Source organism: Delphinus delphis, chromosome 13 (assembly GCF_949987515.2).
Source record: "Delphinus delphis chromosome 13, mDelDel1.2, whole genome shotgun sequence".
Classification (NCBI taxonomy): Eukaryota; Metazoa; Chordata; class Mammalia; order Artiodactyla; family Delphinidae; genus Delphinus; species Delphinus delphis.
Window position 1 is genome coordinate 66,107,998 of NC_082695.1, and position 72,089 is coordinate 66,180,086.

The 72,089-nt window shown below is 42.0% G+C and overlaps 1 protein-coding gene and 1 non-coding gene across 2 annotated transcripts; one reads left to right on the top strand and one right to left on the bottom strand.

The window, feature by feature from the left end:
• The first annotated feature begins 9,246 nt into the window (after nt 1-9,246).
• Nucleotides 9,247-24,387, top strand: SKA1 (spindle and kinetochore associated complex subunit 1). The gene is made up of 7 exons (XM_060029546.1): nt 9,247-9,429; nt 10,066-10,164; nt 12,837-12,961; nt 15,073-15,170; nt 18,635-18,772; nt 22,962-23,131; nt 23,976-24,387. Exons 2-7 carry the CDS (start codon nt 10,077-10,079, stop codon nt 24,122-24,124), a joined length of 768 nt encoding a protein of 255 aa, XP_059885529.1. The 5' UTR covers nt 9,247-9,429; nt 10,066-10,076; the 3' UTR covers nt 24,125-24,387.
• Nucleotides 14,913-14,985, bottom strand: TRNAG-CCC (transfer RNA glycine (anticodon CCC)). Its single transcript has one exon. It is a non-coding gene; the product is annotated as a tRNA-Gly (tRNA).
• Nucleotides 24,388-72,089: the final 47,702 nt, after the last annotated feature.

Here is a 72,089-nt window from a genome sequence, read left to right on the forward strand (position 1 = left end):
CCTGGTGTAATTTGACCATTTTCTAGATTATCCAGGAAGTTTATCTGGAGGTTTGGGGGATATAGTAAATCCTAAGAGTGCTCTGATGATTTCTGATAAATCTTTGAGGCAAAGATTGAAAACTTTGCAATTTATTATAAGCACCTTTGAAATGCATGAGTTATTATTAATTTAGATTTAAATAAGGCTTACACAAGATTTGTAAATGTACCTGTTATACAGAAGGTACTTCAGTATGTTTGGTTGCATCCACGCAGACAGAAGTTTTCCAAAACATGGCAATTACCTCATCATACAGACTTGGACATCAAAATGACAGTTAATAAAATGAAATTCTAACTGAGTTTTCCTTTCCATTGCTACGTTTTTCTTAAGGAGAAGAACTTTCAGAAGGTAAGCAAGAAAAACACCTTAGTTCCAGGAAATTAGAACATATTCAGCAAAATGAACACACTGATATAAATGATACCCAAACAGTCTTTTCTGGCTTTCCTGTGCCCTGTTATTAGAGATCTGATCGGCAGCCATTTCCACAATTGATTGATTCTGGAAAATGTGGCCAGATTTACTCTTCTCTATCTCAAGAATCGGACAACTGCCCACTTTGTAAATATCAATATAATAATATCCTTTAAGTGCTTTGGGAAAAGTGTCTATCAAATAAAAGATACAGTTATGTAACACTACAGTACCCAATTTCAAATATTTATATATAAATATTGATGCCTGTTCTAAGAAATATTTTACCAAATTCACAAAGTATGTCAATATATGAATGTCGTAATCTAACTATGTCCTGACTGCCTTCCGCTTGCCCCTCAGTAACCACTCTCCATGGCCTTCCATCCAGCCCTTGACCAGGGGGCCTGACCTATACAGACTACTTCAAGAGTTTCCTTTGCTTTCTGACTTCAGGATGGATGTAGCCAATGGGACTGGGAAGATCCGCAGGTGGGAGGACAGTAGAGGCAGGTACTTATTCTCCCAGCTTCCTTCCTGCTACGTTCCTGACAGGTGTGCTCTGAACCTAACCAGAGGCCACAGCTCCCACCTGGTGGCACCTCCATAGAACTGTCTCCCCAGGCTCATGTGACCATTAGTATTCGTGCTTAGAGATAATAACTGGTCCTTGAGTTTGTGAACGCCAGGGAACCTCGCCATCACTTGTTACCTTCTGTAATCTCTTTTGCGGTACGCGGGCCTCTCACTGTTGTGGGCTCTCCCGTTGCGGAGCACAGGCTCCGGACGCGCAGGCTCAACGGCCATGGCTCACGGGCCCAGCCCCTCTGCAGCATGTGGGATCCTCCCGGACCGGGGCACGAACCCGTGTCTCCTGCATCGGCAGGCGGCCTCTCAACCACTGCACCACCAGGGAAGCCCTGTGGGTAGCTTTTTAATTAAATTCTTCTCCAATTATCCCGTTTGAATTTTCAGTCTGATTCTTGCCAAGGTATTGAATGATACAATGTGGTTATTCTCCTCCTCTGTGTGAACTAAGCATATGCCCAAAAAAGTGCTAAAACACAACCTCTAATTGTGAAAAACTGGAGAAATTGTGTACTACAAATGTGCTCTATTAATATTTCTCTCTTCTTCCTTTTAAGTACTGATAGAAACCAGTGCTCCAATTTCCAGGCAGCTCTGAGTCTCTCTTGAGGTCAGGTCACCCACAGCCTACCAGGATTCAAGGGATTATTCATACATTGCTAGTGTTTGCATTGGACATTTTATACCCCTGTATGCAGCACCCATTCTCTAGAATATGTGAATGAGAAAGAGGATGGATTTTCTTATTATTGAAAAATTATTAAGTAATACCTTTCATTTGTGTCCTTGTCCCTTCCTCTAAATAGGCAGCTGATCCTTTCATCTTATCCTACTATTACATATACACATTCTGTCACATTAAACTGCTAGAATCGAGGGATTTCCCTGGCGGTCCAGTGGTTAAGACTGCACTTCCACTGCAAGGGGCGCGGGTTTGATCCCTGGTCTGGGAACCAAGATCCCACATGCCGCAGCTGAAAAAAAAAAAATAATTAAAAAATTTTTTTAAATGCTAGACTCTAGAAGCCAGAGATATAGACGATTAGCCTCCCAGCCTCAGTTGGAGACTGCCAACCTTGCTATGGACTGAATTGTGTCCCCTGAAAATTCATATATTGAAGCCCTAACCCAACATTGTGACTATTTGGAGATATGACTTTTAGGAGTCAATTAAGGTTAAATGAAATCATGAGGCTGGGGAGCTTAATTTGATAGGATTGGTGGCCTTTATAAGAAGAGGACAAGATGTCTCTCTCTCTCTCTCTCTCTCTCTCTCTCTCTCTCTCTCTCTCTCTCCCTCTCTCCCCATCCCCGCCCTACCCCAACCCAACCACTCCTGCCACTGGAGGACACAGAGAGAAGGTGGTTGTCTACAAGCCAGGAAGTGGGTTCTCATCAGGAAGCGAATCAGCTGGCACCTTGATCTTGGACTTCCCAGCCTCCGGAACTGTGAGAAGTAAATGTCTGTTGTTTAAGACACCGAGACTATAAATTTTGTTAAAGAAGCTCAAGCTAAGACCGTGCGTCCTTTATTTATGTGTATTGAAAATGCAGGGACAAAAATCCTATCACAGCAGTAACAGCGGCTATAACCACTGCTAGCCTACTTGACATATTTGCTTCCAGTCCAAACCCCACCCTCACCCCGTTTAAAGAAAGCCCATACTGGTTTACTTTTTCATTAAAATGACAGATGCTTACATATAAAGATTTAAAGAGTACATCAAAAGGCAAAAGTGAAAATTAAAATGTTACCCAAAGGGCAAAATCTCGAACCACTACTCTGGGTGCTGGGTGGGGTCTTCGCGGCTGGCCCCTCCCAGCATGGACCCTCTGCCCTGTGAATGAGCTGGAGGGAGGGCCATTGGGGCCCTAGTAGTCTCAGCCTGCCAAGCCTGGGGTGGAGCCTCTTCGTAGGGAGGGGCTGCGTAGAGGAAGGGGATCCCCCGACTTTTTGGTCGCTCTCACCAGAAATTCAGGCTTTTCAACTCAGAGTTAGAGGGAATGAGCAATACTGGTGGCTTGCCCTGCTGGTGAGATACTGTGTTCCCTGATAGAAACCCGAGGGGAGAGCGAAATGTTGTGGCCACTGTCTTCTTGGCCACAACTGCCTGGAGTAGAGCTTCCGTCAAGCTGAGCTGGAGTTGGAAAGACAGGAAGGAGGTGGTGGCTCAAGGCCCACAGACTTTCACTGGTCTTAACTAAGTATTAGAAGCCTTTATGAATAAATATTTCTTAATTTTCTGTATGCCCTTCAGACAACTTCCAGACATTTTAAATGGCTTTTTTTCCCTTCACAGTCTACACTAGTTATGTTTGTTCCGCTGGGGAGCAGGTCCTAGGGGCTCCCCACATTGCCATCCCAGGAGTGAAACTCTCACGTATTTTGTAATTTCACCTGAGTCTCCTTTTTTCACCCATGTGTTGCTGAGAAGTTTGTTGTTTAATTTCGAAATATTTGAGGAGTTTCCAGCTATCTTTTTACTATTGATTTCCAGTTTAATTCCATTGTTGTCTGAAAACATACTATGTATTATTTCTCTTCTTTTAAATTAGTTAAGGTATATTTTATGGCCCAGAATGTGGTCTCTCTTGGTGAATGGTCCATTCAAGCTTGAAAATGATGTTTATTCTGCTGTTTGATGGAGTATTCTATAAATGCTAATTAGATCAAATTGATAGTGTTGTTCAGTTAAACCACATCCTTAATGTTTTCTGCCTGCTTGATCTATTGGTTATTTGACAGAGGGTTTTGGAGTCTCCAACTGTGAGAGTGGATTTGTCTATTTTACCTTTCGTTTCTATCAGTTTTTGCCTCATGTATTTTGATGCTGTTGATAGGTGCATATGTGTTTAGGATTGTATGTCTTTTTGGAGAATGACCCCTCTATTATTATGTAGTGTCTCTGTTTATCTCTGATAATTTTTCTTGGTCTGAAGTCTACTTTGTCCAAAATTAATATAGCTATTTCAGTTTTCTTTTGATTAGTGTTATCATGGTATATCTTTACCTCTCTCTTTACTTTTAATCTATTAGATTCTTTATATATAAAGTGGGTTTCTTATAGACAACATATAGTTGGGTCCTGTGTGTGTGTGGTTTTTTTTCTAAATCCAGTCTGACAATCTCTATCTTTTAATTGGTGTAATTAGACCCATTCACATTTAAAGTGATTATTGGTATATTTGGATTAATACTAACAATGTTTGTAACTATTTTCTATTTGTCACCAGAGGCTTATTTTCCTAACTTCTCTGGTTTTAGTTGAGCATTCTTTATTAGTAAACAATTATTCTTCTTTTAAAAAATTTTGGGGAATTCCCTGGTGGTCCAATGGTTAGGACTTGGTGCTTTCGCTGCCATGGTGCAGATTCAATCCCTGGTTGGGGAACTAAGATCCTGCAAGCTGAGCAGTACGGCCAAATACAAGTGGTTTCCCTAGATTTTGCAATATACAATAATATTTCTGAAGTACATATATATCACAATATGGCAAAATATTAACATTTGAAGAATTTAAGTGAAGGATATATGAGTGTTTGTTGCTCAACTGTTTCGATTTTTATGTATGTTTGAAATTTTTCAAAATAAAAAGTTAAGTGCAGTTATCTGAGGCACCCTGATATTTTCCCTTCTTGTAGCCAATTTGCTTTTTACCTTAATGCTTAAAGAACTCTTTATCTTTAAAGTTGAATAACTTAACTTGAATATTTCTAGTTGTAGAGTATCTCTTAGTAAATTTTCCTGGAATGCAATCTAGAGGCTCAATGTTTTCCCCCCCTAGGTAATCACCTTTATTACATCTTTTGGATTCTTCTGGCCCATTTTTGGTGAACTTTACATTTCGGACACCAGTTATCTTCATGTTGGATCATTTCTATCTTCTGTTTCTGTGGGCTTCTCTGTATGTACTTTACTTTCTTTGCTTTTTCAACTGCATGTACTGTAATCATCTTAAACTTCTCTTTTAACTTAATTTTCAATGGTGTCTTTTCTATTTCTTGCTATTTGTACTTCAGTATACTAGTTCTGTAATGGTGTTGTTTGGACTCTCAATTTATATATTTAAGTCTAATGCTTTCCTTACATCTTTTTCTTTTGTTTCTGTTTATTCTCTTTTCTATGAGGTCTTAGTTTTAATTAATTAATATATATATAATTCATATGGATATAAAATTTCTTCCATTCCTTTAAATATGTATTCCTGTAGGTCATTTTCTTTATTTTCTTTGCATGGTTTCTTCCTTCCTTGCCTTCCTTTCTCCCTTTTTTCTTTCATTGTTAGACATCCTAAACCAATGTTCTGCTTTTCACAATTTCAAGTAATAGTCCATTGCTTTGAGGAATAGCTCAAACTTTGGATCATTTTCCAATGGGAAACTAGACTCAGTTAGAAAGAGAGCCATGGCCGAGAAGAGGGAAAAAAGGAAGACTATCCCTCAGGTGGTAATCTTCAGATTTCCTTCAATTCTCAGATATGTAGGTTCTCCAATATGATTTCCGGGGTGGTGGTGTCATTAGAAGCCAGGCCATGCTCTGCTTCTTCTCTCTGCTCCAGAATCTTGTTTCCCTCCTTGACATCAGTTTTAAATGTTTATTACCTTACATTATCTCTCTTTCTTTGTCGACAGTTATTAGTGGTTCTTTGGAAAGGGTTTTTTTTAAAAAAAAAACAAAAAACTTATTTGAGGTACATTTGTTAATAAGTAAGGAAAGGAAAATCCATGGGACAATCTTAGTTCTCTTTTCTAACTTAAAAGTCTATTATCCTTACCTAGTCATATTTATATTTAAAAAGCAAGTTACAGAAAGAGAGAAACTTTTTTTAAAGAAAAAAATGTCTGATGCTTTGAGCCGGATGTGATCTCAGAAGTGGTTCATTTCTCAAGTTCACAGAGCCAGTTAATGACTGAGCTGGGACTATGAAAAGGTCTCCTGATGGTTTTGTTTTGCATCTTCCTCTGTCTTACTATTGGGTGGAATTTTTAGATGAGAGAGAGAGGGAAGTTTTCTTGCTGGGGACTTTCCTTTCCTGCCTCTAATCACATTACATGCCTCTGGGCCTTTGTTAAGAGCAGCCTTCTGGCACAGAAATTGCGGCTTGACTATAAAACTAAAAAATTATACATAAGATAAAGACTCAATAAAGTTAAGAAAGACCACTGGGGGAAAGGGTAAGCTTTTTTTCTGTTTCCTCTCCTCTCTGGTTTAAAAAAAACTCCCCTATAAATCATTTTAGGGTATGAAACATTGTAAAAGTGACAAGTTTTGATTTTCTGGGATGACCTCAGCTGCTATGACAGCTAATGAGAATTGAGAAATAGTCCCTGTGGGATCTGTATTACAAGTACATGCTTTGGATTTTAATTTTTTCATCTAGAAAATGGCTTTTAAAAACAAGGCAACAGGGAATTCCCTGGTGGTCCAGAGGTTTGGACTTGGTGCTTTCGTTGCCGTGGCCTGGGTTCAATCCTTGGTTGGGGAACTAGGATCCTGCAAGCCACGCAGGGCAGAAATAAATAAATACATAAATAAATAAATAAATAAATAAATAAAACAAGCTAAAGGAGAGTATTTTAATAGGTAAATGTAAAAACATAATCTGTCTGGATGTTATAACTCCTTAAAAGGTCAGACTTATCCTGTGTGATCAGTGAGGCATCTCAGAAAGGAAGACCCATCAGCGCTAGAGAGCTATGAACCTGTCCCAAAACTTATTGGACCCACTGGTCACTAGTCATCGGTCAAAACCAGAGGAATAAATATTTCCCAAGTTGCCTAGAAATGCAGAGGCCTGTTGCTTAACGAGATCTTTGATCTCTAGTCTACAGTGACAGTTTAGGGACATCCAGAGGTTAAGCTCGACATTTAGCTACAAGAGAAAGACAAAGAGAAGTACAAAAAGTATGAATAAAGTCTTTTCTGTCAAAGTCAATTGGGTATCAAAAACTTCAAATTTATAGGTAATCTAAAATTGCTCATGTTGTGATATGTCATGAGGGAATTAAATGATGATGGAAGTCTATAGGTTCAGAAACACAAAACACGGGAGCAAATGACCCCTTTCTCCTGGGGAGGCAGCAGAGCATCATGGTAAAGAGGACAGTTCTGAGGTCAGGGATCCACTTTGCCATTTATTGACTTGGGCTTATAATTAAGTTACTTAATTATAAGCCTCAGTTTCCTCATCTGTAAAGTGCAGATCATAATTTAAGTATTCATAAATTTATTACAAAGGTTAAACAGGATAATTTATGTAAAATGCCTGAACTAGAATAAGTACCCAATAAATGTTAATTGATGTTATTGTTATTACTATTTTTCTCTGAAGACTAGGATTCACATTACTTTTGCTCATATTTCTTGCAAGGAACAGTCCAGCAATTTCTTACATCTTGCTCTTTTCATTCTTTTCCCTCTCGTCATATGACTGTCCAGAGGTACTTCAACAGGAAAGGGAAGATAGGTGCAGGTCAGGACATTGCTATCCTGGAAGAAATAAATTATTGAGATTCCAAACACAAATAACTTTCTCTCAACCGACCATCTCAGCTTGAAAAAGAATGAAAAATAAATCTTCTTCACATAATGAAAGAAATGGAGATGAGAATGGATGAATATATAAAGGATTTAGAACTTGACAATATCAGTATCATAAGTAAAATCCTTCTCAGAACACTATGGAAGTGAATAGTGAATTGTAGCAATGGTTCTGGAATTTTTCCAAGGAATTATATCAGCAATACAATCATTCCAATGCAGAATAGCTCTTTCCTACTTGTAATTTGTGGATGACAATGGAACATAGCTTCTCTGTGGAAAGAGATGGGATACCAATAAATTTTAATTCCCCATAACATAATTTCTGTGAGGCAAGTTGTCTCCTTCACCTTGAATGAGTCATAACCCTGAAGAAGGCAGGTTTTTGTTTTGTTTTTACTTCTCGCTGTCCCCTTTGTCTCATAAAAGCAGCTAGATTTTCCTGAGAAACTACCTGTGTCCTACTCTCAGACTTTGTGTTTTGGGTAGGGCTGTCCTGGCTTCCAGCTCCAGGCTACCTAGTGAATCAGACCATTTCACCCCTCCAAATTAGACTGATTGATTCAGAGTGGGCAGATGACCCAAGTCAGGCTGTTGAGATTCCATCCTGGGGTTTTTGCTAGATCTCTTAGGAAAGCAAGAACTGCTAACCATTGAGGTATAAGTCTGGAGGTACCAGAGGTCACCATAGGGAAAAGGCCGCCTGAGAATGGAACCAACAGGGAGGAACGCATAACTGAGAGATGGGGATGGCTTCCTAATAGTATTCTTGAGTACCTGGGTTCAGCTGTAACTGAACACACACACACACACACACACACACACACACACACACACACATACACACACACACACTTTACAGTTTTATACGCCATATAAAGTCTTTTTCCTTGCTTAAGTCAGTTTGGATAGAGTTTCTGTCATTGCAGCTGAAGAAGTCCTGCCAAGTAAACCAGTCCCAGAAGGAAATAAGAAGTAGGCAGTGATCCAACTGCTCATTTCTGTATTTTTTCCACATTTCCCCCCTCTCGTCTTGTATTCAGTGCCTTTACGCTCTCTTCTTCTTGTTTATTTTCTCATGGGAAGTAATCTGATAATGTTTGTCCTTGATGCTGCAGGGTGAATTTCTGTTATTATGTTATTTTTCATAGAATGTTGACATTTTAAGCCTTACATTTAGTCCTACAATGAAAGGCTTCGTTCCTGCTAAAAGAATTTAGCTCTAAATAAGTAGGCCTGTTGCAATTAAAAGAGATTTAAGAAATGTATCAACCAAATAACAATGTGTAAATATTGCTTGGATTCTAATTCAAACAAATCAACACTTACAGAGTGTCTGAATTCACTGATTTGAGGTACGGCTTAGACACTGGAATTTGTAAAAGCTGCCCTGGTGATTCTAATGTGTAGCCAACTTGGAGACCCAGTTTAAGCTCGCGATTTGATCCCCCGAGCGCTTGGCCCTGGCTGCTGGACGGTCAGGATTGGGTGACCGGCTGAAATCACCCGTTACGGCACGGAGTAGGAGGGGCATTTGTCGCGGCAGCCTTTCGCGCCCGAGCCAACCCAGCCCCGCCTTTTCCCCGGCCCGGCCCCGCACCACTGCCCCGCCCCTGGCCCCGCTCAGCTGCGGCCCTGGGTAAACCTGGAAACGCAAGAGGCCTCTAAGCAGTGTTCCGCGAGCGCTGATGTGCGCTTGCGCGGTACCAAGACCCGGCGGGCAGTTTGAATTTCGCTCCCGGAGCCGGGTCTCGCCATCCTGGGCTTCCGGTGGAGACTGGAGGGGTCTTCTCGCCTCGCGACCGCACTGAGTGGGCCCTTTGCTCCTGGATCCGCAAAAGGTTGGAGTCTGGTGTTGAGGATCCCGCCTTCGGAAGCGGGCGGAAGGCATTGCTTGGGCGGGGTGGGGGGCTCGGGGCGGTGCCGCGTAGGGCGGAAGAGAGGGCTTGACCTTGCTTCGCCCGGTTAGCCGGGGTGGATGCTTTAGACCTCATAAACCCTCGGAGTGAATAGTACCTGATTTCTTTCCTCCCTTCCCTCCACGTCCTTACCGACCCCAAATAGTAAAGCCCCAAACCCAACAGCATGGGAGAAATGCTTACCTGGACCCGTTTCTTTGAACTTACTGTGTTTTTCCTTAAAATTCTTGGGTCTTTAAGTTTTCAAAGAAAATGCCAATGTTGTCTTTATGTGTAAGTAAAGGCATTTGTCCCCTTAAATCTATAAGGAAATGACACAGGCTTATCCCCTGTACCCTGGTTTGGGATGCATTAACCACAGAAAGCTCTAAGACAAGTCAGTGCTGGACTTTGGACAGAAACTGAATTTTGTAGAATTGAAAGATATTTCTCTTGAGTTTTTGTACTTTCTTTTCAAGGACATGTGACTTACTGGGTGTTTACCATTCTTGGATTTTGAAAGTGAATATAAATTTGTCTGGCTTCCCTTTTTTTATAAATGTATATCTTTTTCTTCAGAGGCTTAAAGGATGGCCTCCTCGGATCTGGAACAATTATGCTCTCATATTAATGAAAAGATTGGCAATATTAAAAAAACTCTGTCGTTAAGAAATTGTGGTAAGTAAAACAGATTCCACTGACTTTGTACATACAAAACGCATTATGATTATTGTCCCACTTTGATATCTTATGCCTGGTTAAGTGAATGTATCTTAGAGAGGTAATTTTAAGTTTTGAATGGTGATTCTTAAAACAGTCTGCCCTCAGTATTTTGAATATTGCAGAGGATACTAAAATGTAAGTTACATTGAACAATGAACTAGCTATTAATTATATTTATTTACTTATGTTTTTCTGAGACACACAAGGCAGAATAGTAAGATTTGAAGGTTATTTAATGTTCCTAGTTCTAGAGCTAAGTAGAGATACGAAAAGACAAGGAAAAAACCAGAAGTGGAAAAGATCCACAGAGCTAGAAGTAGCCCATAACCCATCTTACAGACTGCTTTGGAGGAAGCTGATCAATATATATCACTAGGAAACAACTAATTGAAAATGAAGTTAATTTTTTGAACATCCAGAAACTTGTCAATTGTAACCATCTTCCAAGATATTTTGAAGTGCTGAAAGTGGATGATGCAATGGAAGTGCAGAGAAGTAGGAGATCCTTGTGAAGTGTGGAAAAATATTGTTTACAAAAATGATGTACTTCCCAGCCGTATCTAGGAAAGCTAAAGATTTATTGATAGGTGGAATTCCATCTGCTGGGAAGATCCTGTTGAACTTTTATTGTAGTTTGTATTATGAATTGATAATTTAAAAAAATTCAAATATGAAATTATACTGTTGGAATGTCCCTTCAAATTATACATGTCCTTCTGAGACTTTGATATTCTCCGTCTCTTGTTGGGAACCACTGATAAAGAGCCTCATCCATTTTACCGTTGGTGGCTGACATATTCTGTAGAAAGTTAAAGCTGAAGGGACTGTGGGTTCATCTTCTCAAGCCCCCTGGTCTCGCACATGAGGAAACTGAGGCTCAGAAGTCAGGTGACTTGCCCCGGTCCCCCAGCTCATGGGTAGTCAGTTGGAACTACAGGTTTTGTGTCCCGATTCCCAGTGTCGTACTTGTCTACTTCTATGCCACTTTTATTGAAAATCTGAAAAAGGACATTTAGGTTTTTAATAAGTAGTCTTCTTTAGATTCTCTTTCTGAGGGCATGATTACTATTGGAAAAATATAATTTAGTGATCTGTTAACGATCAAACCTTGAATTCAAATGACCCCATCAAAGCATGAAGCCTGGATGAAGCAGTCTGACCTGTTAGATAACTACACACTGGGTAACCATCATTTGTACGTGGAGAGAACAATTTGTCTGTTTGGTTCCATGGCCTATTTAGGAAAGCCTAGTAATTTGTTTGCCACTTTGGCTGCTGTAATTTACTAGATCACTACTATCAAAAGTAGTGAATTTATTTTACTATAAATCAGCAAACAAGGCCCTAAAATTTCGATGACGAAGTTATTTGAGATACCAGTATATCCAGCTAGTTGTTTTACCCCCTGCAATTAATCTCAGCAGAGACATCAATACTCTAATTTACTTGTTAATTTCTTTTAGTTGTTATGAACCTACTGTCAAATGCAATTTGCATTGCTTTATTAGATTACGTCAATTAATAATAGTTTGCCTTTACTGAGTGCTTTACTAGGTTCCAAGCACAGTGCTCACCCATCTTATATGTACTTTCCTACTTCCCAGTAACCCTCTGAGGGCAGGTACTGGTGTCTCTGACTTTAGGCCTGGAGGCTTTAGCCATTTCTCTCTACTGCATCCGTAATCTATAGATGTGGTCACAGGATGTTTTCAGTTATGTGTATTTCATGATTTGGTTGCTAGAAGTGAAGATGGAAAGATTTGATTGTGAGGATAGTTTTCCTTTTTGTGCTTTTGATCTGCCCTTAAGAATTCTTTTTTTTTTTTACTACTTCTCTTATTTCTAGGGCGGAGGGGACTCTGGTTTTCCCATCCTCGTATCTAGGAAGCTAGAGAGAGGGATTAGGAGGTGGGGTTGGGAATTTGAGAGCAGGCTACTCTCCGCCGCCTCCCACCCATTCTTGCAGGCCAGTCCAAACATAAGCTTATCTTCCTGGCCAGTGATTAGAATTTCTCAGGTTTACACATTCACTGAAGATATAGCCCATGAAGAGGGATCCTGGCCTCGTTAGGCATTCTCACTTTCAGCATCCTGTGCTTTGAAGTCCCAAAGCCTTGGCTCTTATCCCCATTAAAACCAAATATATTAGGTTGCTGAGAGTGACAGCCTCCTCTCTCCAGCATTCCTCTGTACCTCGTCCCCCACCCCACCACCATTAGGGCTGCTGCAGCATCAGCTGACACGTACTGCCTGGTCTGTGGTTCGCTCTTCATGTGGAAGCCCTTGGTGATTTACCTTTTTCTCATAAGAGCTCGATTATGCATGTAAAGGGGTGTGTATTTTATCTAGCATTTCTAGGTGTTTTATTAGTGGAACAGTTCTCCAGAAGCAAAAGATTCAGGGGAAACAGTGTAATTATCTCTCCCTTCCTTTTTTTTCATATTACTTAGAAATGAGTTCTTAAGATTATCCATAGAGACAGTTCCTAGGGGCTGAAACAATAGTTCTTTCTCAACCCTCAGTGTCTCTTTAAGGTAGAGCTCTGTCCCAAGAGTTCAGTTGGATACATGTATGTTTTTTGCTTTTCTATACATTTTATTTTCCATTTTATCTTTGTTTATTAATAGGGCAAGAACCTACCTTGAAGACTATATTAAATAAAATAGGAGATGAGATCATTGTAGTAAATGAACTTCTAAATAAATTGGAATTGGAAATTCAGTATCAAGAACAAACCAACAGTTCACTCAAGGTAATGGTTTTCTAGTGAAAAAAACAAAATAAAAAGGCAATAGATACAGACTCCCTAATCACCAGGGAATTCTTAAGGATTCTTTAAGTTTATAATGTTCTTAGCTTTGTAAGTTATTATTAACGGTAAAGAGTGCCATTTGCATTTTATTTTCCCAGTATAAAGGACTCCAGAGTTCCAGATGTGTTTCTTCCTCCATGCTGGTAGCCAGTCTATTTACTAAAAAGGAATATTTCCTAAATAATTCTTTTTTTCTTTTTTTTTTTGGCTGTGTTCGGTCTTTGTTGTGGTGCGTGGGCTTTCTCTAGTTGCGGCAAGCGGGGGCTACTCTTCCTTGCAGTGCGCAGGCTTCTCATTGCGGTGGCTTCTCTTGTTGTGGAGCACGGGCTCTAGGCGTGCGGGCTTCAGTAGTTGCAGCACGAGCGCTCATTAGTTGCGGCACGCAGGTCCTAGAGCATGCGGACTTTAGTAGTTGCGACGCGTGGGCTCAGTAGTTATAGCACATGGGCTTAGTTGCTCCGTGGCATGTGGGATCTTCCCAGACCAGAAATTGAACCCATGTCCCCTGCACTGGCAGGCAGATTCTCAACCACTGCACCACCAGAGAAGTCTCTCCTAAATAATTCTTGGTAGGTTTAATTTAAATAAATGATCTCCTGGGAGTGTGGTGTAGGAGGAATGCCTGCCCTGGGGTTTGGAGATGTGGATTCTCACCCTGGCTCCCCGAAGCACCTCCTGCCACCCTGAGAAGGTCATTTTTCCTCTTGGGGTTTCAGTGTCCTCACTTGAAAAGTAATGGGTCATACTGAACTATTTCTTGGGTCCCTTCTATTCTGCATTTCTCTATTTCTATAGAATATAGTATAAGGATTCTCAAGCAAAGAAAAACTTGAGCCTCATTCACATACACATTTTATTCTAAATAAGCCTTCACCTAATCAAAGTGCTAGTGTACTTTCTGATGGGATGGGAAACTATTCAATCTGTACCATAATTACCTCATGCTCTTAGAGCCATTGATATGGTCAAGGTGGCCTCTCTGGTCCTTTTTAAGCCTTATAATCTTCAATGTCTGTAAAGATTTTTCAGCTCTGGGACTGGGCATGATTGTGCCTATCCTACTATCAGTTGAAATGAAATTAGTATCTCTGAACATCATTCATCTCTTTAAAAGAAAGATGTTATACAAATTCAAAACAGCAACCAATAATGGTTTCACTTCTACCCTGCCCAAGAATGCCCGGGGTTAGGTGTGGGTTTCGAGAATGTTCAACTCAGGATTAAAGACTATTTGGAATTTTTGTTTACATTATGATTGAAAATCAGATGACGGGAATCCGAAGGTACAGAGTATTTTTCTTATTAAATTTGCGTGAGTTCATAACCTCAAGTTCTAGAGAAAGTTAAATAAAGACAACAAAATGAAAGCGGTTATGATCAAGTAGGAATTTTCATTAAGCTGGAATATATGAAAGCCATTCCAAGCAGTATCTCATCGTTGCGTTCTGGGAATGCATTCTCACTCCGGTACTGGGGAACGTTTGCTAAGTCAACAAAAGCACTTTACCAGAATGAGAAACATAAATCTTTCATATACTTTTCAGTTGCTTCCCAAGGTTATTTTAGAAAGACATGAATGTCAACCCTGCCTGTTGTAATGTTATTCTAACAATTGTCCTCTGAGAAAATCCAGTAGAGAAAAATAATATATCGCCATCCAAAATCAGCTCGAGAACCAAAGGGCTCTTTTTAAATATTGCTGTATTCAGTGCTTTTTCACCGCTCTGCGTTTTGAATACTCAGAACCATTGTGATTGTGGTACGTAGTCTTTCATGCTCTTTTTTAAAATAATTAATCAATTAATTAATTTGGCTGCGCTGGGTCTTAGTTGCAGCATGCAGGATCTTTGTTGCCGCATGCGGGCTCTTAGTTGCGGCATGCGGGATCTAGTTCCCTGACCAGGGATCGAATCTGGGCCCCCTGCATTGGGAGTGCAGAGTCTTTACCACTGGACCACCAGGGAAGACCCTTTCATGTTTTATCTAACATGTTAAAACACACACAGGCAGGACAGATGCTTATTTGTGAGCTTTTTCTTTTTTTATTTTAGGAACTCTTTGAATGTCTTGAAGAAGATTATAAAGATGTGGAACATCTCAAAGAAAACATACCTCCCCATTTGCCTCAAGTAACAGTAACCCAGAACATGTAAGTATGTTTGTAATTATTTTTACTATCTGGTTTTATCAAACTATTAAAACAAACACTTCAAATCTTTTTGCTTTTCTATATACTTGCAATTTTGTTAGTGATTATCCAGGGTTTTGTTTTGTTTTGTTTTGTTACTTATACAAGAAATAGTCTTTCCCCCATCTTTACCAGTTTTCTTATCCCACAGTCTCTGGGAAAATTGTCCCCCCTCTTTCCCAAGGGTAAGTCTCCTCTAGACTGTCTTTTTCTACTTTTTCTCATTTCTTTCCCTTAGAGCAGAGTTTGTCAACATTGGCTCTATTGGCATTTTAGGTCAGATAATTCTTTTTTGTGAAAATAGCATGTTTAGTAGCATCCCTGCCCTCTTCCAACTAAGTATCAGTAGCCTCCTCTATCCCCTCCCACCTCCACCCCTCCACCCAGTTGTGACAATGAAAAATGTTGCCAGACATTGCCATATGTCTTCTGCGGGGCAGAATTTCCCCTGACCCTTGAGAACCACTGCCTTAGGGTAAAACTAAAATTAATGAGCTTCCCATCTTAAAAACGACTCAAGGAACAAAAACCTAGCTCTATTTTCACCCTCAAAGTACTGTCCTACCTCTGTCTGTTCACTGCCAGTGTATGTTCGTGCCTGCCCTTTTCCTGAAGCCCCTAAAACCTAGCCTTTGGCTGTTAATTACTACCATACTTATGAAAATGATTGCTCGAAGGTCACAAAGGGGTAAAAAATACCTCTTCTGCCCTGATTCTTCTCACATTTTATTTTGCTGCCCATCTTTTTGAAATTCTGTTATTTGCACTGCCACTGTGCTTTCTTAGTTGTCATCCTACATCTTCGACTAGGCTGCCTCCTTTTTCTCTGCCCTCTTTTAAATTACAAGTGTGTCCTAAAGCTCTGTTTTACTCACGCTTAAACTTAACACCATTATTAATGCTCTCAAATGTCCAACTCTGGCCTTGACATGGCATCTAGTTCTGTTTTAATCGCTTGCTGGGAATCTCATGAATGAGCTGTTCTCTCCTCCAGCTTTGCGTGTCTAAGACTAAACTGTCTCCTTGTTACCCACCCATCACCTAGACAGGAACTCGGCATCTTCAACCTGTCTCTCTGTCTCGTAGCCCCAGCGTCCATTTGGCCTCTGCGGGGTTTTGTCTGTCCCTGCCCTCTCTCTGATTGTCTGGCTCCACGAGATCTTCCGTCATCTTTTGTCTTCATGATTGGGGAGCTCCTGTGTTTTGTCTTTCCAGTATTTCTCCACTCCCATCTCTCCAGTCCTCTGCCCAAAACTGTATTTCTTTTATTCTTTAACTTTATTGAAGTATAGTTGATTTACAAAATTGTATTTCTAAAAGGGGGCTCCAAGTACGTAAAAACATTCCATGGCTAACTTAACGTTTTAACTTTCGAATGTATCATATATACAGAAAAGTAATTAAAGTAATTAGTGTAAATTAAAGTAATTAGTGTAAATTAAAGAAGCATGATAAACATCAGTGTATCCACCAGTCAGATTAAGAAATAGGACACTCCAGTACCTATAGCACTTTTTCTATTGCAGACCCTTTCTCTATCAAAGAGGTAATCGTCCTGGAGTTTATGATAATCACAGTTTTGTGTATGTGTTTCCACAAACAACATACTGCTTAAGTTTGAAAACTGAAAGGAAGGCACGAACCTTGCTGTGTAGGAAAAGAGCCATGTTGCTGCTGATAGTTGAAGGTCTCCAGGAACAGATAAGCTCAACAGAGTCCCTTGTATGTCAGGGTACCTTGGAATTTCACTCCAAGAAGAGAAAATTAGTGGGCAAGGTCATGAATAAATGCTAGGAACAGAGGTCATCATAGGATATCTGCCAGGGTTGTTGGACTGAACATTGGCTACCCAGCAGGAATATGGCCCGAGGAATAGGAGGAATTTTATTCTAAACTCACTATGGCCTAGCGTCAGCTCTTAGGGCCAGGCCACAGCAGAACCTTTCTATAGGTAGAAATGGTTATTTTCAGTTGATACACACAGCAGGGCCTAAAGATAAGCAAGTACAGGTAAGAATCAGCCAGGCTTACCGTGGAGTCTCAGGTTAGGATTCATGTAAGGATCGTGCTACCATAACATTGGGCATCTTCATCTTGACAACCCACCACGTGGCCATATCCTCATCACACCACCTCAGTCAGGCGTGGTTGCCCTCTGTGTCTGGTACTCAGCTGTCGTCTTGGGATCTCACTTCCCTGTCTTTCCTGGAATTCCCTTCCCTTGCTCCTGGGTTGGATCTTCTCTTTCCTGTATTCCATCTCCATTTATCGCTTGACTTGCTGCTGGCAACAGGGCTCCATTCCTTCCTTGGCAGTTAAACAACCTAAAGATACAGGCTATTTGTAGGCTCTATTTGCTTGTGGGTAGGAGCTATATTAGGCTTCTCATTGACTCCAGAAATTGGGCAGGACTGAGCCAAGCGTGACCCATGCTCATTGCTGGCAACTAAAATGAGTCTGTAGCAGGCAGGATTGATATAGTAAGTCCTTACTTACGAACCTTCAAGTTGCAAACTTTCAAAGATGTGAACATGCTTTCGCATGTCCAGTCATGTTAGTTCATGTGTCTGGCATACATTGCCACATGTGTGCATTGTCACATGCGTGCATCCTCTACAAGTGGTTGTGCTTTCGTGTACTTTGCTGTACAGTATTGTATAGAGTACAGTAGTACAGTATCTTTATTTCAAGCCCGGGATATCCAGAAACAAGAGTAAAAGCAGCGGTGATATAGCTGGTACTGCTGAGAAGCGTCAGCTGTTGTACTGCACGACTGTACTTTTCAAGGCACTGTACTGTAAGATTAAAAATGTTTTCTTTATTTTTTGTGTGTGTTTTTTAGGTATTGTCTGTGTGAAAAGTATATAAACCTATTATAGCACAGTACTATATAGCTGATTGTGTTAGTTGGGTACCTAGGCTAACTTGTTGGACTTAGGAACAAATTGGACTTAGGAACGCACTCTTGAAACGGAACTCATCTGTATGTAGGGGACTTATTGTACTAGCAACCAATGGGATAAATTAGAAAGATAGAAATGTAAGGTGATTGATGTTTCCATGTCCAGAAATAGGGAAGTCAGGAAGAAAAGCCATTTAGAAGTTAAATTCAACTTTACGCATATTGACTTTGAGGAACCAGTGGGGTAACTGATGAAGCTGTTTGGCGCATGTTCTACTTACACCATGTTTTGAGTGTGTAAACAACAATTATATTACTGAAGATTTAGGGACTTGCTTTTTTAACATTCTCACTATTCAGATCTTCATGAGCATTAGGGGTAGGGATAGAAAAAAAGGTTGGCTATAAACTTATAACAGGATGAATCATGTGTTTGATACTGATCATTTTCAGTTGCAAAGCTTTCTGGTATGCTGCAGAATTCTGACGATTACCTGTACATCTGTGCATCTCTATTCTGTAGTGTTAATGGGTCAGATCTTGACCCTGAAGAACCCGTCAAAGTTGAAGAAGCTGCACCCACAAAGAAGCCCTCCAAAGAACAAAAAAATATTAAAGAAATGCCATTTGTAACGTCTGATGAGTTTAGTGGCATTCCTGCGTAAGTATTTAAGATACATTTTAAGATAAAGTCAACTCTTTAATAATCAACATACATGTTGATAAGTATAAGCCTTGATTATATTAATTGTAACATGCTGTGTTCCAACATCGATCTTTTCTAAAATAGTTTTACATTGTACTGTTGAAAATGCAGGAAATCGTTTGTTGAAAAAACTATGTTTTTTGGGATTCCCTGGTGGCACAGTGGTTGAGAGTCCGCCTGCCAATGCAGGGGACACGGGTTCGTGCCCCGGTCCAGGAAGATCCCACATGCCGCGGAGCGGCTGGGCCCGTGAGCCATGGCCGCTGAGCCTGCGCGTCCGGAGCCTGTGCTCCACAATGGGAGAGGCCACAACAGTGAGAGGCCCGCGTACCGCAAAAAAAAAAAAACCTATGTTTTTTGTTTAGTTGTAAAACCTTTTCATAGAGAGATCTAGAGATGGATCAATTTGTTGTTGAGTCCTCTCAGGGTCATTTTATGATACAGATTTATCCAGTTACATTTCGGAAGTAGCTTCAGTTTTGCTGCAATTTTAAGGAAAGTGAGTGTGTTGTATAGGTTTGAGAATTAGAACAGAGAGTGCTGTGTTTGTTCGGTTTCCATTTGTCCATTAACTTATGCCACACACTTGTTTGAGTCTGTGCTGAGGAAAAGAATACAGGGTGAATAAGACAAGATGCCTCCCCTGAGAGAGGGCTCCTTTGCTCTTCACAGATGACATGGGGAACCAATTATGGAAATACGTGTTTTTAAACTCTCATAATTCCAGGGCTTTACTTAACTTCTGGCTTTATATTATTACATTCCTTGTTACTTTCTTATACAAATAATGCACGTTGTTAGAAAATGTTTGTTGTTAGAAGATAACTCATCTGTAATTCCACCACTCAGACAAGAGAGAGTATTTCCTTCTATATTTTAACTTCACCTACATAACAAGTTGTTTCTGATTGTCATTACAACAATGTAGTTATTCTGTGAATATAGTTTACTTACTTTTTTTTAATCATGAGCATTTTTCCATCATTAACTATCATGGAAAACTTGGATTTTAATAGTTGTATAATAGTTATTAAGTATAAAAGTTATTCTATAAAAGTTATTAAGTATTTGGGTTGATTGCATTGTTATGAAGAATGGTGCAGTGAAGTTTCTTTTGGACAAGTCTATTTTATAATTCCTTATTTCCTTGAGATGGTGTCCTAGGAGGAGAATCCCTGGGGCAAAGGGCATGATTATTTTACTTGTCTGAGAGTTGTCCATCTGGATTTTGTTGTTTGTTTTTTAATTAATAGACTTTATTTGTTAGAACAGTTTTAGGTTTATAGAAAAATTGAGCAGATAGTACATTGTTCTCATACCTGAAAACAGTTTCCCCTATTACTAACATCTTGCATTAGTGTGGTACATTTGTTATCATTGATAAACCAGTCTAGATACTATTAACTAGATATTAACTAAAGTCTGTAGTTTATATTGGGCTTCACTCTTTGTGTTGTACAGTCTATGGATTTTGACAAATGCGTAATGTCATGTGTCCACCATGATAAGAATAGTTTCACTGCCCTAAAACTACCCTGTATGCCACCCTTTCATCTCTCCCCGCTGAGCCCCTGGCAGCCAGTGATCTTCTTACTGTCTCTATAGTTTCCCTTTTCCTGGGTGTCATATAGTTGGAGTCATACACTGTAGCCTTAGTAATATGCATTTAAGGTTCCCCTCATGTCTTTTCATGGCCTGATAGCTCATTTCTTTTTATCACTGACTAATATTACATCGTGTAGATGTAGCACAGTTTGTTTATTCATTCATCTGTTGAGCAACATTTTGGTTACTTCCAGTTTGGGGCAATTATGACTGAAGCTGCTGTGAACATTCACGTGCAGGTTTTTGTGTGGACATGTTTTCACCTCACTTGGGTCAACACCTAGGAGTATGATGGCTGGATCCTATGGTAAAACTGTTTAACTTTGTAAGAAGCTGTCCAACTGTCTCCCATAGTGGCTGTACCATTTTGCATTCCCAGCAGAATGAGAGTTCCTGTTGTTCCCCATACTCCGCTGTATTTAGTTTTGTCAGTTTTTTTCTATTAGCTATTCTAGTAAGTATAATGTACCTGATTGCTTTACTTTTCAGTTTCCTGATGACATAGGATGTTGACCATCTCTTCATATGCATAGTAGCCACTTGAAAAATATCTGGCAATTTCACTGTTCTGAGACTAGGAATGAGGCTGACAATTCTCTTTAGTTTTTTTGTTTGTTTGTTTGATTTGGTCACTTGGTCCTTTCCTTTATTGACAGCTTTATTGTCGCTAAAATTCTGTTTGATGCTATTCGGTTTTTTAAATTGTCATTGTTATTGTTGTTGCTCATCGGCTGAGCTAAAGGGAAGAACAAATGGCTGTGAGAACATTGGAATAGAAGGGTCTTCAGAAAATGCTTCCTCGAAGGAAGGATATTAGAATAGTCATGGTAGAGTATTCTTTTTTTTTTTTTTTTTTTTTTTGCGGTATGCGGGCCTCTCACTGCTGTGGCCTCTCCCGTTGTAGAGCACAGGCTCCGGACGCGCAGGCTCAGCGGCCATGGCTCACGGGCCCAGCCGCTCCGTGGCATGTGGGATCTTCCTGGACCGGGGCACGAACCGGTGTCCCCTGCATCGGCAGGCGGACTCCCAACCACTGCACCACCAGGGAAGCCCTAGAGTATTCATTTTTAAACTAAGGAGTTATTTAACGAATGAGAGAAGTTAGAAGATTAGGATAAGGAAGAATGTGTTCCAAGCATAGGACTTTATTTATCTTTAAAAAGTTAATACAGGGTTTCCCTGGCGGCGCAGTGGTTGAGAGTCCGCCTGCTGATGCAGGGGACACGGGTTCGTGCCCCGGTCCGGGAAGATCCCACATGCCGCGGAGTGGCTGGGCCCGTGAGCCATGGCCGCTGAGCCTGCGCGTCCGGAACCTGTGCTCCGCAACGGGAGAGGCCACAGCAGGGAGAGGCCCGCGTAACGCAAAAAACAAACAAAGAAACAAAACAACAACAAAAAAAGTTAATACTGAGATGGAATTAAAGTAGAAAACATTGGAACTTGTTTTGAGGAAATTAGGAAATAGTTCACATGATTTAAAGGAATTACATTGTGTTGAGCTGTGGCATCAACTGTGGAAATTGTGGTTAGAAAAATGAGTGGTGAAAATGAATCTAGAAAGGAAGGGAGTAATGAAAATGAATGGGTTTTGGTCAATATGAACATTTTCCTTTAAACATATTTATATATTATTTTATCTTAAGGAAGTTTCGATTAGAAAACTGCCCCTTTGAATAGAGGCAAAAGACAGAGTTTAACATAATGAATCCATGATTTATTGAAGGGAAAAATTGAAGCAGATCATGAAAATTTTGTTTTTGGTCTGTACAGACCACTCAGAATCAAGGGTCTCCTATTCTTATATTCTAAGACCCTGATGACTGGGAGGATGGGCAGGAGGGAAATTGGATTGGAAGAGTGGGCTTTAGCGTGAAAGAGACAATGCTTAAGGGCATTTGAGTTCAGAATGAATAGTGAGCTGTCCGTGGAGGCTGCCTGTAGTTCTCCTCTGCCGGCCAACTGTGCAGCTTAACTTCTGGGCCCTTTTGTCCCTTTGCAGCCCCTGTACCATCAGTTCTTCTTCGTCTCGATCAGCATGGTCATCTTTGTTGTCACATTTGTCATCCTTCATCTCCTCTTCCCCCTCTTCCTCCTCCTTTTTTCTTTTTCTCTCTGAACAGATCCATTTTTGCAGGAAACTAGAGTGGTATGAGTTATATAATTTATTAATATTTAAATTTTTCTTTCCCTTGCTCACAAACATTTAAAAATATTTAAATAAACTTCTATTTGCAATTAATCAGTCTATTTGAATCAGAGTTTGAAAACCTATTTTAAATTGTAATGTTAATTCTGTAGGTGGAGAATAGGAATTTATGTATCCAGACATAACTAGGGAAGATAAGCACTAATATATTGTGGTCTCTAATTTTTCAACGGTTGAGATGTGTCTGGTTTATTTGGAAGTTGGTATAAAATTTTTTATATAGAGTACTAATAGCTTTGCTACTGTATAAAGTCATCATACGTAAATGTTTTGCAAAGAAAACAATTGTGTATGATGATTCTTTAGAAAAATTAATCATTTTCTTTTTTACAGGTACATGAAATCACGCTTAACCTATTGTCAAATTAATGACGTTATTAAAGAAATCAACAAGGCAGTAGTTAGTAAATATAAGATCTTACATCAACCAAAAAAGTCTATGAGTTCTGTGGCCAGAAATCTCTATCACAGATTTATTGATGAAGAAACAAAGGAAACCAAAGGTAAAATGAGGGTATATATATGTGTACATGTCAACTGTTTGGAATGTAACTAAACATGAGAAACAAGATTAATTCCAGAAACTTCTAACTCTAGAGAGGTAGTTCTCAATCAGGGGCAGTTTTCCCACCAGGGAACATTTGGCCATCTCTGGAGACATTTTTGGTTGTTATAGCTGGGGTTGGAGGTGCTGCTGGCATCTAGTGGGCAGAAACCAGAGATGCAGCTGAAGTACCCTATAATGCGCAAGACAGCCCTGACAAAATGAATTATCAGCCTAAAATGTCTGTAGTGCCGAGGCTGAGAAATACGGCATTAGAGTCTATTATGGAATGATATCCAGTATTTTCAGAATTAGAATAGTAATGATGACGGCTGTTCATGCTTATACTATAGCGCTTACTGTGTGCCAGATAGTGTACTAAGGGCTTTAGTCCTCACAGCATCCTTATGAGTTGTGTACTATTATTATTACTGTTTTTCAGAGTAGGCAAAGAAGGCTTAAGTTACTTGCCCGAGGTCATTCAGTTAAGTGATAAAGCTGCTGTGGGTTTCATTCTCTTAACCACTACCATATCGCGTCTTGAAAAGTGAATTGTTCAAAAGATACCAGCAGATAGCCAGTGATATAATAAGCAGGGCTACATTTCTGAAATGCTACAGTAAACATTATGCAACTTCAGTTTAAAGAATAATTATTATTTTAGCAAGAATACCAGTTCTCACTGTGCTTGGATAATGATAGGAAAAAGTGATTAATGCCATTCATAGTCATAATGTAATACACTGAAGACTCATCTTGAAAGTTGTCCTAATAAAAATTAGCATTAATATCTTTATTTTCAGGCCATTATTTTGTAGTGGAAGCTGACATAAAGGAGTTCACAGCTTTGAAAGTTGACAAGAGATTTCACGTGATACTGAATATTTTACGACACTGCCGGAGGCTATCAGAGGTCCGAGGGGGAGGACTTACCCGATATGTTATAACATAAGGCCCTGTGAGCTTTTGAACCAGCCAACAGTAGGGGATAGAGGCTATTCCTATAGTTTCCTTATATGTAATTTCTTTATATATAATTTCTTTAGCCGTTTCATTTTCTTTGTTTCTTGTAAAAATAAAACTTAAAAATAAATAAAGCATGTATATTTTAAAATCTACTTCCTTACAGTAAATATTTAATCACCTACCATGTGAGCCTCTGTTCTAGGCATAAAAATGTTCATATTTAGTTTTTGTGCTTAGTGACAGTGCTGCTGACCCCAGTAAGACGGTTGCAAATGTGATAATAAAAGTCAAAGTTCAAGAAGATAAGATCAAGGATATCCAGGCTCTTTGGAATTAAAGGTCATTAGTGTCTAAATTCCACTAATGATATTTCAGTCTATAGGCAAAAGCTGGATTTGGAGGCAGCCCATCCACGTGGTTATTCTGCTTTCCCATGTGTGGTTAAGGAACAGCTTACCGGAAATGCGTTCAGTATAAATCAGTCTGTAAACATTGGCCTGTAATGAAATTGTAATAAAAGTATTTTGAGATGAAAAAGATGATAAAATAAGACGTGTAAGGTCATGGAAAATGAGTGGTTGGATTGTAAGAATTTAATGGAGTTTCTTTTGCGCACTTAGGGAGGTTGTTAGTCTATGTCTTAGTGAGCGTTCTCCAGAGAAACAGAACCAAAAGGCTATCTATCTATCTATATCTATCTCTATATCTATCATCTATCTGTCTTTCTATCTATCTATCATCTATCTATTGACTGTCTCTTCTATCTCTATCTATCTAATTCTCTCTCTCCTATCTCTTCTATCTCCCCAATCTATCTATCTCTCTGCCTATCCATTCTATTTATCTATCTATCTATCTATCTATCTGCCTATCTATCTGTGGAGATTCATTATGAGGGATTGGCTCATGTGATCATGGAGGCTGAGAGGCCCTCAGGTCTGCTCTCCGCAAGCTTATGGATTATGGAGGCCCAGGAAAGCTGGTGATGTGATTCAGTCTGAGCGTGAAGGCCTGAGAACCAGGGGAGCCAGGCCAGAGCAGATGAGACGAGATGTTACAGCTGAGCAGTGAGGCAGGAAAAAAGAGCAAATTCCTCCTTCCTTCCTCCACCTTTTGTTCTGTTCACGTCGTGGATGGATGGGAGGACGCCCACCCACACAGGGGAGGGTAGTCTATTTCACTGAGTCCACTGATTCCAGTGCTTATGATTTGGTTTAGCTGTACCGTCTGGTTTGTAGGAAACACAAGGAATAGAGAAAAAAGTTAAATGTTATCATGAAGAAGCAATCAGACAAATCCAGATATGACATAAGTAAGGTGATGTCTTAAACACAAGTCAGTAACAGAAAAGAATAAAGGGCTCCTGTTCTAGATTAAAAGACTAAGAGCTTAGTCAAATATAAACCGTGAACCTTGATTCCGTTTGAAAAAAAGATTGATGGACAATTATAGAAATTTTAATATAGGTTGTGTATTACATGCTGTGAGAGAACTAGTATCCATTTTCTTAGTTATGATAGTAGTCATGGTTATGAAGGAGAGTATCCTTATTTTCTGCAGGTGCATCTGAGGTATTTATTTAGGGATAAAACAATATGCTTTAAAATGGCTAAGCAATATAATTGGATACATACACACATAGAGCGGATATGGTCAAGTGTTGTTTGATCTAGCTGATGGTTAGAACAGCATTCGTTGTATTATTCTCTCTAATTTTATGTGTTAACATTTTTTTCCTAATAAAATTTAGAATACTTGTGAAACAAATGTACTGAGTAGATATTTACATTTCATGAAAACACAGGTCAGAACTTGCAGGCTGGTGACGTGAAGCTGGGAAGGAAGGATTGTGAGCCATCAGTCACGAGCTCATGTGCCCCTTCAGGCACTTGTGAACTTCAAGTTCCTGTATCCATGCTTCCCAGCACTGCTCACTGAGCCCAGGCTGGGTGTTTGAACTTGATGCGTTAGATGAAATTTCTTGAATTATGCTGGATGTAAATATTATTATGTTTACACACAAAGCAATGTGTTGGGCATCTAACTTCTGCACTGAGTAATAATGATGCACAGTGTACAAAGCTTGATACCTGGGAAATGTGTCACTTTTAGTGAACCATGTTTTCAAATAAGCTTAGGCAGGACGTATGCTCTGCTGTGATGAACATGGACAGATGTTCATTTCTAATGCAGGTTTAACTCGATGAACCTACTTGCCTGTCTTTTTAACAACTGTAGTGCAGTTTCAGACTCATATTTTAAATCGAGGATCAATGCAGCAACTCACAAAGCTCAAGTAATTAAAATTCCCTTCCTCTGATGGGTCAACATGACAAATGTGGACACTTCTAATTACAAAAGTTTTCTTGGCAGAGTGATTGTGAGCTGTGCCTCAGCTGTAAACTAAAAATTACAACTCTAATCCTTAATCGTGACTCAGAAATCAGATTATTTCTTGGGGATACTCTCTTTAACTTTACCAAATAATTCAGCAACATGGTGCATCAAAAAGAAAACTTAAGCCTCAGAAACCTGGTTCTAGTCCTACCTCTGCCATTTGCTCTCTCTTGGTTCTACCTTCAAATATTTGACCCCTTCTCAGGGACTTCCCTGGTAGGGCAGTGGTTAAGAATCTGCCTGCCAATGCAGGGGACATGAGCCCTGGTCCGGGAAGATCCCACGTGCTGCGGAGCAGCTAAGCCCGTGCGCCACAACTACTGAGCCTGCACTCTAGAGCCTGCGAGCCACAACTACTGAGCCTGCATACCACAACTACTGAAGTCTGCATGCCTAGAGCCCGTGCTCTGCAACAAGAGAAGCCACTGCAATGAGAAGCCTGCGCGCAGCAACGAAGACCCAATGCAGCCATAAATAAATAAATAAATGATATAATCATTCTTCAAAAAAAAAAAAAATTGACCCCGTCTCACAAGCTACCACCCTGGTTCCAAACATCTCCCCTGGATTAATTCAAAGCTTCCTAACTGGTCTCTGTGTTAATTCTTGCCCTACTGCTGTCTATTCTCCACATGAACCAAAGTGAGATTAGGTCACTCCACTACTCAGAAACCTTAAGTAGCTCCCCATTTCTTACAGAGCGAAGGCTGAATCCTCACAAAAGCCCATGAGGCCCTTCATGGGTCCCTCGTCAGCACAGTGGCACCGTCTCCTACTCGTCCATTTCCCAACTCTGTTCCAGCCACTCTGGCCGCCATGCTCTTTCTGGAACAGGCCCAGCATGAGTCTCCCCAGACCTTTGCACTGGCTGTTGCCTCTGCCCGGAAAGTTCCTCATCCTTCACCCATGTGACCCTCCCCCTTACCTCTTTTATATCTGCTCAAATGTCATTTGATCCCTTAGGGCTTCTTGGACTACCTTACATTTATATTTACATCTCCCTCTGCAGCACTTTCTCTCCTTCCCTGCTTTATTTTCCTTCCTAGCACGAATGTCTATCTCACGGTTTATATATTTTACCAATTTATTTGTCTTTCTCTTCCCACTAGAATATAAACTACAGACACTAGGAGTTTTTGTCCCTTTTATTCACTGTGGTGTCCTCAGCCACTTTCACAGGGCTTTCCAGTAGAGGGCGCTAAATAAACATCTCCTGAACACACAGTAACTGGCACTGTTTGTGGCCATGGGCAAGTGATTTCATCTTTCCAGGCTCCAGTTTTCTCCTGTATATATTGAGATGGTTGAACAAAAATTTCTCTCAGGACCTTCTAGTTTTAATATTCTATGGTTCTAATATTCCCAGTTACTTCTGGGAAATACACTTATGATGAAATCCTTCTCTCTGACAGGGTTATAAAAAATTGTAAAAAAAAAATTCTGCTGATAAGTACATGGAACGCTCATCTTTTACCCAAGGAATCTGTAAAGTATTAAGCTTCAAGAAATGCTGAAATTCTAAGTTACTAGTTAAATAATAAAAAGAAGCTTCCATTGACTAAGGAAATTTATTAAAATTTTTTCGGCCAACATCTTTAGTTTTCTAATTAATTTTGCTTATTAGAAATAGTTTTAAGATTTCACAATTTATAAATATTACACTTAATCATAATGGAAACTTCTGTGGTATGTTGAATAGACCTATATGTTATAGAACGCAGTTTTGCTTCATAATATTAAAATTTTTTTTAAAGTTTTCTCCCTTTTAAATTTTTTTTTTTGGCCATACCACGTGACTTGTGGGATCTTATGTCCCCAACCAGGGATGGAACCCAGGCCAACTGCAGTGGAAGTGCAGAGTCCTAACCACTGGACCACCAGGGAATTCCCAAATGATTTCTTTTATGAAACATTCCATCTCCTAATAAATGATTGCCATTGTTCCATAAATATATGTATTAATACAAGTGGCATACAAGAAGTGTTACTCAAGATATTGAGGACTCTTCCTGGATATATTTCAAACAGTATTACTCAAACTGGTTCCAAGACTATATGCATGATTAGAAAGTAGAAATAATTTAATATAGTATCAGTTGGAGTTTGTTCAAGTTAAGTCTCTAAGGAACACACACGAGAAATATTTATCAGAAATTATGGTATGGGCTTCCCTGGTGGCGCAGCGGTTGGGGATCCACCTGCCAATGCAGGGGTCACGGGTTCGAGCTCTGATCCGGGAAGATCCCACATGCCGTGGAGCAACTAAGACCGTGCGCCACAACTACTGAGCCTGCGCTCTAGAGTCTGCGAGACACAACTACTGAAGCCTGTGTGCCGTGCCTAGAGTCTGTGCTCTGCAACAAGAGAAGCCCGAGCACAGCAATGAAGAGTGGCCGTTGCTCGCCACAACTTAAGAAAGCCTGCACTCAGCAACAAAGACCCAATGCAACCAAAAATAAAATAAATTTATTTTAAAAAAGGAAATTATGGTATTTAGCAAGTTGTACCTCAAATTCTTTACTGTGAGCACCCTTTTGCTCTGCTGTATTAAAAAGTAGTAAATTAGGTGGTTAGGAGGCTACATGATTTCTTTAAAATTGAGATCAAATTCACCTACAGTAAAATGCACAGATCTTAAGGATACAGATCAGTATCGACCAGTGCATATACCCATAAAAACTACACCTGTATCATTTTTTGTTTTTTTCTTAAACTTTTTATTTTGAGATAATTATAGGATCACATGCAGTTGTAATAAATAATACAGAGAGAACCCTGTACCCTATACTTTTTACCTCAATAGTAACATCTTGTACAATTTTTGTACAATATCAGAACCAGGATATTGACATTGATACAGTGGAGACACAGAACATTTTCATTACCACAAGGAATCCTCACGCTGCCCCTTCATAGCCACACCAACTCCCCTCCCACCATCACCTCCTCCTTAGCCCCTGACAACCACTCATCTGTTCTCCATTTTTTGTAATTTTATCACTTCAAGAATGTTATATAAATGAAAGGATACAGTATGAAACTGTTTGAGACTGGCTGTTTTCACTCAGTATAATTCTCTGGAGATTCATCCAGGTGGTTGCACATATCAACAGTTTCCCTGGTTAAGAATCTACCTGCCAACACAGGGGACACAGGTTCGATCCCTGGTCCGGGAAGATCCCACATGCCACGGAGCAACTAAGCCACAGTAGTTGTGAGCCACAACTACTGAGCCCATGTGCTGCAACGATTGAAGCCCATGTGCCTAGAGCCTGTGCTCTGCAACAAGAGAAGCCACCACAATGAGAAGCTCGCGCACTGCAACGAAGAGTAGATCCCACTCGCTGCAACTAGAGAAAGCCCGCATGCAGCAACGAAGACCCAACACAGCCAAAAACAAAAAAAATAAAAGTTAAAAAAAAAACCAAACAGTTGTTCCTTGTTATTGCTGAGTAGTGCTCCGCAGTGTGGATGTACCATAGTTAGCTTAATCGTTCCACCTGTTGAAGTATAGCTGCCTTGTTTCCAGTTCATAGTTCTCATGAATTCAGCTGCTACAAACATTCATGTACAGGTTATTGTGGGAACGTAAATCTTCATCTATCTGGGACTGCAATTCCCAGGAGTTCAATTGCTGGATCCCGTGGTAGCTGCGTGCTTAGTTTCTTTCTTTTTTTTTTTTTTTTTTTTTTTTTTTTGCGGTACGCGGGCCTCTCACTGTTGTGGCCTCTCCCGTTGCGGAGCACAGGCTCTGGACGCGCAGGCTCAGCGGCCATTGCTCACGGGCCTAGCCGCTCCGCGGCACGTGGGATCTTCCCGGACCGGGTCATGAACCCGTGTCCCCTGAATTGGCAGGCGGACTCTCCACCACTGCGCCACCAGGGAAGCCCATGCTTAGTTTCTTAGTTTAGTTTTTTTTTTTAACTGACAAATTGTCTCCCAACGTGGCTGTATTGTTTTAAATTTCCCTCTGAGCACTGCTTTCACTGCATCCCACAAATATTGGTAAGTTGTATTTTTATTTTTCTTCCTTCAAAATCTTTAAAAGTTCATCAGAATTTCTCTTGAGACTCCTTTTTTACCCAGGTGTTATTTAGAAGTGTGTTGTTTAATTTCCAAATATTTTGTGATTTTCCAGCTATCTTTCTGTTATTGATTTTTAGTTTAATTCCATGTTAGTCTGAGGACATACTTTGTATGATTTCTAGTTTACAAATTTGTTAAGGTGTTATTTATGGCCAGGGATGTGGTCTAGCCTGGTGACTATTCCATGCGAGCTTGAGAAGAATATGTAGTCTGCTGTTGTTGGATGAAGTATTTTATAAATGTCAATTAAATCCAGTTGATTGATGGTGCTGTTCAACTCAGCTATGTCCTTACTGATTTTCTGCCTGCTGCATCTGTTGATTACTGAGAGAGGGATGTTGGAAGTCTCCAACTATAATAATGGCTTTGTCTATTTCTCCTTGCAGTTCTTTTTGCCTCATGTATTTTGCTGCTCTGTTGTTGGGTGTATACACATTAAGGATTGTTATATCGTCTTGGAGAACTGGCCCCTTAATCATTAATGCCTTTTTTTTTTTTTTTTTTTTTTTTGCGGTACGCGGGCCTCTCACTGTTGTGGCCTCTCCCGTTGCGGAGCACAGGCTCCGGACGTGCAGGCTCAGCGGCCATGGCTCACGGGCCCAGCTGCTCCGCGGCATGTGGGATCTTCCCGGACCAGGGCACGAACCCGTGTCCCCGTGCATCGGCAGGCGGACTCTCAACCCCTGCGCCACCAGGGAAGCCCATTAATGCCCATCTTTATCTCTAGTAATTTTCCTTATTCTGAGGTTGGCTTCGTCTGAAATTAATATAACTACTCCACCTTTGCTTTGATTATTATTAGCAAGGCATCTCTCTTTCTACTCCTTTACTCTTATCTGTCTTTATAATAAAGTGGATTTTCTGTAGACAACATATAGTTGAGTCTTGATTTTTTATCTACCCTGTCAGTCTCTATCTTTTAATTGGTATATTTAGACAATTCACATTTAAAGTGATTATTGATATATTTGGATTAACATCTGCTGTACTTGTTACTGTTTTCTATTTGCTACATTTGTCTTTCATTTAAAAAAAAATCTTCTCTTTTTTCCTGCCTTATCTGGTTTTGAGTGTTTCATATGATTCAATTTTCTCTTCTCTCTTAGCTTGTAAATTATACTTCTTAAAATTTTTTTTTTTTTAGCGATTGCCCTAGAATTTGTTGACATACATTTGCAACTAATTGAAGTCCACTTTCAAATAACATTGTAACAGGTAGTGCACGTAGCTTATAAGAGAATATTTCCAATTGCTCCCTCCCATCCCTTATAACATTGGTGTCATTCGTTTCACTTATCCATAAGCTATAATCACCCAATACATTGTTGTTATTTTTTTAACATCTTTATTGGAGTATAATTGCTTTACAATGGTGTGTTAGTTTCTGCTGTATAACAATGTGAATCAGCTATACATATACATATATCCCCATATCTCCTCCCTCTTGCATCTCCCTCCTACCCTCCCTATCCCACCCCTCTAGGTGGACACAAAGCACCGAGCTGATCTCCCTGTGCTATGCAACTGCTTCCCACTCGCTATCTATTTTACATTTGGTAGTGTCTATATGTCCATGTCACTCTCTCACTTCACCCCAGCTTACCCTTCCCCCTCCCTGTGTCCTCAAGTCCATTCTCTACGTCTGCGTCTTTATTTCTGTCCTGCCTCTAGGTTCTGAAGAATTTTTTTTTTTTTAGATTCCATATACATGCATTAGCATACGGTATTTGTTTTTCTCTTTCTGACTTACTTCACTCTGTATGACACGCTAGGTCCATCCACCTCACTACAAATAACTCAATTTCATTCCTTTTTATGGCTGAGTAATATTCCATTGTATATATGTACCACATCTTCTTTATCCATTCTTCTGTTGATGGACACTTAGGTTGCTTCCATATCCTGGCTATTGTAAATAGTACTGCAATGAACATTGTGGTACATGACTCTTTTTGAATTATGGTTTTCTCAGGGTATACGCCCGGTAGTGGAATTGCTGGGTCATATGGTAGCTCTATTTATAGTTTTTTGATATTGCTGTTTTTATTTGAACCAACAGTTATCTCTCAGATCAGTGAAAAATAAGAAAAATATAAGATTTTATCTTCATTTATTTCTTCTCTAAAGGCTCTTCCTGTCTTTATGCAGACCTGAGTTTCTGACCTGTATAATTCTCCTTCTCCTTGAAGAAATTCTTTTAACATTTCTTGCGAGGCTGGTCTACTGGCAACAAATTCCCTCAGCTTTTGTTTGTCTGAAAGAGTCTTTATTTTCCCGGACCGGGTCACGAACCCGTGTCTTGAAGGATAATTTTTACTGGTGTTTTTTTTTTTCTTTAAGCCATCTCCTTAAATATGTCACTCCACTCTCTTCATGTTTGCTTGGTTTCTGATGAGAAGTTCAATGCAATTCTTATCCTTGTCCCTCTCTAAGTGAGGTATTTTTTCCTCTGACTCCTTTCAAGATTTTCTCTTTTTCTTTGGTTTTCTGCCATTTGAATGTAATGTGCCTGGGTATAGATTTTGGGTATTTATCCTGCTTGATGGTCTCTGTGGATCAAGGATCTGTGGTTTGGTATCTGTCGTTAATTTTGGAAAATTCTCATGAATTATTACTTCAAATATTTCTTCTCTCTTTCTTCCCCTTCTGGTATTCCCACGATGTGTATGTTCCCCATCCGTTCACTCATTAGTCCTGGGACATAGGCTGTTTACTCCTAAGGCCCTTTTGCCATTTCAATGGAAAGCTAGCAACGTTTAGTAAAGCCCTCTAACCCGGGAACATTCAATATCCAGCTCTGTCTCCCCTTTATGAGCAGCAGCTGATAGCTTTACTCGACTTTTTCATCCTTTCAGCTGTTGCTGCCCACGTGCTCCTCGCAGACCCCTCCTTTCCTCAGTGCACAGCAAGTGCTTGAGTGAAATGTATGAGTAGATCTGGGGACTTCTCCCTCTGTGGCTCCTTCGTTTCTGGGATTTCACCCTTTTATTTCCAGCCCCTCTGGCACTCCCAAATTCCTTCCTTTGATACCTTGAATCAAGAAAAGGTTGCAGCTTTCTATGTGAATTTTAGTTTACCTGCACACAGCTGGGGAATACCTTTGGGGAAAAACCTCTCTAAATATGGAAGTTACCCAGTGCAATTCCTTTTTTCCAAGGGGCCTAGTCCTTCCACTTCTCCCTGCTTTTGGTCATTTTCCAGAGCCTTCAAACTGTTGTTTTTCTTTAAATAACTTGAATAGAGTTGACTATTGTTATCTGTGGGAGAGTTAGTTCATTTTATTCCTCCATTACTGGAACTAGAAACTAGGAAGCTGTCTCGACCTTTTTGATGAGAACAGCAAGGTAACCTTCTAGGATATAGACATATTACATGTATTATTTCCCTGGATCACTAGTAATAAAAAATGTCATGTGCCTGCTGTGTGCTCTGAAGGATCCATTAATATTTTCCTACTGAGAGTAAAGAGTAATGAGAGCCACAATTTTCTGTTTTAGACATGTGTATTTTGGATTTAGGAATTTCTTCCAGCAGGACACATATATACCTAGACTTAATCCTGGCCTGTTTCTACAGCTTGGAAGAATATTGACAGAAGTGTGCTTCTGTTTATACTTTTATTATCAACTCTAATAATTGAGGAATGTACATTTGCCAGCTCTCTCTTCTTCTCTGGTCCTTTGTGTTATCAGAAGCAGCTCTTGGTATTAATAAGCTAGAAATAATGATTCATTTCTGTTAATCCTTTCCAAGTTGGAGACCATGATAGATCACACAATCATTTGTTTCCCTAAATTGGAACACCCAAGCCTTGCTGTTTTGTGTGGGCAGGGCATGGAAGTGGGCGGTTCTCTTCTATTCTGAGGTTCTCCTCGGAGGTGGGGTTGGATTCAGAGACGCTTATTCACAAACACCATTGCCATTTGTGAGTGTGAGCTGACTTCTGTCTTGGGGGAGTAGTGAGAAGGGCATTTACCCTTTCTGCCTCTTTGACCTGCTCTGAGTCAGAAGAGACTCCATGCCACGTGAACTGCCATGTTTCCAAGATTCTGAAGCCCAGAGCACCAGTTCTGAGATGAGTTAACAGCCGTGTTCTGACCCTACAGGTTGGGAATTCATGAGTCAGATGTGATTTTCTGCTTGTGTATACCACCAGAGCAAGGACACAATGATAAAAACAATCTTCGTGTTTTTAAAATATTTGTTCACAACATTAAGAGATCGGACCCCAAGAAACTTGGTGGAGTATAATGTTTAATTTTATAAAAGGTGGACCTCCTCTAGGTGACTATAATCTTAGATGGTGAAATACGTCCCCTGCCATAGTGGATCGTGTGGATTATTTATGAGGATGGAAAGTGATTGCCCAGTTTTCCTAGCTACTAATTTCTCTTTGTTATCTGATTGGATCTCCTAGCTTGGCCATCTCTGAATCATCTTTTGTATCTACCCTTTCGCTCACTCTGCATCTATTCCTAAACCCAACCTTATTTTCAGCCTGTTCCGGCTGCATGTGGTCTGAACCCTTAGCCTCTTGAGGTATGCTCCCTCATGCCCCTTTCAGCCAGTATGGCTTCTATGGAAGATCCTGCGAGAAGCTTTAGCACAGTGGTCCTCCATCTTTTTTTTCCCAGTCTGATAGACAAGATAGATCCGCTTCTCCAGTTGACAAATATTTATTGAACATCTACTTTGACTCAGATGTGTTAGAGCCTGGAGATCAGTGATACAAAAAAAAAGATATGAGTTTTTGCTTCCGTGAAGCTTATATTCTAGGAGGGATTACAGCTAAGTAAGTGAAAAATATTAGTGCAATGAATGCTTTGATGTGCATGTACAGGATATTGTAGGGACACACAGAAACACCAAACATAAATGTATAGGGATCAAGGAAGTGTTCTGGGAGGAGTGATATCTAGGTCAAGGCCCAAGGGTGATTAGGAGGAGAGGGATCCAAGCAGAAGGATCATGCACATCCTCATGTAGGACACATGCCCATGAAGGGTCCAGGGGTAATGCCTAATCTCCAGCTACCTCCTCTACCCACCCTTTTCTGTCCTGCTTAAGAGAGTACATAGACTACAAGGGGAGCAGTAAAGTCATTGTGGGGATAAATCAGAATCTGCTCTTTTTAAAAAGATAAATCATAAATTATTTACAAACCGCCTGCTCACTAGGAGTCCAGGTATGAACCATAGTTGAGAAATGTACTTCAGAAATGGTTTAATGTACCAGATGTGGTGCCTTACACATAGCAATTAGTAAAGAAAACAACAAAAGTCATTAGAAACTGCACCCCCTCCCAAAGATAAACACTGTTAAGAGTGGGGATACATTCTTCCAGTTATTTTTTTCTTTCCAGCTATATGTTAAGTGTATAAAAGAGTCTTGTGCAATATATGTATAATTGGTCCTTTTTATTGACTAGATCATAAGTATTTTCCAATGTTGTTAAATACTATCCTACAACATCATTTAAGTTAGGTACTCTTTCATATGATGCATTTATTTAATGAGTTCCGTATTGTTTGGCATTTGGGGTGCTTCCAAATTTTTCTAAACAACATTATAGTATCTCAGAAAAGTCTGTAAGCTATGTTGCTAAATCTTTTTAGCTTTGGAACTTCTATAAAGTGATTCTTCCATTTCTTAAGTTAAATGTGAGATTCACTCATCATACAATGGGGTGAGTGATACAACAAAAGAGTTTTTTTTGTAATTTGAGAAAAATTGGTTGTGAAAGCTGCAAGATTAAAGGAAGCATTATGATTTTCTATTTCATAAATCTAGATAAGGTTCTCAATCTATGTCTGCATGACAACTTTATCATTTGTTGATGATATTATTTACCAAGTTTCTATAGAACTTTGAGGAATAAAATGAAAAGCCATGGATAATGGGTTTAAGCATACAATTAAAATCATAATGTTTTCTTAAAATGTTTACCATCAAAAACGTAAGGGGGGCTTCCCTGGTGGCGCAGTGTTTGAGAGTCCTCCTGCCAGTGCAGGGGACGTGGGTTCGTGTCCCGGTCCAGGAGGATCCCACATGCTGCAGAGCGGCTGGGCCCGTGAGCCATGGCCGCTGAGCCTGCGTGTCCGGAACCTGTGCTCTGCAACGGGACAGGCCACAACCGTGAGAGGCCCGCGTACCGCAAAAAAAAAACAAAAAAAACAAAATAAACAAAAAAAAATGTAAGGGGATAATTAAAGAAAATTGCTTTCGTAACTTGTAATCAAATTTGGTAGAAGACTAATACTTCACGTAAATTCAGGGGAAGGGGGGCTTGAACCCCTTCTAAGATCAGATTAGTTATTTTTTTAAAATATAAATTTATTTATTTTGCTGCGTTGGGTCTTTGTTGCTGCGTGTGGGCTCTCTCTAGTTGCGGCGAGCAGGGGCTACTCTTCGTTGCAATGCGCTGGCTTATTGTGGTGGCTTCTCTTGTGCAGAGAATGGGCTCTAGGTGCACAGTCTTCAGTAGTTGTGGCTCGTGAGCTCAGTAGTTGTGGCTTGCGGGCTCTAGAGCACAGGCTCAGTAGTTGTGGTGCACGGGCTTAGTTGCTCCGCGGCATGTGGGATCTTTCCAGACCAGGGCTTGAACCCATGTCCCCTGCACTGGCAGGTGGATTCTAAACCACTGCACCACCAGGGAAGTCCCAGATTAGTTATTTAAGGCATTTTAAGCTACTTAAACTTATTACTGCTTTCCTTATTATAATACTATCACTGATAATGTGAGTTTATAGTCATTGGCGAATTCTCAGTTAAGTCATAGGGATTTATGAATCCTTTAAAATGTTAATTTTAAAAAGCTGAAATATTATTATCTTGTTAATGTCCACCTGATTTTGAATTTCTCTTAAGTCTCTGTTTCCTCCAAGAACCAATATGGTTTATACCACCTTGAGATCATTAGTAGTTAGATCAAAGAAAATTTCTTGCAACATAGATATTTGATCATCTGGAAGCACCTACCAAGAAGCCATATAACGTACTTAATTTTGAAGGAAGTGCTAAACCTTTCATAATTCTATCTGGGTCCACAGTTTTTCTTGCTGGAGTTAATAGGACTGTTTGGCAGTCATAGCCGGCTTATTACAGGTTGATTCCAGGCTGGCCCCTGCTTTCCTCTCTATCCTATTTTCCAGACTCCTCTCTCTCTCTCTCTCTCTCTCCACCCCACTCTCTCCCCCTCCCTCCCTCCCCCTCTCTCCTCTGTGGGCTGTTCAGACTCAGCACAGAGGTCTCTCCATCCCCTGAAGGCTGGGCTGGTTATCAGAGATTTGTGTTCCCACAGGACACCTTCTCACTGGCCTCACTGTTGTCACTGCCCCCGGGGCCTGGAGCCATGGAGCAGGTGGCAGAGGGTCGATCCTGGGTGACAGTGGAAGGCACGACCATGGGGGCTGAGGCTCCAAGTCCCTGGCACGTGCTCCCCTGTCCCATCAGACTTCACTTACAAACCACAAGAAAATCAAAGATAAAATCGTTAAGAATTCCAAGATGGCAATGGGGGAGGGTGAGTGGGCATTAAACCTCAAGAACGAGGCCTTTCTGAGGAGAGGTAAGGGGGTCTGTGAGACTGTACTGGTCACAAACCAGTGAAGCTGGTCCTGCATGTGTAGATTCATTTCATCCTCCTTTTACGGACGTGGAAAACAGTGCACTGAAAGGCTGAGTTACCAGCCAGTTACCACGGAACTGAGATTTGAACTTGGGTGATTTATCCTTGTAGTTTCTGCTCTTAACCCGTACGCTGGCCTGTGATATGTGAGTCAAGGCCAGGGTTCACGCTCTGGGAGGTTGGAAGAATATATGTGCTGCTTAGGTGGGTGAGTCTCAGTTACCTGGGTCTCTGGTCCCTGCTGAGGATGGATGGCGTCTCACCTACTCTTTATATTGGACGATGTTAACAATAAAAACAGTGTGTCCTCTATCAACATTGTTCTTGTTTTAAAAAAAGTTATTCTCATTACATGTGTAAAATGTTTTTTTAAAAAAATATTAACTTTGCTGTTTTTGAAAAAATTGCATCTGCATTGCTCTCCAGTGGCCGTTGGAGTCTCCAACTGCCCTCGTTGGAGTGTGTGCTTGTGTGAATCTAATGAAGTAGAGAATGAAGGGGGCAAGGATTTGTTTTGAGCCACAGGATTCCCTGGTTTCCACCCCTTTAGGGCCCAGTCCCATGTTGGTCTCAGTTTATTCCACCAGTTCTATATGCTCTGCCCCCTGTCCAGCCGGCATCCGGATTCTCTGTGCTTCTGTCCAGCCTGGCCCACTACTTTGCTTCCCACTGTTCAGCTCAGAAGTTACTCCCTCATCTCTGCCCTGCACATACGGCCTGGCAACAAAGCAATGAGGCCTTCGACTTGGCCTTGGGGACATGCCCCTCAATCCCAGACCCCACCCCTTCTCAGACATGACCCTGTCAGGGGTGTCACATAAAATGTCCTGCTTATTAAACTTAGGGACACTTGTGCCATAAAAGAAAGGGCGATATCACCTGAGCCAGCTATTATTCTGTCCAGAAAGTCACACATATTCTTAACATGCTAAGTTTTGGAGTTTTATTTCACTTTTAGTTGCACTTTCTTTTTTTTATTGTAAGTCAGGTTTATTGAGGTGAAAATTAAATATGGTAAAAATTTCCCCTTTTAAGATGTGTACTTCTTTGAATTTTGACAAACACATACAGTCATGTAACTTCCACCATAGTCAAGACATAAAACATTTCTGTCACCACCCCTGAAGTTTCCTCCTGGCCCTTTGCTGTCAGTCTCCTTCCCTCATCCTCAGTCCTGAGACACCACTCATCTGTCTTCTGTCCCTGTGGTTTTGTCTTCTCCGTAATGTCATATAAATGGAATCATACAGTTTGTGGCCTTTTAATTGCTGAACAGTATTCTTAATTGTTCTTGAAGACAAGTGTTTCCTCTGTGGCAACATTAACTTTGAAATTCTAATGAAGACCAATGGGAAATAATGGAAACTTTTGTCTTACAAACCACTTTCAAGAGCAGGCCAATGTTATTACATGAAGCATACCTGAATTCAATAGCCTCTATTGGTCTATGCATATAGTTCATGGACATACGAGATCAGGCCTCGCCAAACTAATACCTTTCTTGGGGATTGTGGTGGTGTTGGGGTGGGTAGAGACGAGGGAACTAAGGAATTACTGTGGGAATTTTTGCTAAACTTCTGTCATTCTCACTCCACGTAGAGAATTGCAGATATTAATGCTTCAATGTGATGCATGCTGCTAGTGTTTAATCGGTGCTGCTGCTGAAGCAGCAAGACCAAGGACTGTTGGGTCTGCATAGAAAATTAGTGGTTCTGGGGCACCTCTGTGCATAGGTTGATTGGAATTAGCTTACCTGAGTGACTCAGAGGCAAGTTTGGTGAAGAGGGGAGAGAAATCATTTCAGGCAGGGCGAACAGCACGTGCAAAAGCCCTGTGGCATTGTGCTACATCCTGGTTAGCATCAACTCAGGGCTGACCTTCAGCTGTTTGCACTGGTCAGACCATCAAGATGGTCAGTATTCATTCTGACTGGTGAGAGCAAGGGCCTTACCACTTGTTAAATATTTTAAAATCATCTCCACTGAATGCCCTTTGGCCAGTTAGCCTCAGGCAGTTAGGCTGTTGCACATTTGAGCCCAACTAGAGACATGAGCCAGAGGAAAGACAACTGAACCCAGAGACTCTTGTCCATGTTACATATTTAGGCTGAGAGCTGCTCCACACTAAGACTTCCTAGAGAAGCCAGGCCTGTGTAGCTTAACAGTAATAAGTGCCATGGGCAAAATTAGGTCCCCGGAGTCCTTTTCTTGGGGCCATCAAGAAAACAAGCCGAACTAAAATCACTTATGAAAGTGCCCAGCGTAAAGCAGGTCATCACTAAATATTTGCTGATCTGTTGGCAAAGGACATTCAGGCATTTCTGTTATTTACGTTTTTTTCTGCAATTGTCTCTCTGATTAATACCTGTTTTACTACAGTAGGTTAGGTTTATTAGGTTTGATTTAACAGAATTCCATTCTGATTTCTGATATTTAGAGAATATTTAATCCAACTCCAATTTTGCAAATGAGAAAGAAAGTAATTTGACTACAGGATCCAGCTAGACAGTGGATGCCACTGGGATAGAACTCAAGTTGACAAATCCAAAGTCAATTTACTCTCCTGTTTTAAGAAAAATAAATCCTCCTCCACACCCCTCACCCGACCTTTCCCCTAAAAAAACAAAAGAAAAGTGTGTTGTGCTCCTGGAAGCAAGGCAGATTCAATTGCTGGGGGGTTTATTTTTGTTGTTTTTCTTTTTTTTTTTTCAATTGCTGTTTTCAGTCTCAGTTCAGTAAGGTCCTGGTTTGGCTTACAGCAGCAAGTAAATGTCACAGATGAAGTGGATATAAAAAGAAAAAACCCACACACCTCATAAAACTTCAGGACAGCATCTCCGAGAGGCTGACATCCAACAGTTTTATGACGCCATGGTTGGGGCAGGCCCTGCATCCATCCCTGGATCTGTAAGGGGGTGGGGGGAGGTCCTGATGCTGCTCACTGATTTTCCAGGATAAAGAAACTGAATTAGGATTAATCTAGGTGAGTGTTATCTCAATGTTGCTAGAATGTTCTTTACTGCCTAAACGACTTCCTTTTATTATATTTTCCTCCTGCACTGGTAGGAAGAATAATTTCCAGAGCGTTACATGTCTGGTTTTTGTGACAGAAAAATGGGTGACTGCTCTAATTTCAGTAGTAGAAGGAGAGGAGAGCATCACTGCAGCAAACAGCTGGATTCCTTGCTGAGCGCTTTTGCAGTCTAATTAGGGTGAGTTACATAAAATGTAATTTGAACTGAGCTGCCTTCTTTGCAAAGGTAATTTAGACTTTCTGCCTAATCTTAGCCTTCAAAATGAAACTGAATGGAGAACTAGAAATTAGTGGATTTAAAAACAATAGCTTTTTGCCCTTTTTGAATTAACAGAAGATTAAGTGAATGCATAAAACCCAGCCATTAAAACCTTCTGAATGGAAAGCATCTCCCCCTGAAGCCGTCGATGAGCCCGTCCTAGGGTGCTGGTGCCTTTGTGTTCCGTTTGGGCAAAAGTGAATAGCAAAGTAGTAAGGGCCTTGTTTTGGGGTCTGACATTTAAACAGTCCTTACAGGTGCCGGAGAATCTCTAGAAGAACAATAGCATGCAGGCAGGGAGTCTCTCTCATTGTCAGAGAAATGCCATGGCAACGTGTCTGTGAAGCTGCGTGTGGGCGGATGGGCCTGTGTCAAGTGCAAGTTCACCCCGTGTGTGTGCTCGTGAGTTTCACGCGCATCACCCTCCCTGGTAAAGCCTCATGTAACCATATGTAATCCGTCACATATGCTTATATCAGCTACCCCAAAGCAGCTTCGAATCGGTACTTCCAGCTAAGAACAAGGAGAGAAACCGAATAAATTTATCAGTGAGGGGGACGGAAAGTCTGCAGACAAGCCTACGCTGTGTGAATGAACCTAAGAACAAAAAGGCACTTCTTAGCTTAGAGCCTGGCCTTTGAGAGTGATTTGATTCTTTCTGCAGGTAGAACAAAATTGAAAAGTCTTTTTCAACTTAGCAATTTAGTTTTGATTACAGAAGATTCGGAGTAACTAAAGTTTTCACAGTTTAGTTGCTGCAGTAGTTGCCACCAACTGTGTTTCGAGGATTTATAAAATATCCTTTAGCTGTTTAGATGATATAGCTGAAGACCAAGAAAGGATCAGACATGAGTTGGGAGAATAGAGGAAAAAAAGCTACAAGGAAATGAATAAACATGTACTGATCTACTTCTTTATGCCATAAACTCTGATGTCTGCTTTACATATGTGCTCGTTTCATTCCTCATGGTGATCCTTTGAGTAGCTGGAGAAACATCTTCAATTTCTTTCATTTATTCATTTGACAAATATTTATTATGTGTTTATTACACTCAAGGCATAGGACTAGTCCCTGAAATACAATGTTGACCCAAACAGATATGGTCCTTGCTCTGAGGGAGTTTATATGCTAGAGGGGACATGCATATTAATCAAATAGCCATGAAAAGATGATAAATAATGGGAAGGAGAGGTAAATGATACTATGAGAATATTTAATAGTGAATCAGATAAGCCTTCTTTAAGAAGCATACTTTAGCTGAGATCCTCAAAATGAAGAGGAAATAATTCATTCATAAAGTGAGAAGAAAGCATGTTCCAGGCAGATGGAAGAAAACGTGCAAAGGTCCTGTGGCAGAAAGAAGTATAGTGATATGAGGGAATAAACTATAGCAAATCTATTACTCAGGGTTCTTTTTTTTTTTTAACGTTTCTTTTTAAAATATTTATTTATTTGGGTATAATTGCTTTACAATATTATGTAAGCTTCAGGTGTACAACAGTGATTCACAATTTTTAAATGTTACAGTCCATTTATAGTTATTATAAAATATGGGCTATGTTCCCTGTGCTGTACAATATTTCCTTGTAGCTTATTTATTTTATACAAGTTTATACCTCTTAATCCCCTACCCCTACCCCTATCTTGCCCCTCCCCGCCTTCCCTCTCCCTACTGGTTTGTTCTCTGTGTCTGTGAGTTTGCTTTGTTTTTTGTTATATTCACTAGTTTGTTTTATTTTTTAGATTCCACATATAAGTGATATCATACAGTCTTTATCTTTCTCTGACTTATTTTGCAAGGTATAATACACTCCAAGTCCATCTGTATTGTTGCAAATAGTAAAATTTCATTCTTTTTTATGGCTGAGTAGTATTCCATTGTACGTATATACCACATCTTCTTTAGCTATTCATCCGTTGCATGGACACTTAGATTACTTCCATATCTTGGCAATTGAGAATAATGCTGCTATGAATTTTGGGGTGCACATATCTTTTCAAATTAATGTCTTTGTTTTCTTCTGACATGTACCCAGGAGTGGAATTGCAGGATCATATGGTAGCTCTATTTTTAGTTTTTTGAGGAGCCTCCATACTGTTTTCCACAGTGGCTGCACCAGTTTCCATTCCCACCAGCAGTGCACAGTTGTTCCCTTTTATCCACATCCTCACCAATGTTGGTTATTTGTGTTCTTTTTGATGACAACCATTCTGATAAGTGTGAGGTGATATCTCATTGCAGTTTTGATTTGCATTTCTTTGATTAGAGATGTTGAGCATCTTTTCACGTGCCTGTATGTCTTCTTTGGAAAAATGTCTATCTGTGTCTTCTACCCATTTTTTAATCAGGTTGTTTGTGGTTTTCTTTTTGAGCTGTATGAGGTGTTTATATATTTTGGATATTAACCCCTTATTGGCCTTATCATTTGCAAATATTTTCTCCCACTCAGTAAGTGGTCTTTTCATTTTGTCTACGGTTTCCTTTGCTGTGCAAAAGCTTTTAAGTTTAATTAGGTCCCATACTCAAGGTTCTTAATTGAAAATAATAGAGATCAGTCCTAGAGTGCTGTAGAAGCAAGTCCAGTAACAATGTCCAAAATAATTCCATGGAGCTTGTGCCAAGAAGCTACCACTTACACTGGTGTCACTGGTACCATCAATACTGGGCCCTGGACAATGTTGTAACCACTGGAAACTGGACATAGCCTTTCCTGTTGCCACCACCTCACAAGAATAGATTCCTGCTTTTTTTGCATTAGTTGTTGAGTAATACCCACTCTGGTATGTCTAATTGGCGGAGCCTGGTTTTACATGTACGTACTCTGGGCACAAGGCAGGCTTAGAAAGCAAGGCAGACGATGAGATGCGCAGCTTCAAGTTCTGCCTGTTGTAAGGAATTCCCTTCTGTACTGACCTTAAAGCCCATCATGTCATTCCACTGGTGCCTACACAACACACAGAGTGTTCCGAAAATTCAGACTCTCTAGCAAACTCCCCATATGTTGAGGGAGGGGTGTCACTGTGATGGGTGTAAGCCCTTGGGAATGTGAGCTTCCTCATGACACTTACGTGTGACTTTAAGAGCTTTTCAAATACACTATGCTGTGTATCAGTTATCTGTTGTTGCATAACAAACTACACCAAGACACAGCAACTTAAAACAGAAAACATTTATTATCACACACAGCTTTTGAGGGTCAGGAATCTGGGAGCATCTTAGTCAGGTGGTTCTGGCTCAGGGTTTCTCACAAAGCTGTAATTAAGGTGTCATTTGGGGCTGCAGTCATCTGAAGGCTGGACCGGGGCTGGAGGACCCACTTCCATGGTGGCTCTCTCCCACGGCAGAGGGCAGGGGGTCTCAGTTGCCCCCTAGCTGTTGGCAGGAGGCTTCAGTCGCATGCCACGTGGGCTTCTCCATAGGCTACTTGAGTGTCTTCATGACATGGCAGCTTAGTTGTCCCAGAGCAAGTGATCCAGGAAGGAAAACAAGGCATCAACCCCAATGTCTTTTATAATCTAGCTTCATAAGTTACATACCATCATTTCTGCTGTATTCCATTGGCCATACAGACCAACCCTGATACCATGTGGGGGAGGACTACATAAGGCATGAATACCAGAGGTGGAATCATTGGGGTGAGTCTGACTACCACATATTGCTTCTTCTTGCTAATGGAGTGCTACTGGGCACATCTGAAATTATTGCTTAGTATATCAGAAAACCCCCAGTTAATGAGGAGAAACTCACACTCTATGTCACATGGCGAACAGGTACTCAATCGCTACCAGTGTCTAGTAGAAATCCAGGAACTGTTTCTCAAATGTAGAAGTTACTTTCTAAAGAGGGAGTGGTTTTATTTCAAAACCTTTCAGAGCTGTGGCTGAAATTGCCCACTGGGGGCTTGCTATAGGTTCCTTATGGCATGCCGATCTACCATGGTCACTCAGATCTCCTTGGTCAAAAGTACCACATGGTAGAGCTGTTGATACAGCAGACTGAAGCAGCTGAAGAGACTTCTCTCAGTGTGGATTCCACTCAGAGCTGGAGCATATAAATGGGTCAGAGCAACATAGCTACAAGAAAACCGTAGGACAAATCTGGAAAGTGCAACATTCTACAAAACCGTTAAGGTGGGGCTTCCCTGGTGGCACAGTGGTTGAGAGTCCGCCTGCCGATGCAGGGTACACGGGTTCGTGCCCCGGTCCGGGGAGATCCCACATGCCGCGGAGCGGCTGGGTCCGTGAGCCATGGCCACTGAGCCTGCGCGTCCGGAGCCTGTGCTCCGCAGCGGGAGGGGCCGCGACAGTGCGAGGCCCGCGTACCGCAAAAACAAACAAACAAAACAAACAGACAAAAAAAAAACTGTGAAGGTGTATTGCAGCCACTGACAGGAGAAAGAATTTGCTTCAGGCATTTTCTGTTTTCTTGGGGTTTTTTAGGATAGATTTTTATATAACACCCACTAGATCAACAGCTGCATACAGGTTTCTGGAGACTGTGTTAATATGTTTTGATAGAAACAGCGTTTGGAGCAGCAGTCACAGATGCTATATCACTTGACTAAGCTAGTATCATTTTTCTAAGACTTAGCTGTCTTTTATACTAACCCAACATATGATTAAGAAGGTGATGCAATATGAGTTTTTACCCCTGCACCTTTCAAAAGATCTTCAGTTCTTCTCGGGATGCAGTATTGGTTTGGGTTTATTATTTTAGGAGGACAGGGAGATCTAGGAACTTCCTCTAGTTTCTTCCTACCATAATGGCCCTTCTTCCTCAGATCAGGGAGTCAATGTGGAATTTCTGCCCATTGTAGAGTATATTTTTTCTAACTCTACTCTCGAGAATGGGGCAAAAAACCTTGAATCAGTGTTGGAGTCCCACTAGAACCACCATGAGATGAACTTGGGCCAGATTTCACTCATCAACTGACCATCACAAGTTCCCTCTGTAATCGATGACCCACTGTAGTATTCTGGGACCTTAGGAACTACTGTTAGCTCAGAACCTGTGTTTGATGATCCCCAGGAAGTCTGGATAATTACCATTCCCCAAAGTCCATTTACCCTAGTAAGTTGCCACAGTTCCCTTTGGCCAAGCCTAAAAGGAACAATTGGAGTGTATACTCGGGAGGGTCAGCAGGATGTTTCCCTTACAACGCCCCTTCATTCCGGGCACTCTAAGTCTAAATGAACAAAGTCTGGGATGAGGTGCTTTAGTAGACATTGTGGGTCTACCCACATCCCCTTGGATCCCTTTTAACATTTCTGTGAAACCCTCCCCTGATTCGGGGGTTCTTGTGCTTCTGATGTCCATATCTGCAACTGTCTTCAGACACCTGCCCTTCGGCTTTTGGAGCCACTTTGGTCACATACACAGAGAGCCGGAAGTGCCTGGGAGCTTATGACCCCCCCCCCCCCCCCCGGGACTCCTGGTCAATGACTGATTGGAGCAAGAGTGTGAAATCATAGCCTCCTTGCCTGGAGCTGGGACACACTCTGAGATCATTTAAACTCCAGATTTCTTAGTGGGATCGGAGGCTGAGACTTTGCCGGAAATTGCACCTTGCTTGGTTTCTTTTCCTTTCCTATTATGCTTTCTCTGTCCTTACCAGTCTCTCCTGGGAGCACTTCCTTAGTAAATAAGTTGCATAGAAATCTTCATTTCAGGGTCTGCTTCCAAAGAACTTGACCTAAAACAGGAGTCATAACAATTTTGGTGGCTCAGGTCTCTGTTATCAGAATTCGATTTTGTTTGTTCGTTTGTCATACTGAAGAAGGAACTAAATGGACTGGCCATTTATTTCAGTTCTAAAGAGCTCATGCTCAATGACCATTGCCAAAGGTCCCCACGGGTCAGACTCTTCTGTTACATTGGTCCCACATCCTATTCAATAACCACCTCTACCTTGTCTCTGGGAGTTGAACACTGCTCCTAGATTTTATCCACCCTGGAATCCCAGCATTGCCGTTGAAATCAGGAAACTCATTTCCATGGCAGCGTCTCCCACCAGCATCCTCAGCATGTAGAGAATAGGTCCTGCCATTACTTTTGAAGATGACGGCAATACTTTCACCAATGTAATTCTCAAGAGCTTGGTAACGGAAGGACATTGTGGGTTCTCTTGAGGTACGTGGGAAATGGATGAGTGGGATGCCCATGATAATTCTACCCCAACATTCCTGTACCCCAAGGATGAGTGAGATGCCCATGATAATTCTACTTCAACATTCCTGTACCCCAAGGCATCGGATCCTTTCTCTGTATCCTCACAGCTCAAAGTATACGAGGAACAGGAATACTGGCATCACCTGGAGCCTGTTAGAAATCCAGAATCTTGGACTCTCTCCCAGACCTTACTGAGTCAGAATTTTAACAAGACCTCCACACTATTCGTGTGCACGTTAAAGCTTGGGAAGCAGTAACTTGCAGTTATGCCAGCGAATTTCTGGCATCTCGGCATCTTGCAGTTAGGCCACCCCTGAGCCCAGGTATCAGTCACCTAACTGAAAACACAACGAAAATCATTTCCACCTGCTTGACCTGGCATATTGAATTCAGAGCTTTGGGTACACACAAATACCAGTAACTTCAGCCTGTTGCAGCATTACGTTTCCCTCTCCTTGGTCTAGACCCCTATTCTACAAGGTTTTGAAAATAAAAATTAGCAATATCTTACATACCTTTTGGTGTGTTCATCTTCTCCTGGGTTTGTCACTATAATTACATCCTAGGCTATGCAGGTACTGAAAACTGGAATCTAATCAAAAGCCTGGAAACAAATAGGGGTGGCAGAACTGAATCATAAGGAGAATGGGCTCCCTTAGCAAGGTACCCACTGAGAAGTGGAATATTGCCTGCTATATCAGTAAACAAAGGATGTCACGGTCATCAGCCATTGCAGCCATCACCTGCTGGTGAGCTGGTGAGCCCTGAGGAAACTCAGGATATGAAAACACAGGATGCTGGCCCCAGATAGCTGAGGTACATATTAAAGGAATGATTTCAGTGAGCCTAGACACTTGCATTTTCCCATACATAAAAAAGTGCTAAATTTCTTAACTTGAGATGCCTGGTTTTCTTTAATTAACAATCATCTTTTGCCATTCAGACTACCTGCCCTTTGTTGCAAAACTATATATCCTGGCTCCCCTGCGTCACCTCCTTGGAGCAGTTCTCTGTCAGGGTTACCTGAGATACTGCCTCCCTGGCTTGAAGTCCTAAACATTTCTGCTGAATAAAACCTAACTCTCAACTTTTAGGCTGTGAATATTGTTTTAGTCAACACCGCCTCAGCCATGATCTTTAGGGATCCTTGGGCGAGGAAAGGATAACCTCATCAGAAGGGAAAGGAAAGGCTCCTTCTGAGGCTTTCAGATCTTCCCGTTATATCCATTTCATTTTATATGCCCAAATTTTTACATAAGAATGAATGAGGCTGGAATTCAACCAATGTTGTAATTCAACAACCTAGAGCTATGGCCATGTGACCTGATATCTGCCAACGAGAGACAAGAGGAGACCAGTTGTTGGGCTTTGGGGAGTTCGTCCTTGCTCCCAAGAGAGAACCAAAGGGAAAGATGGTTTGTCTTCCTCTGGAAATCTGAGTCTAGATGTGTTACTTGGTTCTGCTACAGCTCACTTGCTATCAGCCTGAGCATGTAAACATCACTGACAGCGACAGAGAAAGAGAGATGCCAGGAACCGGGTGCCTTGGAGACATTGTTGAGTCTTTGATTCCGCTAACCCTGGGGGCTGTTTACCTCTGTATTTCCTGTTATGTGAGATGACATCTTTTATAATCTTTTTAGCCTATTTGAGTTGGGATATTTGTTACTGTGGGTAGAATCTGGGCAGAGGAGGACAAGGGTGCCCGTTTATACCAGATCCCACAGCAAATAAGTGAGAGGCCCGGGATTTAAGTTGGTCTGAAGGCAAAGCCCGTATTCTCGGACTGTTGCCCTGCATACAGAAGGAACGTTGGGACTTTTATTAGTCGTCTCCTGGTGGTTCTAGGGCAGGTGATGGCAAGGGCCAGGTAGTAAAGGTTTTAGGTTTTGTGGGCCATATGGTCTCTGTCCCAATTACTCAATCCTGCCCTTGTAGCGAAAGTAGCCATAGACAATATGCAAATGAGTGGGTGTGGACGTGTGACAGTCAAACTTTATTTACCGAAACAGGTAGTGGACCTATGGGTTGTAGTTTGCCCATCCCTCTAACAGAGTAAAATGTTCTGGAATTAGATCCTACGTTTTCATTACAAGTGTCATTGTATGAAATATTGACTGAGTCTAATTTAAGTGTTTGCGACAAAATGTAAAACTTCAACACAGAGCCAAATCCCGCGTTGCATTTCTGGGAAGCTTTTCTCTATATCCTTCAATAGCAGGATTTGGGCCAACATAATGTGAGTTGATTTCTAAATACTGAGCAAGTAAGAAAGGTTCGCAAATGAAGGGTTATGACCAAGCGCCCTAGGGTATTTGGAAAGGCAGCCCTGGGAGGCTGAGTGGACGTGGTGCCTGCCTGAGAATTCTGGGAGGTGAGGTTGTCTTTCCCTCTGATTCCATCTACTGCTTCCCCTATCCCCCTAAGGCAGCGACTCAGACAGATACTCTCTAGCTGGGAGCGCTTGTGGCACAGGGCACTGTGGGTGTGGTTTAGAAGTGGGGGTGGGGAAACAGATGAGGGATGTGTGGACCAAAAATGTCGCCTGCCATATCAGTAAACTAAAGGTGTTGCAGCCATCAAGCCATCACCACTGCAGCCACCCCCTGAGGGGCTCCAGGACGGAGAGAAAGAGGACACGGGCCCTAGCTGGTTAAGGTGCATATCAAAGGAATGATTTCAATGAGCCCAGACTCTTGCATCCTCCCATATACAGAAACAGGCTAAATTCATTAACTTGAGATGTCTTGTTTTTCTTTAATTAACAATAATCTTTTGATGTTCTGACTACGTGGGTTTTTTGTTTGTTTGTTTGCAAAAACTCCTATATATCCTGGCTCCTCCCTTACCTCTTTGGAACAGTCCCTCAGATCTATCTGAGAGGCTGTGTGCTGGGCATAAATCCTCAGCAAGTCCACTGAATAAAACAATTCTCAACTTTTAGGTTGTGCTTTTTTTTTTTTTTCAGTTGACAGTGGGGATCCCTCCCATGTCTTTTCCCCAGAGAGTGTTCAGATAATCCTAGATAACCAGAGCTTTTGACTTGTTCTACCATGATTATCAGTGAATTAAATGGTCTTTGTTGGGAACCTGTAAGGTTTTTGGTCTATGGGAAGGGGAACATTTATAGCCCTCTTTACTTGGTTTCTATCCTAGGGCTTACAACAGCAACTGAAGGGTGCATCAGTCAGGGTCTGGATCAGGGTGTTGGCCAGAGTTGGGGAAAGAGCAAGGAGACTAGAAACTGAAACTAGAGATAAAGAACAGCACTTAATGAGGTTGCAGTGGCTGAGGATAGGGAAAAATGAAAATGCTTCCATTTTCTGCATAGTGGACATTCTCAGGAAAGGCACATTTTAAGACTGATTCTCTACAGAGCAGAGTATTTAATATGTCAGCCTAGCAGTAATACCCGCAAGAGTGCCACTTTTCTAACTGCCTTGATGAAGGCCAGCTCTGGCCTTGGCTCAGACAGTGCGTTTGTGCCTGGCCCGTCCTCCTCAGCCTGGGAAGCATTGAAGTCCTGGCTCCTGCCTCAGGCTGGCTTCCTGGCATTCCCTCTGAGTTGGTTCATCTTGTCAGTTACTGCTGGAGAAAAGCTCCCTGGGGCTGCTGGCCTGAGCAGAGGGAACCCAAGACACAGTGGAGCTATTCCGGCTCCCCACACGCTGAATGAGGTCCCCATCAGTGCTTGTTAATTTCAGCCACGGGGTCCTCTGCTCGTGGCTCAGGAGGGAGGGTCGTAAAGCAAATGTGACAAGCATTTCATTTTACGGGTTGCCTTCCGAAGCCCTTGCTAGAAGAAGAGATTTCAAAAGACAAAACAATGAGCTGCATGTCACAGGTGTTGACGAAGCAAAGCCACAGTCCGGAACCGCCACAGATCTCAGAGCTCGGGGGCCCGGCCGGGAGCACAGAGCAGCTGCTTTCAAAGGAGATTCTTAGACAGAAAGTCATAACTTATTCATGCTTCATAAACACACCCAGGCATTCGGGTCCCTTAAACGCAGTATGTCACTTCGCTTCAGTGAACAGCGAAGTGGTACCACTTGCAGCACAAATTCTGCCAGCTGCCGGTGTAGAGAGCACGCCTGCGAGGAGGTGGCTAGCTGTCAGGCCCAAAGCTCTAGTGACTGATTGAATACGGGAAATGCTGGCCTCCTTGGCCACAGGAAAGACATTTGGGGCCATTTTGGGTTTTTCTTAATTTGGTGCGATTTGTTGTGATAAACCAGAAAGTCTTAGTATCTGAACTTTCCTGATAGCTGAGAAGAGGTACAAATTAGAAATAGCAAACCTACTAGAGAAGGTGAAGAAGCAGCAAACTCGTTATGTCGTAACTGGATGTTCTGCCTGGTCAGAATCAAGAGCTGGGCTGTCAAGAGTAACCTTTTCCCAAGGCCTAGATGGCTTCAGTTCAGCACTCTGTACAACTATAGGCATTTGGATGGAACAAAACATCAACATTAAAACATCGAATACTCCAGCACACCTGATAACCAAGTAGGTCTTTATTGATAACGCTCTTGCAAGCCCTGTTGACAACAGCACACCTCATATACTTCAGAGGAATAGCCTGGGGACAAGCCTCTATCCTAACATTTATCAACTAGAATCATGACTGGAAGGCCCGTTTGGAGATCACTTAGTTCAGTGACTGAAGTCACTGGAGTAGTATTACCCCACTCTCCCCTACCCGCCCCCCACGGGGCATCTGGAAATGTTTGGAGGTGGTTTTGGTTTTCATGATGACTGTGGGTGCGGCCTTATAACTGGCAGTTAGAGCCCAGGAATTCAGGGACCTTAAACATCTTGCCACAATGAGCAATTCTTCCCAAGAAGAATCGTCCCAACTAAAAGGTCAGTAGTGTTCAGCTTAGACTGTCACATTTTACAGATGAGAAAGCTGAGGTTCCAGGATAGGAAGTCTTTTGTCCAAGATCATCCAGGTTAGTACCAGAGCTGGGTCCAAGGTCCCAGATTCCTGACTCCTGCTTCAGAGTATCCTTTGTTAAGTTTCCAGCAACCACATTTCATAAAATTAAACGTAGGAGTGTGTCTGACTAGTAGGGGAGCACCCTAGGACAGCAGGATAGCATTCTAAACCAGGATGACCCTGGAAAGAGCCTCACAGCTCTGCATAAAACGGACATGGTGCCTGGGCTCAAGGGTCTCACCCGCTAAGATCTACCATTAAGAGGGCAGCCTTGGTGAGCAGGGCTAACAGCGGAGAGCCTCCTTTATCACCAGGAAAAGGAGATGCTGTAACTTCAGGTCATCTGGGCTAGATGCTATGGTGGCAGCAGACCCTGCTCCCCAGAGGAAGAGCCTCCTGCCCATCAGTGGGGTAGAACTTGCTGGGTTCCACCCGAAAGAAGAAAGCATAAAGCGGCTGGTTCACTCACCATAGGTCACGGGCATTTGACTCTCTACAGGCATTTGTGTTAAAACACACACAAATAAAAACAAAAACGGAAGCCCTGAGGTGGGTGGTGTCAGTTTTTCAGATAAGAAAAGTTGTTTACAGAGCCTGCAATTTTCCGTTGGTCCCTCCAGCTCGAAATGCTTGACCTGCGCTGAATCTCCTGTACTTTGAATCTTCCATGCACTTGTCACGTTCTGTTCCTCCTTTGTAATATTTCTACCCATTTAGTGGCTCCTTCATTAGATGCAAGCTCTCCGAGTGCAGAGACTCTGTCGGGTCACTGCAGGTGCTAAAGATGCTGCATACGGTTAAGCACATGGTAGCTTTTTCATAAATCCTTGTTGCACAAGTGCAGGCTGACCAACTCAACCACGGAGTCTTTTTTCTTCTGCTGCTGCTACGCCGAGCGCTCACACTCATGGGGACCATCCCATTCTCCTTTCATTCTTTGAGGTATCGAAAAAGTTACGAGTCAGACGGTGGGGTTTTGAATCCTGCCTACACCACGTTTGGTGTGACCTTGGACAGTCACTCAGGGACACCTCTTTGAGCTTCGGGGTCCACATCTGTCCAGTGAGCGTAATAATAGTACTGACCTCGCAAGGCTGTTGTGAGGATTCAATATGGGATAATATGTGTCATTCTGGGGTGTTTTTCAACACTAACAACCAATTCTCCGGACACCAACTGGGTTCCCAATAATTCTTCAATTATGACACTAACTACCACAGATTTAAGAGTTTAGTCCTGAAGTGGAAATTTGGCCTCTATGCACCAGTACTGAATTGAATCTCGGAGACAGAGTTGTGGGTGAAGTAGAAAAGAGTAGCTTTATTGCTTTGCCAGGCAAAGGGGGCCACAGCAGGCTAATGCCCTCAAAACTGTGTCCCGACCCGGGGGGAGGGAGGGTGGTTTGTGAGGAGTGTTATGGTCGGGATTGTTGAATAAGGATCAGGGTGCCTGCAGGGCCTGCATTCCTCCAATCCAGGGATCATCTGGCTTCTGTTGTTCTCAAGGTTATCGAACTGTGAACTTCTCCCTCCTCTCTGGAAAGAAGAAAGAAGTTAACATCAAGTGGTTAACATCTTCCATTTGGTGGGGGTTTTAGTTCTGCAGCAGAGCTCAAAGATATTGTTATGTGTATCCCTTGAGGTGGAACCAGGACCCTGCCCCAAAGCTGCACTATTGTCTCTTAACTGCTCTTCCCTTGTCTCTGCATCCCCTCCCTTCCCAGATGAGCAACTGTTCGAATCTGCCCTTTGGAACTCAGGAAAGGTCGTGGAGGCTGGAGTCTGTTCCCTACAAACAAGAAATGGGGGACATGGAAAGGCTTCCATGCCCAGGAGCCCCTCAGGGTCCTGCTCGGTTTCACTATCATTCAGGAAATTCCAACTGTTTTAGGAGCTCTTTGCCAGGAACTGGGGACATAGACCACATATATTTCTTTCTTTCTCTTTTAAAATAAATTTTATTTATTTTTGGCTGCATTGGGTCTTTGTTCCTGCGCATGGGCCCTCTCTAGTTGAGGCAAGCGGAGGCTACTCTTTGTTGCGGCGTGTGGGCCTCTCATTGCAGGGGCCTCTCCCGCTGTGGAGCACGGGCTCTTGGTGTGCAGGCTTCAGTATTTGTGGTACACGGGCTCAGTAGTTGTGGCGCACAGGCCTTGTTGCTCGTGGAATGTGGGATCTTCCCAGACCAGGGCTCAAACCTGTGTCCCCTGCACTGGCAGGCGTATTCCCAACGACTGCACCACCAGGGAAGCACCATATATTTCTTCCTATACCACAGTCATATTTAGCATAGTGCCTGGTGCCTCAGTAAATGTCATCTGTCATCATCATCAACATCACCATTACCTTCTTGAGTTAGGCCTATTCTCTTGCAAGTGACAAAGGTTCCTGGGATGTAGATTGAAGATACAAATTATTGTTTCTAATTAAAATAGGAAAGCAGTCAGAAAAATACAAGGGTCGGTACACTGAGACTTGACATTCAGAATCTGTTAATTCTAAACAGACTGTCTCTGCCTGAAAGGCCACACTCAGGGCAAAAGACCATATGGTGGCTTGGTTGGTGGCATCTGACAGAGTGCTAAAGAACTACCCTTTGACCCAACTCTTTTTAACTTAAATGATCTGGAAAAGAGAATAAATCACACATCATGGCCACCCAAAATTGTGTCAAGCATTAAAAACAACTCAGAAATAAGTTGCAAAATTATTAGTCTCCAAGATGGAAAATATGATTTGATGAAGAATGTTGGCAATGCCAATCTATGTTAATTCACATAGGCTTCTGTGTCCCTGGCTTGATAGAAATAGTTTTCAGGCAGGCTAGGATTTTTTTTTTTTTTTGTGGTATGTGCGCCTCTCACTGCTGTGGCCTCTCCCGTTGCAGAGCACAGGCTCCGGACGTGCAGGCTCAGTGGCCACGGCTCACGGGCCCAGCCGCTCCGTGGCATGTGGGATCCTCCCGGACCGGGGCATGAACCCATGTCCCCTGCATCGGCAGGCGGACTCTCAACCACTGCGCCACCAGGGAAGCCCCAGGCTAGGATTTTAATTAAAGTGAATAAAGGCTCACTGCACTCTCTCAAGTGATCATTATCAACCAAGCTCTCATAAGATTGGAAGAAACTGGTGAGGATTTGCAAGAGGAGTAACTTTGCATAGAACTTTGGATGGTCGTGGGAGTCCTTAGAAATTATTTAGTTTAACACCATTATTTTACAAGAAAAGAAACTGAAGCCTAAGGAGGTGATATGACTTGCCCACATCCTACACAGTAAGTGACATAACTCAGCTCCACCAGCCTCCATCCAGGACTCCCCTCACTACACCATTTTAAGAAACTGTAGAAATTGGTGATGGTTCTCCTATCTCTGTTTTTTTCTACTTCTAATCTTAAAAGGAGAAAGTTTTCAGATGCTGAGAATTTCTGATATGCTCATTATATAATATTTCCTGAGCTTTTTTATGCTTTGAACATTTATATATAATAAAATGATCTTCCTTCATGGGAAATGATGTCATGTTTTTCTCCCAGAATCTTCTCTGTGCAGCATTCTGGATAGGCACATTAACCTACAAAGAGAGAGTTGGTCAAGCCTAAGGCCAAGGTCCATTCCAGTCCCACAGCTGTTGTTCCACATTCACTTTCTTTAGAAGCCAGGCTCTGCTCTTGCAAGCTGACCAAACTGGCTGGTGTCAAATAGATTGTGCAGCTGAATGAAATGTGGAATAATCGCATTTTCCCATTAATCAATTATACAAGACTCTGAGTCATCTTTCCTCTAAAATCCAATTACTTCCATGGTGGAGATTTCTCCCCCTCCATCAAATATGTCAGAAGTTAAGCTGGAAAGAAATCACATGGGCTCATATATCAGTGAAAGAGAAGTTCACTCATACAGGACGGTGGGAGTGAGAACAACTTGAAACAGCTCGAATGCTGACAGACCAGTTACCTACTGTTTCTTGCTCTGCAGAAAAGAAAACACAAATAATCCCCATTTATTAATGATGGAAGAAAGAGCACAGTCAAGAGGCTTTCTTGGAGAAAATGCTCCAGGTCCTCTTGCATTCCCAAGATTAAGCTCTGTCTTCGTTTATTGTAATATTATTGACAATGATAATGGTTTGAATTTTTTCCATTAGGTAGGTCCAGATACTTTTCAAATGTCAAGTCCTGCCACCACCACCATCATCATCATCATCATCATCATCATCATCATCATCATCACATAGTGTTCATCTCTGCATCCCATTCAATGATGCCTTAGTCCATTTGGGTCCTATAACAAAATACCACAGACTGGGTGGCTTATAAGAAACAGAAATTTATTTCTCATAGTTCTGGAGGCTGGAAGTCTGACATCATGGTGAGGGCCCTCCAGTATATGAAGGTGCTAATTTCTCCACATCCTTGCCAATACTTGTTAGTATCTGACTTTCTGATTATAGCCACCATAGTAGGTGTGAAGTGGTATCTCATGGTTTTAATTTGCAATTCCCTGAGGCTAATGATGTTGAGCATCATTTTAGGTGCTTATTGGCATTTTGTGTATCTTCTTTGGAGAAATGTCTATTCAGATCCTTTGTCTATTTTTAATTAGGTTATTTAGACTTCTCACTGTATCCTCACGTGGTGGAAGGCGTTAGGGGGCTCTGCAGGGTCTCTTTTATAAGGACACTAATCCCATTCATGAGGTCTCTACCCTCATGACCTAAGCATCTCCCAAAGACCCCAACTCCTACTGCTATCACATTGGGCATTAAGATTTCAACATATGAATTTTGTGGGAAGACAAACATTCAGACCATAGGAGATGGTGAGAACACTGTGCTTTTTACCTATTCTTGAATTAAGGGCCAGAATGGTAAGTAGTGTGAGCTGTTTATGGCAATCAGATGGACTCTTGGTGTGAAAATTCAAGTCCACAAATTAGTTCAGAGAACTTCCTTTCCTCCTTAAGGCTTCCTGATCAGCCAAGTGGGCACAGCTGAGTACACTTGGTGCGGTCAGACTCAAGACAAACTGAGGAATCTTCAGTCCTCTCAGAAACCTGCTGTCTCCATCCAACAAGCTGGAGTCTCCCTTCCTGGGAACCTGTGGAGGGGCCTCTAGATCCACATGGGATTCTCTACTTTTCGGTTTCCAGTGACTTGGGTCTTAAGCACACCCCAAAATGGATAGGGAGCGTCCCTAGGATCTGAGAGTAGGGGATCAACTCCAGGGATCCTCCTTTCTGAACAGGTTTTTAGTGGGAGGTTTCCAGGATTGTATTTAGTTGGGGAACTGTGGGCATCGTTTACTAACGTGTCTATTCTAAAAGCTCTCAGAGTGCTGTGGGTAGCAGTAATATCAACAGTACCATAGAAGCCATTTATTGAATGTTTATTAAGTGCTTGGATCTGTGTTAAACATTTCACGGTCTTTCTTATTTAATTCTTATAACAACCCAGTGAGGTGGGTATTATCCCTCTTTTACAGGTGAGGAACTTGAAACTCAGAGGTGAAATAATTTGCCCAAGGTCATACAAAGCAAATGACAAAGCTAAGATAGAAATCAGTCTGTCTCACTCTGAAGCTACTTGGCCACTACTTTCTGCTGCTCCCAAGTGTTCTCATTTAGAGATTCAAGTCCCATCTTTGGAAATCAGTAGGAAAGACCCACAGGCACGAAATCTATCTCCCCTTAACCTGGCCAGCCTCAAGCAGGCTGGCTCCTAACATTTGTGGGGTTGCACACGTTGCAAAGGGTGCCCCACATGACTAAATATATAAATATTTTAAAGTTATAAATCCAGCTAATAAATTGTTAAAGAAGCTATGTTGTGTATTTATTTATTTATGAAGTATAGTTGATTTACAGTATTAGTCTCAGGTGTACAACATAGTGATTCAATATTTTTATAGATTTTTATAGATTATATTACAATATTTTTATAGATTATATTACATTTAAAGTTATTACAAAATAATGGCTATATTTCCCTGTGCTGTGCAATATATCCTTGTTGCTTATCTATTTTATACATAGCAGTTTATATCTCTTAATTCTCTACCGCTATCGTGCCCCTTCCCCCTTCCCTCTCCCCACTGGTAACTGTTAGTTTGTTCTCTATATCTATGAGTCTGTTTCTGTTGTGTTCCATACATTTGTTTGTTTTATTTTTTAGGTTCCACATATAAGTTGTAACATAGAGTATTTGTCTTTCTCTACCTGACTTATTTCACTAAGCATAATAGTTTCTAGGTCCATCCACATTGTTACAAATGGCAGAATTTCATTCTTTTTATATTTGAGTAATATTCCATTGTATAAATATATATACCACATCTTCTTTATCCATTCATCTGTTGATGGGTGCTTAGGTTGCTTCCATATCTTGGCAATTGTACTAATGCTGCTATGGATATTGGGAGCAGAGTGGAATTGCTGGATTATACAATAGTTCTATTTTTAGTTTTTGGAGGAAACTCCATACTGTTTCCACAGTGGCTGCACCAATGTACATTCTCACCAACAGTGCACGAGTGTTCCCTTTTCTCCATGTCCTCACCAATATTTGTTATCTGTGATCTTTTTGATGATTGCCACTGTGACAGGTGTGAAGTGATATCTCATTGAGGTTTTGATTTGCACTTCTCTGATGATTAGCGATGTTGAGCATCTTTTCATGTGCCTGTTGGCCACCTGTATGTCTTTGGAAAAATGTCTATTCAGATTTTCTGCCCACTTTTTGATAGGGTTGTTTGTTTTTTTGATATTGAGTTGTATGAGCTGTTTATATATTTTGGAGATTAACCCCTTATTGGTCAAATCATTTGCAAATATTTTTTCCCATTCAGTAGGTTGTCTTTTCTTTTTTGTTGATGGTTTCCTTCGTTGTGCAAAAGCTTTAAAGTTTAATTAGGTCCCATTTGTTTATTTTCTGCTTTTATTTCTTTTGCCTTAGGAGACAGATCCAAAAAAATCGCTACAGTTTATGTAAAAAAAAAGTTTTGTTTCTGCCTTGACAAATGTACCTTCATAAACCCTGAAACTGAATAATACATATGTGGTATAATAAAAAATAACTATTTGGTCTTTGCTCCTAGTTTCTGGCACAGAGCCCCTGAAAGCCTTGAAATATACGGTCTTTTGTATGTTAATGAGATGGCGCCAGAGATGGGGGGAGGGGCTAGATACTTCGGGATAGAGGCTGGTCGTCAGGTCAAAAATACCACACCATAATTAGAGAATGGAAACTTTCAGGCTTATCCCCTGACTTCTAGGGAGTGGAAAGGAGCTGGAGCTTGAGTTTGGTTTGTGGCCAGTGATTCAATCAATTATGCCTATGTAATGAAACCTCCATTAAACAACAGGGTTCAAGGAGCTTCCTGGTTGGTGAACACCTCAAGATGCTGGGAGGATGATGCGTCCCATGATGGGAGATGGCATGTAATCTCTGAGACCCTCCCCCTATACCCTGCCCTGTGCATCTCTTCCATTTAACTGTTCCTGAGTTTATCCTTTATAGTAAACCCATAATAGTAAGCAAAGTGCTTTTCTGAGTTCTGTGAGTCACTCTAGAGAATTGTTGAACCTGAGAAGGGGGTTGTGGGAGCCCCCCAAATAGTAGCCTATCAGCCAGAAGTATAGGCCCCTGGGACTTGTCGGTGGCATCTGAAATGGGGACTGTCTTGTGGGGCTGAGCCCTTAACTTTGAGGTCTGCACTTATTCAGGATAGTTAGTGAAAGAATTGAATTGAATTGTTGGACATCTGGTTATTCTTGGAGAATTGGTTGTTGGTGCTGGAAAAACCCCCACACATTTGGTGTTAGAAGTGGTATCAGAAAACACCCCACAATGTATAAAGCTATAAATCTCCTTAGTCTTTTAAATGACTAAGTTGAATGACTGAGGCACATAATTTTGATTGTGTGTGTGATGTGGGTCCTTGAAAGCACAGGCCCAAGGCTGGGGTCCCTCTTGTCCAGGCATAAGGGTGGTACTGGCCTAAAGGGACATAGGGGATGGTCTAGCGTAAATCTAACTCTTTGAATGGAATGCATGGCTCAAACAGTATACGCTTTATAAAAGACAACTTACTGTGATTTGGGGGTGATGAATTTGAATGAAGCCACAGTAAAGCTTTAAATTGAGCTCTGTGATTCGATCTCATTTTTGCTGTAATAATTCAGTTATATATATATTTTTTTAAATTAATTAATTAACCTTTGGCTGTGTTGGGTTTTCGTTGATGCGCACAGGCTTTCTTTAGCTGGGACGAACGGGGGCTACTCTTCGTCGCGGTTCGTGGGCTTCTCATTGCGGTGGCTTCTCTTGTTGCGGAGCACGGGCTCTAGGTGTGCGGGCTTCAGTAGTTGTGGCTCACAGGGTCTAGAGCACAGGCTCAGTAGTTGTGGCACATAGGCTTAGTTGTTCCGTGGCATGTGGGATTCCTCCCAGACCAGGGCTCGAACCCGTGTCCCCTGCACTGGCCACCAGGGAAGCCCAACAATTCAGTTTTTAAATTACTGTTTGGCATGGAATTACTTATCCCTAAACTCAGAACGATTGAGTTTTCTTGTGTGTGTATTTAAACTCTATTAGGCAATCTAGGTTTGAGCTTTAAGACTTAACAGAAATACCGTTTTATCTTTGGAGAAATGTGTTAGTCACTTTTCAACTATGCAGAAACACCCCTTTGCCTTTTGAAAAGAACACTTCCCCAAAGGGAAGTAGGATTTCTGATTTTAAACATTTCAGGTCAAAGACAAAAGGTTAAGCATTCCTGATATATATAGTGTTTTTCTTATAAGTAAGATAAAAATGGAAATGCAGTAGAAAAACAGGAAAAGGACACGAATCAACAATTCACCAAAGAAATATAAATGATCAACACATGTTATGAAAAGATACTCAACCTCACTAATAATAAAAAACCCACAAATCAAAACAATAGGCTGTTTTGTGGATTATCTTTTTTTTTTAAACCTGTTAGACTGGGGGGAACGATTGACAATATGAGAAAACAGACTTTCTCAACCTGCAAGATGAAGTGTCAATTGGGTAGACTATTTTGGGGCATGGGGTCAGTGTAGCGTAATCTGCTATAATTGGAAATGTTCAAAAACATTGACTTGACAACTAACTTCTAGGAATTTATCCTAAAGAAACATACCACTGTCCAAATATATATGAAGAAGGACGCTCCTTGCTACAGTGTTTATTAGAGTGCAAAACTGTATATTCAAGAGTCCCCGATTCCACCATCTGATCTGATACCAACTGCAGGTTTGGAGAGCCCCAAGATCACCTTCAGTTTCAATAATTTGCTGGAAGGACTTGCAGAACTCAGCAAAGCCATTACACTAACAGTTACATTTATCATAGCAGAAGAGCACGAATTAAAATCAGCCAAGGGGAGAGGCACACAGAGCAGGGTCCAGGAGACACCAAGCACAGTTTCCAGTGTTCCCTCCTGATTCCTCAGTGGAGTCATGCAGGCAACACCAATATCTCCCAGCAACAGTATGTGGCAATATGCATGGCATTTTGCCAACCAATGAAGATAACTTGAGCTCTGGTGTTCAAAGATTTTGTTGGCGTTTGGTCACATAGACCTAGCTGACCACCTGCATGGCTGACTTTAGTCTCCAGACCCTCCAGAGGTCGAGTGGCTCCTGTGTGACCTAAGAACCCTCAACCATAAATCACATTGTTAACCAAGGCTATCCAGCATGGCCCAAGGCCTCCAGGTAAACAAGGACACTCTTATCAGGCCAGAGAGTTAGGCAGAAGGTGTCTAATCGAGGGCCCATGTCACACTAGGGAACTTAGATTTTAGTCTGTAGATGGAGAAGATTCATTGAAGAATCTTAACAAGGGGCTACCAGGAAAAGATGTGTGTTGCAGACAGAACATTCTGGCAGCGTTAGTAATGAACAATTGGAGTGGAATAAACCTGGAGGCTGGGAGGCCATTGTACGTATCTGGTTAAAGATGCGAACATGATCTCAAAGTTTGTTCATTTCTACCCCTGGCAGCACTACTCCCAACTGAGGCCCAGCCTCACGTGCAAACCTGAACTGGCTGCCATTATATTAAAACACTCAGCTCCACTAATGAGCGGGGTCTGGAATGGGTCTAGTTGCCAAGAGCTTAGTGTCTGGGGTAGGTAAGGTGAGTTCAGGGAGCCCAAACCTTCCCCTGGGTGCATCATTTTTTTTGCCTCATCTCCATGATTGTGCCCACCTCTGTATCTGTTTCCTGATATGTGCTCCAGGTGTCCAAAGGTGAGCTGTCCTGAGCTATCTACTGTATGACCAGCTGCCTTTTCTAGGCCCTCTCACTCTGGCATGAAGGACAGAACATCCTTCCTCATCTTCACTTCTGGACATGATTCTGCTCCTCACAGAAGGATCTCCTGGAACCATGAGTTCTGCCATTCACCCAGCTCCCAGCACTGTCCAGAGAAGAATGGCTAATGCATGCTCTCTCCCCACTCCCCTGGGCCCATGCGAGCAGTGCCGGCGAGCCCAGCAATCTTTCCCACTGTCGTGGGACAGCTTCAAGATTGTTTCTAGGCAGTATTCCAGGAAACCACTCAAGAATTAGCACTGGCCATCAAGATGAAGGCCATTTGTCGTTCTTCATGGAGGGCCCTGCCCCCTCGGATGTTGATGCTATCCAGGGTGACTTCCATTTCACCACAATCCTCCAGTTTGGGTTGTTGGCATTCCTGGGACCTCATCTGGTCTCGAGTCCACTTACTCCTGGTTTCTCTCTTCCACTTGGATGTCTTGAGGCCAAGTCTACCTGAGCCACAACAATTCCAAGATATGAATTATGGAGACAGTTTGTGCTTCTGGGAATTTGGAGGCCCAATCAAGCCTTTGGTCAGCCAATATATTGAGAAGTCTTGCTCTCCCCACAGCACTGGGTGCAGCCCAGGTGACACAGGCTTGCTTCCCCAGGAGCTTACTAGCCAGTTGGAGAGATATCATATAGCGCCATTAGATGAACCTAAAACTCCAGGCATCATAAGCTAAATGCTAAATGAACAGGGAGAATGACAAGTGCTGGAGGAATTCAAAACACACAGGAGCAGATATTTTCAGAGACAGCACACAGGGCTCCACCCCCGAGGCATCAACCCGTCACTGGCACTGGTCTCACAAGTGCCAGATGATGGGGAGGCAAAGCCAGATGATGCTGCGGAATGAGCAGGCAGGAGGAGATGGTGCCCTGCCAGCCCGGCGGGGCCCACAGGGCTTTGGGGATGCCTCCTGGTACTGGTAGAGGTTGCAGGAGGCCGGCAGGAGTGGGCGAGCAGAAGGAACGCCAGACGCCAGGAACATTCACGCAGTTCCCTACCATTATCCGAAGTAAACTCAGCTGCACCCACGGGGCCCTGAAATCCCTGGGAAAGCAGCAGGCAGAGGAGCCATTTCCGGGTCAGGGAGGCTGGTACGTGCTCTGCGAGGTTTCCTGGTGGCTTCACAACTGCTGGGGCCTGCAGGCTTAGGAAAATGGAGAACAGGGGCTGGGGCAGCGGGAGCAGAGCCCCGGCTTCCTACACACTGGCCCCAACCGTGGACTCTTCTGGGGCTTGGGGCCTGAGCAGAGATACGTCCTTGCCTTACCATTTCCTGGGAATTGCCCAGGCCTCCGTGGGGCCTCAGGACAGGAGCGGGCCTGGTTTTCAGTGGACTCCTAGGGATTTGCCCCAGACCGGTCTGGGCCAAGACCATTTTGGAGTGAAAGACAAAGATGCGAAGAGGCTGAGGTAAATCACGTTAGGTACAATTCTACCTTCCCCGCAATATTTGTGTCTAGTGGTTAATCAGGCAGATATGAGCCGAAGGAAATATGGACTGAGGAAGACACGCTGAGAAGTGGAAAGAGGCAACCTCACCTCTTCACCTTGGGGATCCCTCTCCTTTCCCCCAAAGAAGGCTCCCTGGTGCAAAGCTTGGAAAAGTGTCTGTCACTGGGCCCAGCAGGAAGGGCAGGTAAGAATCACGGGATTGGAGATACACGAGACAGTAGCCAATATTCAATTCATGAGTCACTCGGTGTATTACACACAACACAGTTTAGTCAAAGTAGAGGAAAGGGAGTAATGGACCACCTCAAGGAGAAGTCCGGGAGGGAGGTATCTCAGCCTGAGCAGTGATCTCCGGTCCGGCAAGGGGGTCTCATGACCAGCATGAGTGGAAAGTCGCCTTATGCTCCAGCAGGGCTCTGACAGCTCTCAGCAGCATGGGGTCGGGTCCTCCAGCAAACAACCTTCAAGTTAGTTGGCTCCGTGGTCTCTTTTTTTTTAAATCAGGGGTGATATTATTATTTATTTATTTATTTATTTATGGCTGTGTTGGGTCTTCGTTTCTGTGCCAGGGCTTTCTCTAGTTGTGGTGAGCGGGGTCCACCCTTCGTCGCGGTGCGCAGGCCTCTCACTATCGCGGCCTCTATTGTTGCGGAGCACAGGTTCCAGACGCGCAGGCTCAGTAATTGTGGCTCACGGGCCCAGTTGCTCCGCGGCATGTGGGATCTTCCCAGACCAGGGCGCGAACCCACGTCCCCTGCATTGGCAGGCAGACTCCCAACCACTACGCCAGGGAAGCCCCGTGGTCTCTTTTTAAGGAGCAAAAGTTACCCCAGGGGAGGGGTTCTTGGCTCAATCAGTTGCTCCTTCTGTTCCTGTGACATAACGTGAACCATCAAATTTCTTATCTAACGCTCTTAGTTTATCCATCTAAGACACTCACGGTCCTACAGTGGACATTTCAAAACAACTACTATGGAAGTTCACCTTGATCACCATGACTCCATTTTGGACCACTTAACATGCCTTAACACAGGTTAAATCCCATACGTTTCACACAAGATGAGTAGGAATCATAACACAAAAGAAATCACATCATAACAAAAAGACTTAAGGAGAATGCAGAATATCCTCAGAGGAGGTAACTACAGAAAACCAGGAAAGCCACACCCACCTCCTGGAGCAAACTTATAAGAAGGCTTGTGTCCTTTATTTCCCGGCTCCCCTCCCCGACATTGTAATCATCTCCATGGCCTGTGGTCAGATGTTGAGGGGGTCCTGTCTGGGGTACCTTCTAAGCATCTGGCAAATCAGTCCTTTCTTCTCCATCTCTGTTGCCTGCCCTGATGGAGGCCATGGCCTTCCCTTGCCTGCACTGCCCCCTACCTGGGCTTCCTGATTCTAATCTTGCCCCATAAACAACCTGGATTTTATATTTCCCTTCTGGGAAGGTGATCTGTTAGAAATACAAAGCTGTTTGTGTCACTCTCCTGTTTAAATCCAAACTCTAGATCCCAGCTTTCACACCTCTAATTGACCTGGCACACAGTTCCACACACTCCCGGGACGCCTCCTCTCTCCTGCCGCATTGCCCTTCACTCCGTTTCTCAAGGGCACCTAGCTTTTGGGATTTTGCACATGCTAATCCCATCGTCAGGAATGATTTTTCTCCTGTTCTGGGCACTGTGGACTCCTTCCCAGCCTCAGTACTTGGCTGAAATGAACAAAGGTCTTCCCAGACTGCCTTACCCACTCTGTATCATTGGTCATAAGATACCACCAACTGTAAGACATACCATTATTCCATGTACCACTCAGAAAGTAAAAATGCCACTCGTTATCATCTAAGGTCTCATCTATGATAAGGTGCATCTTGATTTCAGAAACATTAAAATGTTAAATAAAAAAGCGTGTCTAGAATCAATGATATATGGCCAGTAGGTTTTTCCTGTTATTCTCTATCATTGTACCTTGTTCACTCCCATCACAGCACTTAGCCCAATTTTTAATACTATGTATTATTATAGATATGTTATTCATTGGAGAGCTGGCTGTGAACTGAAAGGCCCATGATATCTGTCTTGTCATGACTTACAACAAGCTGCCACCACACTTCCTGGTCCACAGCAGACACTTCATAAATGGCTGTTGACTAAGCAAGTGAGAGTACAGAGCACTGGCCTGGACTCTGAGAGATGGGGACTCTAATCTGGCTCTGTCCTTAACCTTGACCCTGGCCAAACTCTCTGCTTCCCTGGGCTCCTCATGTATAAAATGAAAGGATTGAACTTGGAAATGCCCCATGGCCTCTCCCAGCTCTTACTAACATGCCATTGTCAACTGAAAAAAAAAAAAAGCACAACCTAAGAGTTGAGAATTATGTTTTATTTGATGGACAAAACTGAGAACATAAGCCCACGGGATGCAGCCTCTCAGATAGCTCGGAAGGACTGCTCCAAAGAGGGAAGGGAGGAGCCAGGATATTTAGGAGTTTTTGCAACAAAGACTAGGCAGTCAGACATCAGAAGGTTACTGTTAATTGAAGAAAACCAAATAGCTCAAGTTAAGGAGTTTAGCACTTTTCTATGTATGTGAAGATGCAAGAGTCTGGGCTCACTGAAATCATTCCTTTGATATGTACCTCAGCTATCTGGGAGCTGTGTCCTGCTTTTCTCCATCCTGAATCCCCTCAGAGTGCACAGTTGGCATGACTGCAGTGGCGGAGGGCTTGGTAACGGGCAGCCTGTTTGTCTCCATTGTTTGTCTCCAACCTGAGTTCCCTCAGGGCTGGTTGTAGTGGCCTGATGACTGCAACATCCATTGTTTACTGATATGGCAGGCAACATTTTTTTCACTCACACCGTGAACTAGTGAAGAAAGTTTTCCCGTTGTTTAGGTCCCATAGAAAAAGTGTCTTATTCCCATAAACGCAAGAGGGACCCTTGCACACCTGCTCCCCTTCAGCCACTTTATCACGTTGGTTGATTTCTTCAAATCCAGAGAAATAAAACAGGAAAAAAATGCAGGGCAGCAGAGAAGACCACTGTCGTGCTGGCTGGGGCCACCCTGTGCTGCTCGCACACCTGCTCTGCAAGAGCATTAAGAATAAACGAGATTGTAGCAATCTTTTCTTAGGTCAGTCTCCCAAGGCAATAGACATAAAAGCAAAAATAAACAAATAGGACCTAATCAAACTTACAAGCTTTTGCACAGCAAAAGAAACCATAAACAAAACAAAAAGACAATCTATGGAATGGGAGAAAATATTTGTAAATGAAGCAACTGACAAGGGCTTAATTTCCAAAATATACAAACAACTCATTCAACTCAACAACAACAAAAAACCCAACATCCCCATCGAAAAATAGGCAGAAGACCTAAATAGACATTTCTCCAAAGAACACATACAGATGGTCAATAGGCACATGAAAAGATGCTCAACATTGTTAATTATTAGAAAAATGCAAATTCTACAAACAAATGCAAAATTCTACAAACAATAAATGCTGGAGAGGGTGTGGAGAAAAGGGAATCTCCTACACTGTTGGTGGGAATGTTAAGTTGGTGCAGCCACTATGGAAAACAGTATGGAGGTTCCTCAGGAAACTAAAAATAGAGTTACCATATGATCCAGCAATCCCACTCCTGGGCACATATCCAGACAAAACTATAATTCAAAAAGATACATGCACCCCTATGTTCATAGCAGCACTATTCACAATATCCAAGACATGGAAATAACCTAAATGTCTATCAACAGATGAATGGATAAAGAAGATGTGGTACATATATATTGTACTATGGAATACTACTCAGCCATAAAAAAGAACGAAATAATGCCATTTGCAGCAACATGGATACAACTAGAGATTATCGTATTAAGGGAAGTAAGTCAGAAAGAGAAAGACAATACCATATGATATCACTTATATGTGGAATCTAAAAAATGACACAAATGAACCTATCTACAAAACAGAAACAGACTCATGGACATTGAGAACAGACTTGTGGTTGCCAACAGGGAGAGGGTTGGGGGAGGGATGGAGTGGGAGATGGGGTTAGCAGATGTAAACTATTATATAGAGAAAGGATAAACAACAAGGTCCTATTGTGTAGCACAGAGAACTATATTCAATATCCTGTGATAAACCATAATGTAAAAGAATATTAAAAAAAGAATGTATATATAGATATAACTGAATCACTTTACTGTACAGCAGAAATTAACACAACATTGTAAATCACCTATACTTCAGTAAAAATTTAAAAAATAAAAAATTTTAAAAAGAAGTAAATGAGGACCGTTCAGCAGGCAGGTGCCCACCCTCTGCTCTGCAAGGCTGAGGGAGTGTGGGTTTCCTGTGGAAGGACATGGTGACATGGTGCTCTTAGGTGGCGTCCTATTTCAAAAGCACTTGTTTAGTTATTCTCTGGGCCATCCGAAACTTTCTGATAAGGAAATTATATGTGGGGACTGGAATTCCAAGGTCAAAAGGAGTCAGGACATGAGTCTAGAACAGGGAGCAGGAACTTTTGTCTATAAAAGGCCAAATAGTAAATATTTCTGGCTAACTAGCGACCATGGGCCACACAGTCTCTGTAGCACCTACTCAACTCTGCCGTTGCGACATGAAATAATATGCAATCGATGGGCATGACTGTGTTCCAACAAAACTTATTTACAAAAACAGGTGGTGGGCTGGATTTGGTCTGTGGGCCATACTTTGCCAACCTCTGGTCTAGAAATTCACATTCAGAGATCCTCGGGGATTTTGTGTTGACTCATTGGGCCACTTCTTGGATCACCCAATAGCAAATGTGCATCGTGGCTTTCTCAAGGTCACACAGCTGGTAAACAAGGCTGGGATGGCAGTCCAGGTCTCCTGACCCTTGTCCAGTGCAATTTTCACTGCAGGGGGCAATGCCACCTCATGCTGTTCTCCTAATGTACCTACTATACTGACAACCCCAGCCAGTGGGAAAATACGTGCTCTTAGGCACAGAGAAAGGAAGAAGGGTTGATTAAGATAAGCCCTTTCATCCCCATTTAATCAGAAAGTTTAGAAAAAAAGATCAGTCACTCTGAGTTGCCCTGCTTCTGTAAGTCCAGCACGTAGTGACTCTGAGCGGGGATGAGGGTCACCCTTTCCTTGCCTCCTGGATCCACTGGATACAGGGAACCGGTATTCTATGGGAAAACTCGCTGTGGTTCACTTCTCAGTCCAGCTTTCCTGGCAAGGACAATTTTGCTCTAATCAGTTGAACTGTTGCTCTAATCGGAGCAGAGCAGACAGAACAAGGCTTGTGTTTGGGGAATTAGGTTTAATTCCCCCATGGCCCATGAATGGTTCCATTTGCTTGGAGTTATTAGCAATCACTTTTCTGGGATGAGCCTTCTGGAAAGTTTATATTAACAATGGCCACAGAAACAGCGAGTTAAAAAACAGCTTTAATCCCCAAAAAGCCAGGACCCCCTGGATCCGTTACGTGGTAGTAATGGATTTCTATTCAAACCCATTTGAATTTCATGAAGCAAAACCGATTCCCATCAGGTGTGTTAAAGCTGGGCTTTAATTAATAAATGAAAACTGAAAGTGGGAAAAACCTATTAATGATACAGGATTCTGGGAAAGGGTACTAGAAGTAGCTCTATTTTCCCTTTTATTGCATCTCAGTTTTGTTTCCAGACACAAATTTTCTCAGTGGAAGTGCCCACAGCTCAAAGGTTGGAGACTGGCCATGAATCTCTTTTTAGTGCCTTTTCATGGTTAAAAAAAAAAAATCTGGTTTGTTTTCCTCAGCTGGCCTGGAAGGGGCTTCCCCCTTCCTCCTTCTTTGGAGCTGCATTTTAATGAGACCCCAAGGGATGGCTTTGGGGATGCAGGGAGCCAGCACTCAGTTTAATTTAAGAGACTGGCTCTTTTAATTTTATTTTTTTCCTTCTGGCTCTTGGGCAGTGCTGAGCGCTCCAGCTGAGTTTTGCTCCCCATTCTGAAGCATCATTGCTGTGGTTCATTGAAAAGTCCTGAGAAGACTCAGGGACATAAGAATGATGTGTGTCCAGTGACCACAAGGCTGTCTTTAAAAGAACAGTTTTATAGAATAGGGAACTCTGCTCAATATTCTGTAATAACCTAAATGGGAAAAGAATTTGAAAAAGAGTAAGATACATGTATATGTATAACTGAATCACTTTGCTGTACATCTGAAACTAACACACATTGTTAATCAACTGTACTCCAATATAAAATAAAAAGTAAAAAAAATAAAAGAACAGTTTGTCAGTGAGGAAAATTCCACCTCTGCCACCTGCCCTGTGCCAACTTCAAGGCCCATTCAAGTATCCAAGTGTTCATTCAGCAGCACACTTTTTTTTTGTGCGGTACGCGGGCCTCTCACTGTTGTGGCCTCTCCCTTTGCAGAGCACAGGCTCCAGACGCGCAAGCTCAGCGACCATGGCTCACGGGCCCAGCCGCTCCGCGGCACGTGGGATCCTCCTGGACCGGGGCACGAACCCGCGCCCCTGCATCGGCAGGCGGACTCTCAACCACTGCGCCACCGGGAAGCCCCAGCAGCACTTTTATTAAGCACCTGTTTTAAGTTCCGGAACTTCAAAGGTGAGCAAGCACAGAACTCATTTCTATTGAGCCTTGCTGTCCTGTATATGATAAACATCCAAACAGACCACTATAAGCAGACTGGAGGTGGCCAAACACCCATGATGAAGGAAAAAAGCCAGGAGCAGACCAGCCTAATACCCACTCCCATCTGAGTAACAAGAGTTATTTATACATATAGAGCGATATAAGACATATATGCTTATATATGCAGAGAACATTTCTGGAAGTATAGAAGATAACTGGTTATTTCTGGAGGTTTGGCTTTGGGGAAATAGGCAAGGAGAGAGAATTTTACTTTCCACTTTATACTCTTCCATATGTTCAGAAAACATACTTTTTACAATGAGCATGCATTACTTATATAATAAAACAACAACAACACACTGTGGCAGTGCCACCAAAGAGGTATATATAGTGAGTACTGGAAGCAAGTTACCAGATCTAAACTGAGGAGTTTTCTTGATCACCGTAACTGGGATCAATTTTTTTCTGTCTTCTGGGCTCTCACAGGCTTTTGCTTATACATTTATCATACATGGCACCTATTATTCTGAACCAGTGCCTCCTTCCCCCTCCCCTCCTCCCTCCCTCCCCTCCTCCCTCCCTCCCCTCCTTCCTCCCTCCCCTCCTTCCTCCCTCCCTCCCTCCCTCCCTCCCTTCCTTCCTTCCCTCCCTTCCCCCTCCCTCCCTCCCCCCTCCTCCCTCCTTCCCTCCCTCCCTCCCTCCCTTCCTACCTTCCTTCCTTCCTTCCTTCCTTCCTTCCACAGGAGTTGATTGAGATTCTATTATGTGCAAGACAGATGATTCAATACTGTGTTATGATCAAGCTTGGCTGAAAGTGACAGAAAGAAAAAAAAAATAGTGGCTTAAATACACAGAAGTTTATTTCTCTCACACATAAAAAGTAGTCCAGAGGTAAGCATTCCAGGACCTGTATGGTAGCTCCAGAGTCATCAGGAACCCAGGCTGCTTCTAGTTTGCTGTCCTATCATCCTTGGCATGACAACTCAGGGTC

Bases quoted from the DNA above. Each gene is read 5' to 3' on its own strand.
- SKA1 (XM_060029546.1), top strand. From the start codon at position 10,077: ATGGCCTCCTCGGATCTGGAACAATTATGCTCTCATATTAATGAAAAG. The intron at 18,773-22,961 runs GTAAGTATTTAA...TCTTTTTTACAG, and splicing joins GAGTTTAGTGGCATTCCTGC to GTACATGAAATCACGCTTAA. The intron at 23,132-23,975 runs GTAAAATGAGGG...CTTTATTTTCAG, and splicing joins AGAAACAAAGGAAACCAAAG to GCCATTATTTTGTAGTGGAA.